We start from the raw sequence: 60,060 nt of genomic DNA on the forward strand, positions 1-60,060 counted from the left end.
GGAGTTCAGGGATGTTGATGAAATTAGAAGTTCAGGGACTAACATAAAGAATGAGTGAAATTTCAGGTAGGTAAACATGAATTCTTTAGTGATGAGGTTGCTCCACCATCTCTATTCCTCTTTAGTGTTATCATAATCATCACCTTTTTCCTCCTCTATCTTGATGACAACATTGCGCTTCTTGGAAGGGATAGGATACTGCACACTACCAAACAGAGCAAAGGACAAACTCCTCTACATTTGAGCATAGAACATGAAACCTGAAGTGCCAGTCGACGTTGGTAATGTCATTCCCAAAAGACGGGGACCCGAATTCAAAGAGATAAGGCCTCGTTTGGTTGCCGGAAAGGAAATTGGTTCTTTGGTCTTTCTCATGAGCATGGGAAAGTAAAATTCCCACTAGTTTCCCTACAAATGTTTGAAAACACCGGGAAAGTAATCGCAAAATTTATTTTACTTTCCTCTCCGATGTTTGGTTTGTGCATGAATAGGAAAGTAGGTAACATCAATTTTCCAACAATATCATTATTATTAAAACATAAACAATTCAAGATTCAAAAGTTTATTGGATAATTTGTAATAACAACTATTAAAATAATGTTTAGAGTAGGTAATTAATGTGCAATTAATGCAAGGAAAGTATGAGGAAAAATGAATCTCATGGGTGTGGGAGGATCCATTTTCCCCCCTATTTTTCCTTCATGCAGGAAAGTTGTTATTTTCCTTGGGTGTGCCAAACACAGGAAATGATCAACTTTCCTTTCCCAACCTTTTCATTATGCGAACCAAACGAAGAGTTGAAACCTGCTCTAAACACTTAACCCCATATTGGGTTATCATGCCACACTTTGAGCATCTACCAACCAATGTTCAAAATGGAATTTTACGGTTGGTTCCACACCTTTGTTAAACCTTCTTCAAATGCTTACCATTGTCAAATGAGAAGAGGAAGAGGTTATCAGGACGTTCCTGAACCTTGAATTTCTTATTAACAATTCAAGTGCGCATGAAATATGATTTGAAAGTAGAAGGCTCAAAGGGTTTGCAAGGTAAAGGCTTGCCTAGCAAGAAAACCTGGAAAGATTTCCTGACAGGCTCGCAGCCAATGGGGACGAAGTTAAGGGCACCGCTGCACTCCGACAGTGCGAAAGAGGTTGCGAAATGTAGGTAAGCAATGGAGTAATATTTCTGACTTTCCATTTTAATTTTTTAAAGTAACTTTAAGAGAAATATCAGTCACAGTATTTTATATTAACATTACCACTATGACTTTATGTTCACTCAATTTTCTAATTGGTGCTTGTTAGAATACATGTATTTTGTAGAGACTCATGATATTATTTTGAGATATTCTCTAGATACTTATTGTAATAAGGGGTTTAGGCTTAATGTCACCCCTTTGTATTCGGTAGTTTCATTAATTAAGGCTTGAGAGTAGCCGCACTGCCCTTTATCTTTCAAAAAAAAAAAAAAAACTATAATAGCTTAGGCATGGAGATAGAGGGCACTACCCATAGATGCAATAGCCCACTAAAAGGTTTTCTGATGAGGAAGAGGAAGAAGAAAGGTAAGGTTTACTCTTAAGGACAACATATAAATAATCAGAGGACTAGCTAGGTTGAGTGAGAACATTAAGATTCTTTATGTTTTTACGAAGGGAGGAACGAGAAGTAAACAAGAAAAAAAATAGATTTTTAGACCTTAGTTTTATTTATTATAATTATTCTTAAAAGTATTAATTTTAAAATTTAAATTTTCAACAAAGAAAACGATTTTGATGTTCAACACTCGACACGATAAATACGTGCTTGTGAGACGATGTAAATATATACGGTATTCAATCTTATTAGGATATTAGTCAGAGATTCAACTCAGAGGCTGAGAGTACATACAATACAAGATCATATAATCTATATTTGCAAGTTTTGTTTTTCTAAAATAATAAAATCTATATTTAAGACAATTCTTGAAGCAAAAAAAAAAAAAAACAAAAAAGCCAGAAGATGAAGAAGAAAAGTAAGTAAGCTCCACGCGCGTATCGCGCAGTTGAAATTGCCACTACGGTGTTACAGTAAAGGTCACACTGGATTTGTCTATATAAGCCATACGAAGGCCACGTTCACCCCCTCCCCTCCTATCCTCTCTCTCTCTCTCCCTCTCCATCTTCCGTCTCTCTGTAAAAATCGCCATTACAGCTCCGGTGGGAGTTCTCGAAGATTCTCAACAAATTTACAGCGCCGGCCCTTCTGCGAGAATCTCTTTCCGGTACCGTCTCTTAATGCTTAATCAATTTCACGGTTTCCTTTTTGTTCTTTTCAGTTTCACATGCTTTTATTCCGGGATTCTATGGTTTTTGGTATGGTGGAAGATATATGTGTGTTTATGCTTACAGATCTAGCTTGGATTCCATCACTGTTTGGATTTCTGGTTCATATGGCTTTATCGAAAGCAATTTTGTGGTGAAGGAAAGAATTTGGGGAGTCTTTGTTTTCCGGGGGATGATGAAATGTGTAGATGATTGAAGGGTTTACAAATAGAATTGTAAGGATATCTAAGATAAGTTAAGTTGTAGATATTACGGGGTCGTGTAGGTATGTTTTGGGTGATTTTTAGGGTTTGGTGAGAGTCGAATTTGAGAAATGTTTCGTTTAGGTTGTACTTGAGCTCATGCTGGAGGGGCATGCCCCCAACTTGTGGATGATAGTAAGATGTTGTAGGCTTGCATTGGACTACTCAACTAAGCCGCGTGTCTTATTTCAGATCTGGGTCTGCTTTAGAACTGGGATGATAGGAAGAAAACCGAAAAAAGTTGCTGTTTCTTTTGTGCCTGATGGGCAACACTGGAGCCTGAGTTGGTTTTCCTTTGTTCTTCAATGATATCTGTTATGCCGATGTATATGACTGAGGCGAAATTGACTAATAAGAAGTAAAGGAATTGGAATTGGTGGGGAATTAGGTACAAGTTTCCATGGAAAGATTGTTAGTTTGATCTCTAATTCAGTAACTGTTTTGTTCTGAATTTTGAGGTTCATGGTTATATTTATATGTTTGGACTTTGGAACTTTGAACTAAAAGACGAATCAAGAATGGTTTATAGTTGATGGTAGAGGATTTCTTAATAAGCTAACGAGATCAGGTAGCTTAAGAGTCTGGTATTAACTGGTTTCATATCTTATCTCAGGTGGAAGAATCAAATTGGAAGAGCAGAAAGATGGAAATGCAACAATACTGTGCACATGAATGGAAGTCCATCTTAGGTGCAACAGCCGATTCTGAAAATTCTAAAGGCGGCTTTGACTGCAACATCTGCTTAGACTTTGCACACGAGCCAGTGGTCACCCTCTGTGGCCATCTGTACTGCTGGCCTTGCATCTACAAATGGCTTCACGTCCAGAGCGCCTCCCTTGCTTCTGATGAGTGCCCTCAGTGCCCTGTTTGCAAGACCGAGATATCACACACCACCATGGTCCCCCTTTATGGCCGTGGCCAAACAACTTCAGAAGCTGAGCTCAAAGGAAAGGCACCCTCCCGGGGAATAATAATACCTCCCAGACCATCAGCATGGGATGCACAAGCTCTTCTATCTAACTCACCTCGTAATGGTCAGCAACTTCCATATCGTAACCCTTATCAGAACCAACAATATAGCTCTCATCCCTACAGCAGTTATGAGGAACAATCTTCCTCACCACTGCTTAGCCTCGGAGGCACAACGTTAGCTGGTATCAACCATCCGATGGCTGGTCTATTCGGGGAGATGGTTTATGCAAGGGTGTTCGGAAACTCTGAGAGCTTATACGCGTATCCAAATTCGTACCACCTAACGGGCAGTAGTAGTCCAAGGTTGAGAAGGCACGAGATGCAGGCAGAAAAGTCGCTAAACAGAATTTCTTTCTTCCTCTTCTGTTGCTTGCTTTTGTGCCTTATTGTTTTCTGAATATAGTGTAGTAGTATATAGGTCATTCTTCCTCTCCCTCCAGCCATTTTGTATACTGTATAAATAGGTATGAACGTCCTCTTGAATATAAATAGATGAGATGAGATGTGCATTATATGAGAGTAATATTAGAGCTTTTGTCGAGAGTCATCGACATTTCCATTTCGATCTTAATTTTAACCTTCTTATTTAAGCTCTCCTGCTGCTTATTCAGCTTTGCTGGTTTACTGTACAAGATGGTAGGTTTGTAGAAATCACAATTAGATTCTTTCACGGGTTGGGTGATTCAAAAATAGGACGAGGGGATCATCAAAAAACACGTTGTTTCAAAACCTTAAGGCAAAGGTCTAACAATTCATCTATTTTTACTTTTTTAGTGATCTTTTTTTATTACTCATCTAAGGACCCCAAAAGGATTACACTAATTAGAATGATTATCAGGTTAATCAAATAGTCAAACGATTTTTGAATTTATTTAAGGGAAGAGAGTAAGAATAGATCCAAAAAATATCATGAGGCTCAATAATGCTAGTTCTTAAAAAACCCTCATTTGTCCACTGGTCTAGAACTCTAGATGCAAGTTGTTTTTGTTACCTATATTCATCTTGTCCACGGTAAACTAGGGTCCTAGTGATCCAAAATGGAGAAGTCCCTAGTGGTCCTGATGCAATCAAACTGGTTTTGCTTTTTGGGGAGGGTCCAGACTCCATACTGATCCGTAGTCATAGAGAAACAACAAGATATCTATGTCAAGCCAACTGGGGTCACATGCAAGCTTCACAATCACAGATACAGATTTTATAGAAAATGTAACTACAGGTCAATCAAAAATGAGTTTAACCAGGATCAGAAGCAACTTCTTGGAAAGTAGAAAATGAAAATGGACATGAGAAGAGTTGGTGGCATGTTACATCCTACATGTGACTGTGTGAGTGTACTAGTTCAAATTTGCTGTTTCTTCAATCTCTTCCTAGTATTCTGAGTGTACATGTCAGCGTACTCTTTCTTCAAGTGTACTAGTTTAAGGCTTATGAATACCCCGTTCAGATAGAGAGACAAGCTTTGTTCATTTGTGGTGAAGTTCTTTGTAACTACTTGAATAAGAACGTGAGAACTTCTACTATACATGAGTGTATGCCATACACGTATGATCCAACGATGTGTAAGCCATAAATATCATTTTTACTATTCATTGTAGGGGCTCTCATATTGTTAGATGTCATACACACATGTATAGTAGAAGTATCAATTGTGGAAACTTCTATTATACATGCGTACGTATTTGATATATATGCATAATCTAACGGTGTGAAAGTCATAAATAATAGAATTATTGAACATATGGGAGTACCACAACTTCATCCATCAACCTCAGTTAAGTATCTACTTGATAGGCATTGGAAGATAGCTTGATGGTAACTGGTAAGAGGACCCAAGAGGTGGTCACCAATATACCTACCTATCAAATTCTAACCCATATTTCTAAACCCAAGGTGTTGGCGACCAAACTATCATCTTTGTTTGTTAACCAAAATCTCCAAATCAAACTACTAGAGTATTGTTCAGCCTATAACTTCTCAGCCAAGTTAGGATTGCTTAAAATGATGTAGAAGGAATGAATCCTTTTTAAAGTTACGTTAAACCATCCTTTCTGATTGGAACCGTTTATCATTAAGTCATAAACCATCATGTACAGATCATTTATACAAACTTAATAAAACTAAAAATTTTCTACTCATCAAACTAGCAAACGACAAAATAATATTGAATAAATCAGTATTGTAAAAAATGAATAATTGTGATCATAGAATTTTATTGTCCAAAAAGAAATAGTTTATTTATGTCTTCTTGTGATAATTTTCGTGGATTTACTTTTCATTTAATTATAACTTCAATATCAAGACAACTTGCTTTCTAAATAGTTGGGTTGTCAACGTCTATTCCACTTGATGTGTAGGGTATTGGTGGTGCATCAATTCGATCAATTAGGTTTGGAGAGTGGATATCTAGCACTTGAACGCAGTGGAAAGTCGGATAACTTAAGGAAGAGACAAGAGCCTAAATTCTGCCTTATAATAATGCTAAACCTTCCTTGAATCATTGATTCTCTTGAGCTTGAGCAGTCTCAAAGTGTTTTACAAGAGTTTGTAATTCAATTTAGTAGTTCAGAATATTTATTGGTTTACAATTATTATTTACAAGAATCACCAATTTTGTGATACTCGTCATTAGAAATTATAACTGAACTATCTTATGATTAGACAACATTTATCCGATGATGCATATCAGGATTCATGACCCAAGAATAAATCTCATGATCCATATTGCGAGCAGTGCAGAAAAGCTCAGCAAATGGAGAAAGCGAATGCAAGCAAAACAGTGCCTAAAGCCTACATGGCCACTGTAGATATTTTCAGTCAAAAATGAAAGCTTTTGAGCCCCATTTTCATATAAATATGAGACCCAGCAGAAAATCCCACATTTCCCATGTAGGACCATCAAACCAAATGTCCAATTACGAAAGCACAAAAAGCGGCCCAAAAGAGCAGACAAATATCCAAACCCAACTACTATCACAAAGGAAGCCCCAACACACTTGACACATATCAAGAGGCACTCCAAACTGTCGTGCTAGCAATTTTATTGTTAAAATTTTTTTAGTGTACCAAATTATGTTTCATGCGCCATGCTATAATTGGTAAAAAATAATAATATACATTAAAATTCATTTGTGGTTCTCTGCTGTTCCGCAATTTGAATATTGATCTAAAAATCATGCTCTATGAACCATGGGCTGATGCTATATTAAAAAAAACTAGTACGTAGAGCTCATCCACTATGTGTGTGCGTGGAGAGAAATTAAAAGTAGTGGAGAAACTTCTCATACAACTACCACATTTTCTGCTTTTTTATTTTTTTATTTTTTATTTATTTTATAATTTACCATATTATCTCTATTGATTAATTATATTTCACAATTTTTTAATAAATAAATGTTAAATTTGTAAAAAATTTCAGTTTTGAAGAGCAAGCTTAATAATAGTACTAGCATAAGTATTTTTCTTTTCGAAAAAAAAGAAGAAAAAAAAATAATGGATGAAAACAGTTATTGCAGAGAGAAGCTAGTGGGAGAGAAAAATGGAATTTGTGGGATTTATTTTGTTTATTTTTGTTAATAAAAATATAATTTGCAATTGTCATAATGACCCTTGTGATTTAATTAATTCTCAAACTATTTTAATGTTTTAGGGTCATTTTTGTCAAAAATTTTGATTTTAACTAACAAAGCATATTTTCTTAATAATAGTATAGATATAGATTTATATATTTTAATATATTTTGACATGTAATTACATTTCCGAGTGTAAATTAAAAATAAAATAAAACCTTGTATTTTGGGAGTTAGGACCTGCTCCCCCCGGAAGGACCCGGTAGCCTTACACGGTTACACCACTCGGGTTACCTTAGGGATACATCATACTGTACATCAAATATCATATCACCCACCCAATCTTTTCCAAACAAAAAGAAGAAGCTAGAAGAGCAGAGATGGGAAAACCCAACCTTATGCGACTGCCAGACGAAGTACTGACCGCGATCTTCTTCAAGCTCCCAATCACAACATTCTTCCTGCTAGGCTTAATTAAACAATGCAAGTTTATCTTTGATCCTTTTGGTCCTACTTTCAATTACAGTTGCTCAGAGCCCATTGGTTTGGACTAAATAGACTAAAACTACAAATCAGATAAAAAAAAAAGTTGCGCGACTCCATTGCCTAGAATCTTCAGTGATCGAATAAGTCTAGCATGGATGATCGCAAGTCAGCAACTTTAATAAATTGGATGATAGCTTTAGACAGGAACATATTCAATTTTCCATGTGAGGATCAAGATTCCACCCACAATTGCTAACCCTAATTGTTTGGAAATTACGAAGCGTAATTTTCTACAAGTGCTTTATCTTTAGAAATGAAAACAATCCGATTTCAGCATGCATGCAACCTATGTTGGCTTTTTAATGTCAAATGGAAAGATATGATATAAAAAAGTTAAACACATTGGATAGATTTTCGGTATTCAAAATATATGAATTACGATTATAAATCAAAATTAAAATAACAAGTATATATATGACCAGTCCAGTATCATTCGGTCTAGTAATATAAGTGTTTCCTTTATTAGTGGGAGGTCGTGAGTTCAACTTTAATAAATATATAAATAAATATATATATATGACCAAAACCGAAAAATTAAATCCAATAATATTTGGTCTAGTGATTAATATGTGATCGAATAAAGTAGGTCAGAACTCAGTGCTTAAAAGGTTGTGCCTGAGACAACATATATAACCTCACTTGGAGGAAAAAGTATAGTTGATGACATATATACACACAAAGCTTTTAATTCCAGACCATTTCATCATTAGGGTCAGAGTTCCCGGCCCTGGATATTTCATTATCTTTTCATTTGTTGAATTTGTACGTTGTCTGGAATGACTGGGGAGTAAACAATCATTCAATGCGCCCCAAATCCTACAATATATACATCTCTCTCTCTCTCAATCTTGTACCAAGGATTTACTAATACCCAACCACACCGGATTTCCAATCCGACCACCTAAACAATCCGCTGCCGGCTGCCCATTTTTTGAAATTGTAATCGGTAAATTGGATGTGTCGGATGCCACTCCCCCATCTACAGTCTTTCTCCCTATCTAAGTAGCTAGCCTTATCGATGTGATGGGATTTTCAAATACAGTGTACTAATTTAAATGAATTCATTGTTAGTCCAGTCAAATAGTAGAAATTTTCTTTGACTACACGTGCCATAATCCAATTGGAAAGTATGAATTTCCATACCAGCACATTTTGCTTCTGTTACATCATCATCCATTATTCAATTTTCAATACAATTTAATATATAAGGTGTATTTTGTTAATTGGGAATCTTGGAAAGTTGCATGCACTTATTTTTAATTTTTCCGGTCAATGTTGCATGAACTTAAGAAACTATAGAAACAGCAAAATAAAGAAAAAGAAAAGCGAAGCCAAAAGGAAACAATCCACCTTCCACGGCACTAGCTAGTAGTTTCCAAAAAGCTAAAAAGAGTAGTAGTAGTCGTATAATTAAACAAAGAGAGTTTATATGGAACTCTTTGGAAGAACCATAAATAGAGAAAACAGCTCTATGTGTATGGATCAACATATCTCGGAGGCGAACCATGGCACAAGTCAGAGTTCGAGGACGAGAAGCCCTGCCCCGTTTTTGTCGAAAACGTACGATTTGCTAGAGGAAGAAGAAGAGGAAGACGAAGATGGCAGCGGAAAGAGATCAATTGTGTCATGGAATGGAGAGGGAAATGGGTTTATAGTATGGTCTCCTGCTGAGTTCTCAGAGCTCTTGTTGCCTAAATACTTCAAGCACAATAACTTCTCCAGCTTTATTCGCCAGCTTAATACCTATGTGAGTAGTCTAAATTCCAGTCTTGCTAGCTCTATCTTCATTTATATACAGAATGAAATATCATACAGATCCATCAATGGCTTATATATAACTACTATTTCAATGATCGATGTGAATGTTAATACATATTTGGTATTTTATAGTTTTATCAGTGCTCAAGAACCCTGTATTAATACTCCGAGAAATTTAGAAACCTCGTGAGTTTTCTAATCCATTACAATAGTTAGCTGAAACAAAATGCGGGAACAAAAAAAATCTAGGATCTGATCGTTCAAAGATTTCTGTGATGATGGTTTTTCTGTTTTGTGTATTAGCTCCAGGCGTATAAACAGTAGTCAAACTGAAATTAAGAAATTAATTAATAATATATAGAAGTCAAAAAATGTGACAGTTTCAATTGGTCAAAATAATCCCGCTCTGCAGACTAATGCACTAGTTTTGATTTATTAATCCTAGTGCATGCAGATGCAGCCAATTGATTTGTAGTTGAACAGCGGTCATAAAACGGGTACTGTGCTAGATCCTGTTCTTAGCTAGGAGCAGAAATTCTACGTTCTGTACATCCCCCGCTCCGAAGTGATAGACTAGCTTCGTATAATTATGTAACATGTTCTGGGGTGGGTTAGGGGATCATTATGTATGTGAAATCGGTTTATATTAGGCTGTCGATGCATTACACATGAGGTGGATCGACCTTCTCAGTAAAAGTATTATACATCATGCATAAATGTGACTTATTTTCTTATCGTTATAATTTGTACTACTGATGTGATGTATCATTTAACTCAAATTAATTTAATCACATATATAGTTTCATAAGAAAACAAATTTTAAGCCTCTATTATCTTGAAACAAGAACTCTAGACCTCTAATTCTATCTCGTCCTTAAAATAGAACACAAACGTAAGTATTAAGCTATAATCAATATTATCCGATGTAATGATTATTATGGACGACAAATCAATCATTGTAGCTAATTAATATATTCTTTCGTCTTATTAATGCTAGCTAGCTGGAAGATGTAGCTCTTCAATTTTGTCTAGTACAGTAGCATAGTCCCTATGAAACTTGATGGATGTCTTATTCCACAGGGATTCAAGAAAACATCACCAAAACGATGGGAATTCAAACACGAGAAGTTCCAGAAGGGATGCCGGCATATGCTACTGGAGATCAATCGGAAGAAATGCGAACCGAGCGCTTTTCCGGTGTATCTAAAGGCTTCGGAAGAGAGGAGCACTAGTGCTGCTGGCCTTAATCGAAGCATGATCAATGCAGCAGAACAAGAGAATCAGTCTTTGCTGCTAATGGAGGAGAACAAGAACCTAAGGAAGCAGAAAATGGAGCTTCAGACGCAACTTTCTCATTTCAAAGCACTAGAAACTAAGCTGTTGGATTGTGTGGGTCAGTATATGCAAGACCATCACAATCGATGACAAAAATTAGTACCAGCAGTGATGAGAGTTTCCTTAGGTCTGTGTTGAATATTACACCATGCATGCTTGTTGATCCACAATTCAAAGCTTTAAAATCAAAAGTTGATTTTGCCTGCTCTTTTTCGTGGCTTTTATTAGAAAAGATGGAAGATCATTGAGGACTTTATGTTGGGTCCTTCTAGGTTGGTGCTAACCAGTATGGGTGTAATTATTTCACCTACTTGGACTCCATCGAGTCTCCCTCGCACTTTTTCTTCCTTTAAATTCAATTCGTCAAATTCTACATATAACAATGTCTTTATGCCGAGAACGGCATCCATGGATGATACCATGGAATGTAATGCCATGTCGAAAATAAGATTTTTTTTTAATGAATTTTTTCTGACTATGAAAAATCATTTAAAAAAAAAAAAACCAGATTATAACCAGAACACAATAGGATCGAAATTCGGAAGCAATTGATTAACAAAAATCACTAATTAAGAATCTATGAGTTGAAGAAAATTGCATAAATGAGTCCAGTAAAATTGTTGTCTCAAAAGATTAATAGGCCCAAGAAGCCCAACTGTGCACTTACAAAAAAAAGAAGAAGCCCAACTGTGCTCTTAAACCCTTCTTCATTTTCGTTTCTCTGAAACTCTAAAACCCCAACAAACAAACAGTCATGGATCCCAAGCTCTCCTTCGTCAAAACCCTCATCCGAAACGCGATTACGAGCAGGTCCTACTATACCAGCCGGACCAAGAAGCCTACCCTCTACACGAAGATCAGTCCTCTCGGAAATCCGAACCAAAGCGTGGTTCCGGAGCTCGACGACTGGGTCTCCAAAGGCAACAAAGTCAGCGTTGGCGAGCTCCAACGCATCATTCGTGACCTTCGCAAGCGCAAGCGCTTCTCTCAAGCCCTACAGGTTTCAATATGTCTTCCCTTAAAATTTACAAGAGGGTATAACTAGTGGGTGGTAATGTAACTCGAGGTTTCGATGTGTTTTCACATGAAACTTACTGAATTGTAGTTAAGAAAGAGGGTATAAGTAGTGGGTATAGTGTGCTTGGTTTGGTTTTGGGGAGGTTAAAGTGTATTTGGAATGGCATAGTGTTACTGTTTTGTTGTTTTATGTAACAAGGAATTGGGAATTTTGTGGTTTTGTAATTGTGTGCAGATTTCTGAGTGGATGAATGAGAAGGGTGTATGCAAATTTCGGCCGAGTGAGCATGCTGTGCAGCTGGATCTGATAGGAAGGGTTCGGGGGTTTGTTTCGGCAGAAGAGTATTTCAGTAATTTGGGGGATGGAGATAAGGACTGTAGGACATATGGTGCTCTTTTGAATTGCTATGTCAGGCAGCTCCAGACGGAGAAGTCCCTTGCTCATTTGCGCAAAATGCAGGAGATGGGGTTTGCTTCTTCGCCTCTTGATTACAATGGGATCATGTGTTTGTATACAAATGGCGGTCAGCATGAGAAGGTCCCTGGTGTGCTAGCTGAGATGAAGGAGAATAATGTATCTCCTGACAACTTCAGCTATAGAATCTGCATCAACTCTTATGGTGCGAGGTCTGATCTTGAAGGAGTCGAAAGGGTTTTGAAAGAGATGGAGGGGCAGCCTCACATTGTCATGGACTGGAATACTTATGCTGTTGTTGCTGATTTCTATGTAAAGGCAGGCCAAACCAACAAGGCGATTGATGCCTTAAAGAAGTCGGAAGTGAGGTTGGATACGGAAAAAGGGCTTGGCTACAACTTTTTGATTTCCCTCTATGCGAATATGGGGAGTAAGGATGAAGTTTTGAGGTTATGGGGTCTCGAGAAGAGTGCTTGTAAGAGATGCATAAACAGGGACTATATATGCATGTTGGTGTCTCTGGTGAGGCTTGGTGAGTTCGAAGAAGCTGAGATGGTATTGAAGGAATGGGAAATGTCTGGAAACTGTTACGATTTTCGAGTGCCACAGACTCTGGTAGTAGGGTATTCAGCAAAGGGGTTGTATGAGAGAGCAGAAGCTCTGCTTGAAGACTTGATGGAGAAGGGAAAAGCAACCACCCTTAAAAGTTGGGAAATAGTAGCTGCTGGATATGTCGCTAAGGGTGAGATGGAAAAAGCTTTAAAGTGCATGGAGGTTGCGCTCAGTGTGTGGACAGAGGAAGGACGGAAACCCAACAATAGTTTGATCACAACCTTACTGAGTTGGCTTGGTGATGAATGCAGTGTTGAAGATGCAGAAGTTTTTGTTGGATCATTGAGGAAGGTTATCCCAGTGAACAAGCAGATGTATCATGCATTGTTGAAGGCATATGTAAGACGTGGTGAAGAAGTAGATAGAATTCTGGATCGTATGAAGACTGATAAAATAGATCATGATGAAGAAACAAGGAAGATCCTTGACATGAGGCCAGCCTAGTTCTGATACCCCAATTGAGCCTGCATCTTTTCAGGTGAACCATAATTTCTTGTTCGAACATAGATTTTAGAACCATGGAAATTGTATTATGTCTGCATTGTTAAGAATGAAATCAATAGCCATTTTGCGAATTCAACAATTTCAGTATAGATGGTTCTTGTACAAAATATAAGGATTTGAAGTCTGTTGTGCCCTCAGAATTTCATAATTAAATTGAACCCATAAGATAGTATGAAAGTGATTGAAGTATCAGCATTGGAGTATCATTCGAGCTCGGTGCAATTGCACAGTTCTATTTAATCGAGGTCGCAGAAGGCATTCGAATGTGTGTACATTCTCTCTGTGGGAACAAAAATCCATTTAGAAAATAAGCAAACAGCCAAAGATGAACAACAGAGGAAATTAATTAAGGATAATATGAGAATAGATTATTCCAAAAGAAAAAGAAAAATTTATGAGAATGGAGATTGATAGAAGAGTAAAAGATGGTTTCCTTATTCTCAAAAAAAAAAAAAAAAGAGTAAAAGATGAGCTATTAGCCCAATTTTGCTATTATTAAACCCTTGTACTTCTTTGTTTAGTGAGCCGTGAACCTTAAACCCTTCACTTTCTACTCTTCGATATTTCTCTCTCAAAATCTAAAACCCCAACACACTCATCGATCCAAAGCTCTCCTTCATCAGAACCATAATGGCTCGCAGGACACTTTGCTCCAAAAGCAGTCCTGTCCAGGATCCCATGCTTCTTGAAGTGGTCGACGACAACTGGTTCAGTGGACGCAGAGAGAACAACAAGGTAAGTTCAAACGCATCAAATTGCATTAGCCCAGGTTTTGTTGCTCAGAGAAAGAGGCATCAAATTTATTAAACTATATATAGTTGAAATTAGGATTACTGGGTGGTAATGTTATTAGCCTGATTAGGGTAATTTAGGTTGTGGGTATAGTCGGGTTGATATGATCTCGAAGTTGGATGTGGAATGAATTTGAATGATATCAGAATGTCATAGTGAATGTGTTTGCTTGTATGACATAATCTTCTGCTTTTGGGACAATTTTTGTTAAAGGTTGAATAATGTTTGTTTAACTTTGCAGATATCTGTGGAGATGAATCAGAATGGTGTATCAAAAGGAAGTTCTAGCTCAATTGAAAACACTTATGAAAGTCGCATTATACAAAGCCTTGATAAAATCTCCACCAGTTTTGAACGACTCTATAATCTACTAGAGAAAAGAGAAAGGGAGAGACAATATACAGTTTGGGATGCTATCAAGGAGATCCCAAACTTGGATCAAGGTACTCGTTTCACGGCGCTTGATTTGATTGATACCAAAACAAAAAAAGATGCGTTCTTGAAGATGTCCCCTGAAGAACGATTAAATTGGATATTCTACAAGATGCAAGGAGTATAAGTATACGAGTTCATGTGAATTATTATGTTATGATATCTTTTGTGATGTTATTTTGGTTGGAATCTTCAATACATTCGTCTATTGAGTTGTTTTAAATACTTTTGGTTTAAACTATTATTGGATAACTTCTTATTTGTTATACAATTGTTACTCGATCAATTTCATTTTTTCTTAAGTGCATGCATGAAGGTTGCTGCTCTTTGTGTGTGTGGACCGAGAGAGGACGGAGACCCCAACACTAGTGGCTCAATACGCCAAAATATTGAGTTGGCTCTTGGCTTGGTGATGAAGGCAGTGTGAAGATGTGGAAGCTTTTGTTGGATCATTGACTGTTGTCACAGTGAACCAGCAAATGCATCATGCATTATATATTGTGGATAATATGAAATCTGATAAAATTGATGATCATAAAGAGCATCCTTGGCATGAGGCAAACCTAGTTCTGATACCCCAATTGCGCCTGCATCTTGTTTCAGGTGTCGTGCGTTCGAACAAGGAGTTTAGAAACCATGGAAATTGTAGTATTTCTGCATTTGTTGAGAATGAAATCAATCGCCATTTTGCAAATCCGCAATTTCTGTATACATGCTTCTATGGACAAAATGTAAGGATATAAGATTGTAAGGATTTGTTTTCTGTTGTGCCCTCAGAATGTCATATCAACCCATAAGATAGTCAGCATTGGAGTATCATTCGAACTTGGTGCAATCTCACGGTTCTATTTTAATTGAGATCAAGGAGCAATATGCATTCGAATATGTGTACTGTAATCTATGGCAACAAAGTTTCATTTAGAAATAAGCAAACAGCCAAAGATGAACGAAGTTCCAGAGTATGCACATGCATATGCCAATGCAAACCGAACAGTTTTCCCGTGTATGTTAAGGCTTCAGAATAGAGCGCTAGCACTGGCCTTAACCATAGCATGAGCAATGCAGCAGAACAAGAGAACCACTGTGCTGCTAATGGAAGAGAACAAGAACCCAAGGAAACAAAAAATGGAGCTTCAGATGCAACTTTCCTAGTCCAAGCCCTAGAAACTGTAGGATTGTGGGAATACGTATAATCTCACACATCTATTGAATCCACAATAATATGCATTTCAATGTGTGTTGCACTTTCATGTCTCTAGGTAATCTGTGGCAACAAACTTCCATTTCAAAAATAACCAAGCAGCAAAAGATGAACTTCAGAAATTGCTTATCACAAATAATCCCAAGTGTGCAAACATCAATTATCAAGGAAACATATGACTCGGTATATTAAGAAAGTATCTAAAGCAAACTTTTAGAAAGTGTCTAATGTAATCAGACGTCAACACATCAGAATAACAATTGATTTCACGGTTTTCTGGGATTATTTGATAAAACAGGTCCAAGGTTTCACTCCGTCAGAGTAGCCTTAAGCTCTCCATTGTTCTTCAGCTCCAGTATAATATCGCTTCCTCCTATTAGCTCACCTTTGTAATACAGCTGAGGGAAGGTTGGCCAGTTTGAGAAGACTTTAAGCCCCTGCCTCACCTCCTCATCAGTTAAAATATCAAATGACCCAAAACTAACACCATCTTCTGTAAGGGCATTAACAACTTTGGAACTAAAACCACATTTCGGAGCATCAGGTGTGCCCTTCATGAAGAGCATCACTGGAGAAGAAGAAATCAATTTCTTTAAACGATCTTCCAGAGTATCTTTCTGTACAATCCCTTTCTCTGCCAAAACCTTTTTGAGTTCTCCACTTTTCTGCATCTCCAACACAATGTCTGATCCACCAATAAGTTCACCCTTAATATATAGTTGAGGATAACTGGACCAGTTTGAATGAACTTTGAGCCCTTGACGAACTTCCTCATCAGAAAGAATATCAAAGGTCTGAAACTCCACCTTTTCTTGTGCAAGGATATCAACTACCTTCCGGCTGAACCCACACTTGGGTTCTTCCGGTTTTCCCTTCATAAACAGCATAACTGGGCTTGAATGAATGAGGCTTTCAAGCCGAGAGGTAAGAGTTGAATTCAAACCGGTAGCTGCTGAGGTTCCACCTTTTCCACTTCCAGCTTCAGTCACTTTTGCCCCAGCAGAATCAATAGTATCGATACCATGGTCTCTGAAAACTTCCTTTAGTTCACCACTTTCGTGCATTGAAATTGCAATGTCACACCCACCAAGAAGCTCCCCTTTGCAGTAAAGCTGAGGAAATGTTGGCCAGTTAGAGAACTTCTTTAAACCTTCCCTAACTTCATTGTCTGATAGAATATCGAAACTTCCAAATTTGACCTTCTCTTCCTTCAAAATGTCAACAACTTTTTGGCTGAATCCACATTTGGGCTCTTCGGGGTTTCCTTTCATGAAAACCATGATTGGATTAGATTCAATCAGCTGCTGCAGCCGCTTTTTCAATGTATCACCGGCTCCAATCTTTTCCTGGGAAGACCCATTTTCTTTTGCCAACTCTTTAATGGTTTCAAGGATAGTCGCACCAGCAGCCATCCCAAGGCTGGCAGGAGCTGCAGGTTCTCCAGGGTTAACTGACCCAGCAACCTTAGCAACTTTATTGGCCAAACTAGATGGATCTGCACCTTCCAATTTATCAGCAATCTTACCATCCTATATAAATACACAATGGAGAAATTTTAGTAAGAGAGATATTGTTTTACGACCCCTTTCCCCCAAAGAAGAGAAAGAAAGCCCAAACAGTAGGAAACTGATAAAGTTAAGAAAAGGTACATAAGAACAGGGGCTCAGAAGGCAATAATGAAATAAATTTAACAGTTTATCATCAGCAAAAGTAATCCACCATACTTAAGATTGTGCCGCCTTTGAGACCTAAGTAATTATCCCACTGGACCAACATACTCAAGAAGTTTTACCTTCTGAAAACTAAGCTTTTAACTCATCTTCCTAGCTCTTAATCACATTCTCTGCTACAATTAACTAATGGTAGCAGACCTGACTACTTTCCTACGTACACAGAGCACGTTACACAAATTTCTGGAACTGCAGCAGAAATCTCTCAAATCTAGTAAAATCACTTTTTTCAGTTGGATAGTCATTCAAATTGATGAAGGCTTCTTTCAACAAGTTCATCGTCTTATGACCCTAACACCATCCCCACTCACTCAACCTATAGTGTTTAAATTCCACCACCAACTCTCACTCCTACTAGCAAAGCTACTCTTATCAATTCTGCCTATATCAACATAATAAAAGTCCCCCAAATTATACAACCAAGCCTATTCTCACAGTAGATTAAAATCTTCACTATTGCATTCGAAAGCTAAATAGATACACTCACACGTCAAACAACACAATTATGCTCACTGCTAATCACTAAGAAAAACGCTGCAATACCCAACAAGCATATACCTTGGCAAAGACAAAGAACGGCACAGCAGAAACCGCATAAGCCTCAGAAATCTCAGGCTGCTCCTCAGCCTCAACCTACAAAAACCCACCACAAACTCAATCTCAGAAACCAAAATTCAGAACAGGGTTTATACAAAACACAGAATTGGGTTCAAAACCGAGAACCAAACTTACCCTCAAGAAATGGGCACGAGGGAAATCAGTAGACAGATGTGAGAAGACCTCGTCCATGTGCTTAGAGGCCTCACACCATGAAGCCCAGAAGTGAAGCACAACCGGTGCGCCACTCTGAACCAACCCATCAAGCTCCTGCTTCGATTTCACGTCCTTCACTGACCCACCACCCATTGAGCTCTGAATTCGAAAACCCAGAAGCAAAAACGCAGAGAGGGAGAGAAAGGTAGAGACTTTGTTGAGGTTTTAATAGAGAAAGACCTAAATTCGGGCGTAAATTTTCAGTTGAGGAATAGTGGAGGCTCTCTGTCATGAGATCTGGACCGTTGATTTGGTTGATTCTTTATTCTTTTGGGTGATTTGACCCCGGTTTTGATTCTCTATGGTGGGTTCTACCTGACGATTTTGATGGGCATGGGACCATGGGTCTCTTTTGGTCCCAATAGTGGTGTGTGACTTGTGTTAAGGTTTTTGGCATCAACAATTAGAAACATTATCCATAAAAGAGAAAGAAAAAGAAAAAAATAAATATGAAGACACGTAAAATGTTCTTAACATCTAGAGTTATGAATCTACTAATCTTTTTGCCAATTGAGCATTCAAGTAATCGAGTACAAACTCCATGGACAACAAAATTTAGTTCAAGTAGCATGAGATAGAATGAAGTAAATCCAAATTAGATGCCTGTTTTTTCCTTTGTTCGGTTAGAAGTATTTCATTAGGGCCTATACCCTTTTAAGTTGCAAGTAATAGCACACATCCAAGATTATGTGTACTGCATCTATTATTGAGAGGTAAACAGTACCCATTAAGAAGAAAAACTCAAACCCAAAGAAGTAACAATGACATTCAAACATTTCAATGACAGGTGCACTATTCTTCATTCACTGTCATTACATTGCAAAAGCCTCAAATGTGACTAGTTTGAACTCATCGAAATTTTCTTTCGTTCTAAGAAGGTAAACAGTACCCACTAAGAAGAAAAACTCAAACCCAAAGTAAAAATGATATTCCAATGACAGGTGCACTATTCTTCATTCACTGTCATTACATTGCAAAAGCCTCAAATGTGACAATTTTGAACTCAGCGAAATTTCCTTTCGTTCTAATAAGCTTCAATTTCTTTCAGAACCAAAACTATATTTTGCCAAAAAATTGTACCAATTTTCACTTCTCTTTTTGATACTGTCACCTATTTGATAGTTCATATGTTGATTATCTCCAAAGATGGATCCTTTTGAGATAACAACTTGATTCCACTACTTTTTGAGAAAAGTTAACTTCTTTCGGTTAATACTATCCAACTGGATTAGTATTGTTCCAGCATTGTCTCCTTCAACCCACTTGATTGATTCTTCCTCCAGAAGCTTCAAAACCTGCGTCAATTGACCATATGAAAGTAAAATATCAAGCAAAATATCAAGCATTTTCAAACATAAGCAGCAAGTATGATTGAAGAGGTCTTACTGCTAATCGTCTGCGAGATCCTTTCAAGATATCTCTATCCTTTGTATCAATAATGACCTTAAGATGCTTGATTGCTGACCAAAAGGACAACAAAACAAATTCAATATTATGGAGAAAAAGTTATAGAAATAGGACTATGAGACCAAATCACTTACATGAGATACCAGAAAATGAAGAGAGATGACACTTCAGAAGACGTATTGCCTCCTTGGCACCACCTTCATGCAAGTCAAGCACTATATCCCCTTGTGTCTCAGCATCTCTGACAAAGAACCCAGTGAAAGAAAAATATCAATGTCCTATGAACCACGCTTGACCAATGTCCTATGAACCGCCCTTGACCAATGTCCTAAGAGGGTTGGACAACACAAAAAAAGGATGCTGACCTAGGTTTAAGGATCATTTTATTTGACTCCTCATCTGCTTCGCGTGCCTTTTTCTGGAAAAAATGTCCCTGCCATGCCATAGTACATTAGAGGTCATAAATTCATTTAATTTCTGAAGCAATTTCCCCTTTATATTATCTGATAAGAAATATTTATAAACTAAGTCCAGGTCAAGCTAGTTCAGTTCACGTGCATGGGATTAGGGGATTTCTTGAACAAACTATCGTACATTTGTAACTTGGTTTCAAAAATGGAACCCATCTGAACCATATACAAATCTAAAAAAAACAACAGCCAATATTATGATAATTATCAGCCAAGGCCCAGACAATACTATTCACGGCCTCAAAAGTCAATCTAGCCACACTTAAATCTAAGGAAGTGCCACAAAAACAAAATAATAGAGCATGTATGAAGGCTAGGTTAAGTAAAGCTATTTGTAAAATGTAAAGTAGTCGGAAGCCGTATCATATTCATAGGAATTTAATATGTAATCACTTCTTCATGACAGTAAGATGGAGACTTTACCTGTTCCATAAGTTTGTCTGCTCGAATACGATCTCCCTTAGAAAATGCGTCTACAGCCTAACAAAAGAAAACTGATATCTTTAGTTCTTTACCCCATAGTGTGCAAAGTTACAAGAATACCACAAGCAACTACTATGCATGTATAATATATTTCAAATAAATGGAATAAACTAAGCCATATAAAGCTACTTACTGCCTGGTAATACTCCTTCATCGTACTCCGATACTCCTTCACACTTTTGCGAAGAACCTGGTACCTAACTTCATCATCCGCATCTGCAATTACAGCACAGTTATGAAGGGTTAAGGAAAATACAAGCACAAAGCAAGGAGACCGTGCCATATAGATCCATATTTAGGCTTAATTTGGGTTTAGTAGGAACTGAATGATTTCCTTTACAACACAGATTGATCCAACCATTCCGCTCCATAGAGGGTACCAGGGAAACACCAGTGTAGAGAAAAGGGTGCATACCTTCCTCAGTATGATGCTGTTGATAGACCACAGGTGTCTTGTGATCTGAAAAGGAATCTTTTGGAGGTTCAAGCACCAAATGGCCGTAGTCTGCATATCCCTTCGTTGATCTTACTATTCTTGTTTTTGATAGCTCCGGCTCCTCAGGTCTCTCAGGAGCATTGAAGAGAGCAGCCAAAAGTTCCTTCTGTAGATCCAATCTCTTCTTTTCTTTTCCAGTAGATTCTACTTCATTTGTATTTGAAGCCCTGTCTCCATTACTGCAAGAAGACGAATATAGATAAGTCAGACTGATAATTGTATAAGCTAAGTATTTTAAATACTCACCATCTTCTCCCTCCCCCTCTTTGCATAGCAAACACAGAGATAATACTTAGTAAGTATAACAAAAGTAAGGACAGCACCTACCCTTCAGTGGAGTTTATGGGCTTTCTCTGAGAAGATTCTTCCAATTTCAGATATGAGCCTGCAGACTGGACAATAATCTTAAATAAGACAGAGAGGTACTAGAATAGCAATAACTAATCTGTGCTTGACAGATTTCTACCTCTTCTCTTAGTTTGCATTTTAATAATATGTATATTGTGTGATGACATAAAAGTAAGGGCAACAGAAATGAGGTCCTCTTAACAAGCAGTTTATACAAATCTATGATGTCATATATCTCCTTATATGCAGTTTTCAAATTCTAAAGCTTGATAACATGTTAGGAGTACATCAGAATGACCTTTTAGAGAAAGTTGAACAGCCTTTAAAATATAAAATTGGAGCATACATCATTGAAGCGTATTAACATATTATTATAATTCAGAAAGCATCAAAGCTAATACAATCCTGTTTAGGCTCCTAAATGGTTGGAAATGTTACTGACCTTATCATTGGAGTTAGAGATGACTTCGTTTCTTTCATCCGAGGCTGATGTTGACAAACTGATCAGATTTTCCATGCTCTGAATGGTAATTAAAAGTAAATAAAAAAGTCATTGCTTAGAAGCACTTATATGTGAATACATCTTGCCAATGTCTAACAGCTTTAGAAAATAAAAGGTATAGCATTAGGAAAAACATAAGAAATTATTTTACTGAACAGATTGAATAGGAAAGCATCTTGAGAAAAGAGAGAGAGAAAAAAAAAACAAAAACAAACAAAGAAATCCACAATAAACCGCCTTTGGGGTAGAGATGAAGATAGGCTTTTTACTCATATATAGACTAGAAAATTCCCCTGCGGGCAATGCAGGTACAATCTTATAGGCTACAATCAAACAACTGGATGGTAGTCTACCATTACATTTGCTCTACTTAGTTTTACATTAACTATAAAAGTTTTCTTTTAAAAAGGAACAGAATAGAAAAGAAATTGCTTAAGAATTCAAAAAAAAGCATTGCATGTTAGCACAAAGAGACCAAGCCAAACCTAAAGAAAAACATAACCCAAATTTTCCATGAATACACCAAAGCTAGTTACAAGATATAACGACATCCATCTGATAGAAGACAGAGAAAAGCCTTGAGAATGCTGTATACCTTTTCCATATCATATCCGCAACTATCTGCATAAAGAAAGCCAGATTAGTGTTCTTACATTATGGTCACTGAAAAAAACTACTCAACTGCCACACAAGTCAGTAACATCAACAAAAATACAATAGATTTGAGATTCTGATTATTGATTTAAGATTCTAATCAAACAAACACAGCAATCTAATCAATTTCATACTTTTACTCCTTTCGTTCAACCTCCTTCCCACTCTCAACTCCTACAACCAATATGCACACCTATTGATTATAGGCATCCGCCCCATTTAACATGGTATATCATCTCCAACTACTCCTACTAGATAACATTCAAATCATCCAAACATTTTCCACAACAATGCCAAACATTTTCATGCTAGCAAATCATAGCTGACATAAAACCAAGCAAATGGCTGAAACAAAACACAAACAACACTAGTTTTCGGGTTAGATACTTTACCAAGAACGTCTCGAATCACATCCCTATCGAGCTTGAACCCCTCTCCAAGCATATTGAACAGAAAATCCTCCATGTCCTGGTGAAGCACATCATCCCCAGCCGAAGAAGAACAAGACTCCGCCTTTTCCACCCAGCTCTCCGGAATCGGCAACACCTTGGACTTTGAGTCCACTCTCAACGCCTTCCCTCCATTACCACCCGACGACGTCGTTTTGTTCCCATAATGCTTCCCAATAACACCAGAAACACTCCCCACTGAAACCGACCGATACTTCGTCTTCGCACCCCTCGAATTCCCACTCCCATTATCCGACGTCGTTTTGTCCTTCTTCCCAATCCCACCATCATCCGATACCACTGCCGACGATTCTTCGCCGGCGCTGGTGGCGGAGAGAGCCAGAGTCTCGGCGGCGGCCTCGGCGTTCTTCCCGGCCTTGCAATAAGCCGAGGCGATTTCTTCAAGGGAAAACGCCGGGCCAAAAGCGTCGAGCAATACCCTCAAGCCCTGTTCGTCGTCAAATCTGGAGGCGCCATTGAAACCGGAAGCTTCCATTTCCAGAAATTCAAAGACTGAGAATTCAACACTGATTTAGAAAATCGGAAAAATTCCCAAATAAATTTTGGGTTTTTCTTCGTCGGAAATGCAACCGATTCTGAAATTTCAGAGGGGAAACTCCGATTCAGGTTCTGGGTAGTTCAAAGATTGGAGCTTTTTGGAGAAAGAAACCGTCTTTGTGAAACCTGAAGAAGAGAAAGGAATCAGAAAATCGGAGAATGAGATTTTGAAAAGGAAAATGGGGTGTGGGTTTGTGATTATTGTGAGGAATCAATCCATGAACAAGTTATGAGATTTAATATTGAAATGAAGAAAATAAAGCAAAAACTAAAAAGGGAGTGACATGCTTTTGGCGCCTTGTATTTTTGCTTATAACTTCCAAAGGAAGTTTGGTGCAAATTCCAATAAGGGTTAAAGAGTTTTGGACTTTGAGGAGTTGAGAGTGAAAGGCTTTCTATGACTCTTTTCTTCACTGTAAATTTGAAATGTGATGATTGTGGCAAGAGGGTTGAGAGGGATTATATAGTATTTCATCTTGAGTTGGCATGTTGAAAAAAAATCTAGAAATTGTGGCCGCTAGATTACCATCCAAAACATGTAGTGTCTTTTAAATAATCGTCACGGTGTCACTTATGTTTAAGTGATTTAAAGTCTCGTGGCGAGGGCTATATCTACTGTTTATATATTTGTCATGTGTCAGTGTTATGATGCTAATTTGGTATTGTTATTATTTGTAACATATCAGGGTTGGTGTGTAATAACGGACCAAGAAATGAATAGAAAGTGCTCATGTTAGGTGTGAGCGAGGTTTTGTTTGGACTATTGAAAGAAACTAAAACAACTTTAGTTGTCCAATTTAATTTACGTTGAACATTAAATATTTTTTTTATACCAGTGATATCTTCTCATCGATTCTTACTCTAAGTCCAATGCGCAAAAATATATATATATATATATATATATATTTTTAATCTATTTTTTATTTACCCTGAATCTCAAGAGAAACTTCAAGCAAAACATTAGCTTCCAAAAAGAAAAAGAACAAAAATTGAAAGAAAAAGGGTTGTTATTGTTTATTCTGACTTTTTAATTCGGCGTTTAGATCTCCTATAAATTTTAGAGATATTTTAATTAAGGTCCAATTTGCTATATCAATTTTGATTGTAATACAGTCCAACAATAAATTGTGGAAGCATGCTCTCGTCTCTGACTCCCGCAAGGGAGGTTCCTCGACGGCGGCGGTCTTGTGGTGTTGACTGCGTTGGGTGTCCTTTCACCTTTCTCTAGTCTCTTTCTTGGTGGTGCCGGCGGGGCTACTCGACGGGGCTTCTTGCTCCTAGGCTGTTGCCTAATTCTCCTCGTCGTCGGTGCTAGCTACGGTGATGGTGGGTTTGGGGCCGATTTGAGTTTGGATCGGAGCACTAGTGCTGTGGATTCTCTGGGGAGGATAGATGCGAGGATGGGGATTGGTGTACGACCTATGGCTTGTGGTGGTGATCGCCGCGTTGATTCGTCAGGTTGGCACTACTGGGATCGCATGGCTCCGAGGGGGGTGATGGTGGATCGGTCTTACTTGTCGGGTCTGGGGTACTGTGGATCGGATCTGATTATGCAGTCTGTCCATGATCGTGATTATGCAGATGGTGGTCAAGGTTCCTGTCTGTGCGGCAGTGTTCGTTATGGTGGCAGTGGTGGTCTCGTTGGGGGCGTTAGTTTCTATGGTGACGGAGACGGCTTCCACGAGGAGGGCGACTGCGGAATCATACGGGAGGCTAGGGTTTCTTCTCATTGGGTTTGTTGGGCTCTGGTTAGGGGCTGGGCTCTAGGGTTATGGTCAATTTTGGCTGGGCTCTGGGTCCTTGGGCGTCTGTTTTTGTTGTTTAAATTAGTGGGCCTTTCTCTTTTTATTCAAAGAGAGGATGGGTCTATTTTTTTCTTGGGTTGAGTGGGAAAGATTGCAAAGGTAGTGTTGGGTTCCGTTGTCTTTTTTATTTTTTTTTCGGAGCTCTGACTTATCTTTGTTTGCGCTTAATTAAAAAAGGTAGGTGTGCTAAGAGTGTACTGAGTAGTATGCTTGTGTGAGGAGTGTACTAGTATAGTGTGCTCTATGTAATGACTTCTTCTGACGGCCCTATGGGCAAGTCGTTATTGTACTGCTTGCTGAAATTTATACAAGGATTGACCTTTTCAACTCAAAAAAAAAAAACAATAAATTGTGGTAAAATCACTTTCTTCATTGTCCATTTTGTTCATGAAGGTAAATAAAGGAAATAAATCAAAATCCCATAATTTGAAAATTTTGTTTTCAGTTTAAATTTTGAATTTTGAATTCCTCAAATCTACTAAAGAAAAATAATTAGGAAGTTTACCTAACTGAACTTATAACTAAGACCAAATTCAGTTTAATGATCAAAAATCATGTCAGTCCCTAGTCTTTTAATTTAATCAGTAACATTGCTATACTTCCCAATTTGATAAGTAATATTGCTATACTTCCCAACTTATAACTAAGACTAAATTCAGATTACCTACATGAACTTATGACCGAAAATCATGTCAGTCCCTCATCTTTTAAATTAATCAGTAACATTGCTATACTTCCCAATTTGATAAGTCTAATCCAATCATTAGCCAATCAATCAATTTTGACCGTTAAATGCTCATGTTAGTCCATGAAGGTGGCACCGAACTCTGTATCTCTGAATGAAGCTCAACACCGAGTGTTCGACCTCTTCAGGGCAGCCTGCAGATCCATCCCTACACTCTTCAAGAAGTCGTCGCCCCATCTCACTTCCACTCCGCCGCCGCTGCCGCCGAGATCCGCAACTACCTCCATCACTAACCCTAAGGTCCCCTTCTCATCCCTCTATAAATAACATCACTGAGCATGCAAAGCAGCGACACCACATCATTGGCCAGCATGTTGTGGGTCGCGAAGTACTTATGCAGGATACAGGCACGAAGGACCAGGGTGCCTCTAATTTTCTCAAAGATTTCTACAAGACCATTTGAACCTCTGACGTTCCATGAATGCGCTCTCATGCGACTTTGCTTTTGGGTAAATAAAGATGTACTTGACAACGGTTTTGTGTGTCTGTTGTATTGGAATGTAAATTAAGCTCACAACATAATTTTCAATTCGGTCTGATCTCCTGTAAATTTTAAACGTCTCAAACAAAACCCTTTTTGGAACGAGGAACAATGGGCTAATAGACAGCTCTTATGTGGTGCTTAATTGCACAAGTCAAGGGATGGAGAAATTTGGATATTGTTAGGCCTCAAGAGTCAAGACCCACTAATTGGCTGATCTATTCAAACTTAACGTCTCACACTTTTTATCGATTGATCTTCATCTGTTCAACCTTGAAAGACATCATGATATTAACCATGTTATACACATTCATTACTAATTTCATTAATCTCAAATCTCGACCCACTCTCTCACCCTACCACAACCACTCACATTGCTGTTATACCTTTATCACATAAGCAATTATTATGTGATGAGTTCACAATCTAAATTGTTTAACTAGACTATTAGAGAAAAATAACTTATTCCAATATTAATTTTATTTAGTTACAATAGCGAGGACTCTAAAAGTGAATCTAAAAAAACCAGTTAGAGATTAATTTGATTTGGTCAATTCGGTTTATTCATATTGCGTTTAAGATCCATTTAAACCTATTGAAAAAATGGTATTTTTAATCAATTTTATCCTTAAAAGGAACCACTCCAAGACAAATTTGTGCCCAAAAAACCTTCAAACCCAAATAAATTCTCAACAAGAAATTATGACCAGCAATAATGTACTTAGCCCAATATATCAGTTTTTTGGGATTTGGGTATATGGCATCTCTTTGCCGTACACTTTTTGTTGTACACTAAAAAAGTAAAAATGTGCAGAGCTTAATAATGCACTGTATATACGAATTTTATGGCATTAATGAAAGTACGTATTATACATACGGTATTATAGCATTTCTGGACTAGCACCTCAATCAATGCTTTGGCAGATGAATACTTGGGATAAACAACACGTAATTAATTCTCTGGTCACATAAGCATCATGATACCTGGTTTTCATAACCAAATGCATCAAATTCATATGCTTGCTTTGTGCCTCACTCATAAAACTGCCAATTTCATGGCCATTTTTGCTGAAACAAACTCTGCACGGCATGCTATATAAACCGCTTGATGTGCAGAGCAAGATAAGCAACAACAAATAGCTAAAAGATGGCAACACCAAAATGGGCATGCATGGCTCTTTTGCTATTTCTTAGCTTGGGAGTTGGCTCTGCTGGTAGAGCCAAAGTGGTTGATAAACCAGAAAAGTTTGTCTTGGGTGGACATATTGGTTTGAAACCAGGCTTCCACATTGGAGGTATTATTGAGGGGGCACTCGGCCACAATGACAAGAGTCCCCAGAGTCCCCCCACCCCACCACCCAGCCCAAGTGACACCTCTGTCGCCGGAGCCAGAGGTGATGGTTATGGTGGAGGCCGAGGCGGCGGCTATGGAAGCGGCCAAGTAGGCGGCATTATTGGGGGAGGAGGAGGTGGAGGCGGTAGTGTTGGTGGTGGGTTTGGCGGTGGTGGAGGCGGCTTTGGTAGAGGTAAAGGCGGCGGATGGGGTGGTGGAGGAGGTGGCGGTGGCGGCCGAGAAGGTGGTGATGATTGCGGGGACCAAAGTGGCGGTGATGACGGAGACCAAGGCGGCAGCCCAAGCATTGTCGTCCCAGGTTTTACCATTCCTGGCTTTGACATTGGTGGTGTTATCGGCGGTGGAATTAGTACTGGATCTTCTGGTCTATACTGCACACCAATTAATTGCCGTGGTAATGACTGCAAAGGAGTTCATTTGTACTTCGATAACTCTAATGCTCCCAATATGTCCCCCATTTTGGCGCCAGAGACCCTGGCGGGAAGCAACGGTCAAAAACAAAATATGAACCATGAAGTGGAGGATAAACACAGTATGGATACCCTGGCTTCAGAACCAAGCACTAGCCTAGACACGAAACCAAGGTCACCAGACCCAAAGGATGACAGTGCAGCCCCAATCTATGTCCCTGTACCAGTCTCAGACCCAAACAATGCCCTGTCATCACGGGGGAGACCTCGGCCACCAATCGATCCTCCGACACCACCAAGCAACACCCTGGCACCAGAACCAAGCGATGCCCCGGAACTGGAACCAAGCTATGATTCCGTGGTCCCAAAACCAAGTGAGGACCTGGAAGAGGAACTAAGCGTGGTTCCAAAACCAGCACCAGGATTAGGCTAGGCAGAATAGGATCTATATAAGTTAATAAACCCTGGTGTAAGCACTATTATGTAATAAGCTGCTTTATAGCTCAATAAGAACATGCACTGCGAATTATAATGATGTAAGGAAGCATTTAAGAAATATAACTCACATGTGGATCATATATCAGTAAACGTGTTCTATGTATCACTTCCCATAATCCCATTAGTCAGAGAGATATATATACTTCATAGTTCTCACTAACAGGATTTGATGATTATTTCACTTCAGTGTCGTTACTCTCCTAGTAGTGATCTCCTTCCTTGACAGCAGTTGCATCCGCCCAATTCTGTCCACTACCGGTGCGTGGAATGCTGGGGATTCGTGTGAACAGATCCACCTGAAAAGCAACTCCACAAATGTTGCCACTGTCGTCTTCGCGTGCAATGGCCCTTACCTTGTGCAGTGGATGAACAAAGCTCATCAAACCACTTCCATTTGTGAATATGCAGCCTGTTTAGACCAATTTAAAACACTTTAATGCATAGACAGCTAAAAGAACAAGCAGGGGTGAGGAAGAAGCAACAATTTGGACTCACCTGGAGGGAAAGGCGCACAACATTTTCCACAAGCTTCTCTAATGATGTTGAGTTTGTGGGAGCAGACTAGAGACCCATCACCCGCCATTCCCCAGTGAAGTTCAACGCTTCCATCTCGGTCCTAGCATGCGATATTTGTATTATAGATAAATCTTAAACTTCCAAAAGGAACGAATGAAATATATTTCATTGTTAAAGTCCGTTTAGTAACGCACCCTGGCTGCAAAAAGGGTACCAGATCTAGCATCGAAGAGGATAAATGCAAATTTTCCCTGCAGATCTTTGATGACTTGATCAGGTGGGTAGGGTGCTCGATCTCTTAGGACTTTATAGACTTCAACCACAACCATGGCTTCTGTTGCTTGCCTTGGAAGGCCATAGTATCGTCTCAGGTCAGAAGTGTTCTCCAAAGTCCCAATGAAAATGCAGAAGACATCGTCTATGACTACAATTGACCTGCACAATACCAAGCAAGACTACTGAGAGCACTAAATTAAAGATCTATCAGATATGCAACATGTTAAAATCCTCCTTAATAGATGTTAATCCAGAAAACTAGCATAATCAGATATCCTACAGTTCTTGATCAAAGGCCATTTGGAAGCTCAAAAAGTGCAAGAAAAGCAATAACATCAAATAACAAGTAACGAGTAGATCAAATACAAGTACCTTAGGTGAGACTGATTTTCATTGTCATGAGACAAAGCCATGAAATTCCCATCTGAAAGGTAGTATACAGTGCACTCAGGACGTGATGATTGGAAAAGCTTCAAGATTTCCTCTCTGGTCTTTGCCTTCTCCGGTCCAATTGAAGGAAGCCCCAGCTCTACAGGAGGGTTTCCTGTTGCCTTGTCAAAAACCGTCAACATGTTCCAGCACAACCTTCAGCAACATACAATGGAGCTGGTTCTTAAACTCCGTTGGCTTTCAGCTTTTTTCCACATGCTTATCTTGATGGGATGTAATTGAAGAATACATGTTGCTAGCTTACAAAGAGTGTTGCGTAAGGACTATGCATGTGGCAGCTCCAAGGTTTACATGGGACGAGACGTGTAGTCTGCTCTGAGCTATAAGCTTGAGACGACGGTATATATAGTGCCAAAAAGTATTGTTTGTATTTGAGCTGAAGATGGTTTCAGAACTCAGAGTAGAAAATTACAGCTATATTCAGTTATTCACTAGGCCATTGTCAAATTCTGTAATTCCAGTTTAGCGGTAAACAGTAATAGGTTATTAGCATCTTTTGGATGAAGCATCAGTCAAAGTTTAGACTTTATAGGTATGCCGGGGAAGGTTGGTGAGAAATTGGAATTCAAAACTTGAAAATATGATCTGATCCAAAAAAAAAAATTATGTTCTGTCTGAGGCAAACTTGCACATACCTGCATGCTCAACATACTGTGTTAATAATAGTATTCAGTATTCATATCAGTGCTAGTGGAATTCATCAACAAGAAGGATTCGGGCAAGAATTGACAGGTAATACAAGCCAATGTCTCATGCTCATAATGGTGTTTCTGTAATCATGGAATTATGGACAAAAAGATAGCTTAATGTACAAAGTCCAACCATAGTAAGATTGCAGATGGCGATTTTACAAAATTGTGAGGGGGCACTTTGATGACCCAGCATTAAACTATACAAGTACATGGAAGATGAAAATAATGATCGTACTATGTCCAGATAATCGTTGCCGTGTTGTGTATATGAGTATAAACAAGGATCACTAACCAGTAGACTCTCATTTCACTTGATGTAAGCAACTGTACAACCATAATTCATTGGACTTTCCGCTTCATACTTGGCTACTCGTGGATGTTTCTTTAAAATCTCAAGTGCTCGCTCTTTGACAACCCCTGTGCCCATCCCATGTACAACAAAAAGAACTGACTGAGACTCTCTAGCAGCGATGGCCATGTCCAGATTGTAAGAAGCTTCCTCTGCCCTCATGCCACGAAGATCCACTGTGTTCTTTGATGTTTGTACCGCTGGACTATAAGAAACCTCCGCATCTTTGTTTTCCGCAGTACGGCTCCGCCAAACCTACAATGTCAATCATAATGATGAGACTCCATTGAACTTAATTAAAAGCATCTACAAGACAAATGGTCAAAACCGTAAAACAAACTTGATGGTGCAAGCGAAAAAGTCAATATGGCATGCCCTCATTATCATGGCTACAAACATGCATCTCCAGTAAAGATGCAGCCTTAGATAGTAAATACAAGGGGAGTATTGCAGTGTATGTACAAATATTATGGTTTTGATGTATTTTGACACCAAGTATATTGGTTAACAACTATTGTTGTGTATTCTGTATGTAGAGTCAAAATGAAATGCAATAATGTATATGGAACAAGTAGGAGTACAGCATACCCGCTGCTTCAAACGTGGGGCAGAACTAGTCGCGGCATTCTTATCACTACTAGGAATAGCTCTGATCTCATTATTCTTCAACCTAACCTTAATTTTACCATATTGTACGAGCACTGTCCCATCATCTCCAGGTGCTTCAACTACGGTAGCTATCTTATCTCTGAGTCCCTTCAAATAGACTTGTTCCCCAAATCGAGGTGTGTATGAAGTTTCAGATGTCTCATTTACCAAGAAACCATCTTCAGGACTGTGAGCCTCAATAATAGATGCAATTGCAGCTTCTGATTTCTTAATCAGCAAATTCAACTGATCAGCACCAGCAGTTTTGAGTCGGTTATCAAACTCCTGAAGCACAGCTTCCAATTGAGATTTGACAATCTTCACTTCTTCCCAAACCTGTAGGGTTTCCTTTGCCATAAGAGCTCTCTTGCGCACGTCAAGATCTTCTGCCTCATCTTGGATCTTCAATCATATAAAAGAAAACTAATTAAAGGTGTATAAACAACTCTCTTTATCTTCCAGTATAATCTCTAATACTAGCAAGCAAACTTGCCAATGAAATCATGCCCACTAAATCATATGCTAATAACTCATAAGTTAAAAAAGCAAAGTACCAAACTGATATACTTGGCTGGAATTGAGTTGGAGTTGCAAAATTTAATCTTGGCCGTAACAAATGGTATAGAGAAAAGTGCGACACAAAAAACAAGAAAGAAAAATTAGCAGGCTTGCAGCAGAATTAAAGCAAGTCTGTCCAGACTAGAGCTACTCTAACAATACCTCATGATAAATATCCCTGGTTTCTGAATGAAGAGACGCTGCCATCTTAGCCTGAGCTTCCAGTCTGTTTCTTTCCTCTATTAATGACCGATATAGCAAACCTTTACGCTCTAGCTGTTTTTCTGGCCTTAATCTTTCCACCCAATCTTGTGCGCGTTCAATTATTTGTTGATTAAAACCAATTGATTTAGCAATACTCAATGCATTTGAGTCACCAATACTTCCCCATAGGACCCGATAAGTTGGTTGTAAGGTTTCTGGAGAAAACTCCATGGCTGCATTTTCAAACTGGTGATCCTTTTCTTTTAGAAGACTTAAATCCGCGTAATGAGTAGTCACAACAGCTAAGTTAACGCAATCTTTGAGATATTGCAAGATGCTGGTAGAAAGAGCCACACCTTCTGAAGGATCGGTTCCACTACCAATTTCATCAATGAGGACAAGTGATTCTTTTGAGGCGACTTCCAAAATATTACAGATCCGTGATATGTGCCCACTAAATGTTGAGAGGCTTTGCTCAAGAGACTTCAATTGAAAAACCATAGTCAGACTAAAATGAAAAACGTAAGGAATCAAGGATTTACTGACATAAATAAGGTAGTACCTGTTGATCTCCAATATCAGCTAGAACAAGATCAAACCATGGAAGCTTTGGCTGGCTTTTAGCAGGCAGATACATTCCAGCTTTCGACATAAGAGATGCCAGGCCCAAAGTTTTCATGGAAGCTGTTTTCCCACCAGTATTAGGCCCTGAGATTACAACCACTCTGGTTCCATATCCAATTTTGATATCTAATGGCACTGGAAAATCAGATACACCACTAGATAAACTTTGATCGACCATTTTTACATCATTTCCGTCTTTGGAGGAAAGTGCGCTTCTAGAACTGGATGCAAGGGCATCAGACAAACTTCTAAGAGATGACTCAAGGAGCAAAGGATGTTGTATTCCTTCAATATCTACCGATATCCCAATTTCAGCTCCACCATTATCTAAATCCTTGCCATCCTTGGAACTGAAAATTGGGCATACCCCATTCATCCACTGAGCATACGCAGCTCTAGCAAAAGCAAGATCAACTTCTACAATCTTATCTAACAAATACACTATCTCCGCTTCCGATTTTGCAATTTCCGATGTAAGGAAGCTCAAAATGCCTATTTCCTCAGCCTTCTCAGCATTCGAAAGCCTCACTTCCATGTTATTCAACTCCACCACCTCACTCGGCTCCATGAAGTACGTCGCACCAGAACTACTAGCATCCAACACCACCCCATCCGGAACCAAATACTTGTACCTAGCTCTAACACCCACGCACATCCTAGCCCTGCGCTTCGTCACCAAAGGACTGTCAATCCCACCAGCCTTAAATATCTTAGACGACATTTCCTTCAACAAAGCATCCAATTTCTCCATGTTCCTCTTCTTTTCAAACCTAATGATCTCCAAGTCTTCACTAGCCGTGTCGAGAATCTCCGAAAGATTGCAGTCTATGCACAACCCTATAGTTCTCTCCAGCTTCACTAGAAAATCACAATCCTCAAGTACTTCAAGCAATGGCAAGTACCTAATGCATAACTTAACAAAAAACAAATCATAAAAATTTGATTTTTCTCAATCAGTACTATTTCTCAATCAGTGTTCACAATTCAAGAGAAAGCAAGCTCAATAACACCAATACCTATTAGAATCTGCTTTGGAAGCTAAGGCCTTCAGCTTCTGGAACAAGGCCTTTGCGGCTATGAGTGTTCTACGCACAGCGCAGAGCTCGTTGATGGTGAGCAATTTGCCCGAAACGGCGGCGTTTACGATCTCGGAGACGTCCTCGATGGAGTGGAGATCGGACGGCGGAGAACCGATAGCTGCGATGGCGGAGACCGCGGCGGCGGTTTGATCTAGAAGCTTCTGGCTCTCGGACTTGGATTTTCCGAAGGGAATTTGGGCCTTCTGCGCGGCGGAGAAGCCCATGGAGGTGGAGGCGAGAGCGGAGAGGTGGTTGCAGACGGAGGGCCATTCGAGGATTTCGAGGGTTTCGGATTGGAGGGAATGGGAGAGGGAGAAGTTAGTGACGGCGGCGGCGGCGGTGGGTTTGGGGAAGAGGTATGGAGATTTTGGGGAGGAGAGGAAGAAGGTTAGGTTGAATGGAGTGAGGGATGTGAGCATTGGTTTTTGCATCTTATCCGTTTGAAAACTATGGAGGCAAAAAAGAAGGGTATATGACTTCGCGCCGGTACTGTCATATGAAACGACATGTCGTTTGGATATTCCTGAACTATTTTTTCCTTTTTCTTTTTCTTCATCATCATCAAGAGTGTCACGCAAAATTTCATGATTTTCGATTTATTAGGGTGAAAAAAGTGTATATAAATGTAAGAGGTGAGAACATCGTATATTTTTTTAAATCATATAATAGTATATACTTAAAATTTTAAAAATGTAAGTTTTTATAACTAAACAGGACATTAAAGTGATTGGTTGTATAAAGTAAATCATAAACAAAGTAAGGTGTGGTGGTCCGATCACTCTACCATTAAGGTCACTACGCCCTCAGGTTCGTAGGGCTCCCCTCCCACAACAGAGGTAGCAAATCACACTGAGTTGAAGAAAGAGAATTCCAATTGTAGGCCTCTAACTTAGATTAGGGTACATATTTACAATTACTAAAGAAAAATGAATTTCTAATCATTTTTTGGGCTGAAGATTTACCTTTTTTTGTCTATATATAGTTTTGATCATTTTGCACATAAGTTCACCAGCAATTGCAATTGGATTCAAGATCAAATTTTACATCAAACTGTCGATTACATATTTGGGAAAGCACTATTTACATTGCCTGGAGATGTGGCATCAAATTATTATTTAACATGCATACAGTATTATTAGTGGATGTGGAAGGGCGATTCTGATATCAGACTGGGAGTTAGATTCTCATTCTTGTGGAATTATTCAGAGCTGTCTTGTATGAACAGGTACTATCAGAATGCAGTCAAGCCGAGGAGGATGAAACAATGGGACCTGTAGTGCCAAGAATTGCTGAAAGTGAGCCACCTTGGTCACAAACTTGAATAGGTGAGATGATTGATGATTGGAATTCTGAAAAATGTTAAAAAGCCAATGGCTCGGAAAAAAGAAAAAGGAAGGAAAAATGTTCATGTCGCGTTTAAGAGTTTTACTTGGTAATCACATTCGAGTTGTTATTTTGCCAGAATCGGAACACCACAGGCTGCAGGAGCATGATTCCCTTCTTTGAAGACAAGGTTTCCTCTAAGAAAAGTAGCTGAGACTTTTCCAGATAACTTTGTTCCCATGTAGGCTGAATTACCCTATAACACAGGAAAGAAAGTGTGTTATTCTTCTTTCTCAATTTCTAAAGAGGAAGGCAGACTAATAGTATGGTATGATTGTTGATCAGAAAAAATTAAATGACAAAGATGCTCAAGAATGTCGTAAACAAAAGAATCAAGTCATACTCGAAACAAGTGAACTGGATACACAGGAAATAAAATGTAGAGGCAAGGCACGCATACCGGATGCTTAATGTATACTGGATAGTCATCGTCAAGGTCAAATTCAACATCTGGATTCCATACTACAATATCTGCATAATTTCCGATTGCAATTGCCCCCTGCAAGATAGAACTCATTTCATGACTTGAATCAGCATGTGATTTATAGTCACACCTGCAAATATTTTATTGATTCGGGCATGCAATACTTGTTTTCGTGTTTAATCATGCCAAATTAAGGGAATGTAATTCTTATAGTTTTTCCCATTCAACTACAGTTTTGAAACGTATGATGATGAGATCACCTTTAGTTTTTGTCCAGCAAGCTTGGCCGGCCTTTCACTCCACCACAGAGCCATTTGTTCTAAAGTTACTCCATATTTCTGGCCATACGACCATGTCACAGGAAGAACAAACTGCAAGTTCCCACAAAAAAATGCCAGTTAGTTCTCAAAAAATCACAAAATATTACATTTGGGGGGAGAATATGAAAAGTCAACTGAAGCGAGAGTTCTTTTTCAATGAAGCAAGAAGCTTTAACAGTACTCAAGAACTGATCCATTTCACATAAAATAGCAGTCAGGTTTTTAGAACAATAAACACAAACCTGCAAGCACGATATGCCACCCCAAGCCTTTAAAAAGTCACCATCATCCAGACGCTTAAGTTCGGGTGTTGTTGGAGAATGATCAGAGCTTAACATGTCAAGATCCCCTTCCTGAAACCCAATGAGAAGAAGTAGAACCAATTGATGATAAATAGGCATCCTTTCATATAAATAAAGGAAAATATAAAGTAATTACATACCAACAAAGCGTTCCACAGTTTTTCCTTATTGACAGCATCACGGATGGGTGGAGAACACTTAAAACGAGTATCTCCATCCTGAATCTCTTCGGCTGAGAAAGCTAAGTAGTGGGGGCACGTCTCAACAGTTAAACTGTCGCCACCACTTTTTGCTTCCTGCAACAATGTAAAAACCACAGCAGCATAGTCAATTCATTAACACGGATCATTTTCTCTCAGCAAATAGGCACCCCTGATTAATTATTTATTGGTTTGTTGGGAAAATGAGGAAGTGATGACCATTTGTATCAGTGTGAGACTAATAAGATCCTAACAAGCATACTTATAAGGACTCTACCTTAATAAGATCTAATGAAGAGCTTGAGTCAGACAAGTGCACAATATGAAGATGAGCTCCTTCTGCAGGAGCACCGATCCTTGTGTCCTTTGTCAAGGTAACGAGATCCTTTATAGCTGCCTCTTCCCTGGTTTGGAAATAGAGGAACTAGTTATTATACATAGATTCATAATATTGGTTTCAAACCATTTTCTTTTACAAAATTAAATTACCATGAAGGTGGCCTAGTCGTAAGATACGTCGAATAGGAACGAGCATCATTACTACCATCTTCGACTCCCAAGTTAGCTTCAGGATCTAGTTGTTTCTCTGCATGTACAAGTAAAGGCCTTCGATATTTTGCCAGTACAGACAGACCCTCCTAAGGAAGAAATGATTGAAATCGATGAAGATATTTGAAAAGACATCAGCATCATGAGAACAACTTCAGCTGTACGAATGAATGTGCTGATTGAATTAGTACAGAAACTGATGGGTATGCAGCAATAGAATCAAGAAATAATCCATTTATTCTATGCTTTTCATTTAGTGTGCAAGGTGAATTCCTTATTTTTTATATGATAGAAGGAGAACTAAATGTCATGTAACAGACCTTAATATGACTGCTGTTTGTCATAGGAAAGTCATTGATCCCTGATGGACACATGAAAGACTACAAAAACAGGCATCAAGAAATTCATCAGATGAGGATATGATAACATACAAAATAAAACAACCAAGTAATTCTACATATGCCTTCTGTTCATGGCATGTTTTCACTGCTCTATTAAGGCATGTAACACTTCACATCTTCAACACTAGTTACCTTCAAACCAAGAGCACCGGCATTTAAGAGATCCTCAAGAGCAGATTTGTTGAATGCATTTTCAGGGACAAGGCCTCCCCAGAAACCTGTTCAAATTGTAGGCTTAGTAGTTCTCAAAATACTAGAATAAATGTATCCTAACGTATAGTTTCAAGAACATACCAACATCAACATAAATTCTGCTTTCCGCAGCCTTAAGCTTGAGCTCCAAAGTCTCTCTAGAGACAGTGGAAGGAAAGCTATTTAGAGGCATGTCAACCAAGGTTGTTATACCACCTGTACAGAAACAAATGACGCCAAATTATATGCTCATCTACTGAACTTATAATCGAAAATATATATTACAGGCATACCAGCAGCAGCAGCTTTAGTCCCTGATGGAAATCCTTCCCACTCACTTCGTCCAGGATCATCAAGATGTGCATGCCTGTAATAATCATAGCATTTAGATCCAGAACTGGCATTGTAATGTACACATGTATGCATAGTTTTGAACTTGCATCCTTATAGAAGAAAGTTAAGTTCAAGTTACTAAAACCCGAGTAACCTCTGAATCTATGTACGAATAGGCTATATAAAGAATTTAACATATCTTACACATCAATCAAGCCAGGCATGACAACAGCCTCTCCATAATCAATTACATTCTCCAACTTGGTTTTCCCATCCTCATCCTCTTCTTTAACAACGGAGGCAATCTTCCCCTCCTTCACCTCAACTGCTCATCACACATTTCACAGAAACTACATTAAACAATAGAATAATATCGACCATAAACACTGAAAAGTAGCCAATGGCCCCCTGAGATTCCTATAACGAAAGTGAATATTTGCATATTTTCTGGCGGCCTTATAAGAAGTAAATAGACTAATACAACTTTACCTAGTCCAGAAATGACCCCTTGAGGTGTCACAATGCGCTTGCTTGCTATCCAATAGTGTTGGTAAGGAAGCAGGCTGCATTGCTTCTGATTTAGCTGTCAAATAAAAGCTTAAACAGCATCAGAACAACATAACACATTCAACTGTATATGACACTCGGATTTCAGTGCCGAGTATAATACGAAAATTCACACAAGCCATCCGAAACGGATCAGTGTCATAATGATCAAGTTGGTCAATCCTCACACCATTTATTTCCAGAATACACACACATGGACAGACGCATGGTAACATAAATGACATGCACACAACATTCATGCTCGAATTTTGCCTGTGCTAATCAACATTGTATCTGTATCGTTCCAATTGTATCGGATGCCCCTAAACCATGAACCATGATTCTATTGCGACTTTTGTGAATCCATTTTTATGAAGATGACTCTGCTGCATATATATAAGCAATATCATCAACAGCAATTGTCATCCATACATCAGGATACTCCAATATTCAAAACAGTATATTGCAATCATTTTTTAGTTTGCGGAAACTTTGAGTGAGATGTCCATAACCACAGATATCATTCTGCTATATATTTTTCTCAAAAAAAAAAAAAAAACAGAGTAAATAAGTGAATGGCAGAGTTAAAATAGCAATCAAAGCCATATAATCAAACAAAAAAAAATTATCGGACCGTGGATGAGTCTTGGAAATAGAAGAACACTAGGAAAGAAAGGAGTAGTGTTAGCAGAGGTAAGAGCCTCAATAGCAGCGCCTCCATTTTTTCTGATCAAAATTTCTGACTATCGTTAACACGTGACTCACTTTTTCTTATGCACTTAAGCGACCAATGCGAGGCGTTTTAATTGTTATATTTGATAAAATATTAAGAATATCCATCTGAAATCCAATGGGGTGTAGACACGTGGAGAGTAAGTTTTGCACTGACCAGCCGCCGGTGAAGTTAGAGTTGCCCATAACTCAATGAACACCCCGGGGGAATTGGAGACACAGGTCAGGAGCAGTGGCCAGCACGATTTTTGTCGTATGTGGAGATGTAAGATCCCACTCTCGTGACAACTGGCAGCCTTTATGTTTTTATGAATAATGGTATTATGGTGCGCTAATGTAATGGTGTTCAATTATAAGGGAATATTATTAATAATTTTGTGAGTTTGAAAAAATAAATATATACCAATAGATAGTAACTCTCACCTCTCTTAAATTTTCTATAATTATTATGTAATTTCAATCACTTTTAGCACGACTTTCATATATGTCTCGCCTTACCGGATTAATTTTGTATCATAATTTGTGAGACTTACAACATTATTTTTGTTTTTGTATATAATTCTCGAGCTTGAATCTTTCTTTTAGGTTCGCTAGTGTTGCAATCAATCTATTTATGAATTGGTAGATGATCTAATTTGTAAACTAAACGATTAGCCAAAACCGATTTGCTTTAAAATGTGTTTGGATTTTGCTCGCGTGGGGTATCCTAATCCAGCCGCGTTCCAGACTATGTACAACAACTGCATCACTCTGAGCATGATAGGGGTCATTTGCCCCACTGCTATGTTCAACTCACTTAGAATCCGTTGAAAGAATAGAGTAAGTGGTAATCGCAGACCCATCTTATTCTGCGTCGGATGAACTGTTATATGATCAGTTGGTGGATTATGAGCAAGTTCTCCAATCTTGTGGCGGACGGAGACCAACGGTGTCCAGAATATAGTATTGTTTCCTCATCTCCGCAATCTCCACTACCATCAGGGACCGCTCTGGCGGATTAATTGATGTGCCATCTTCCAAATAATCTATCTCCTCGGTCCCGCGGAACTAACCCTCCTCAATTCCCTTTTTGCCTTTCATGCCAGTCCTCGACGATTCTCCTCCTTCTGACTACCTCGCCCTCTTTCTTGAATTTTTAAACTCCGGTCTCTTACCCGCTATTTGCTTTCTTTTTCTTCTACGAACCACTTCACCTCGCGCTGGTCTCCTAGTATATGTGTTTATGGGCGACTCTAGTTGCGTAGTTTCAGCGGCTACCATATACTCTAACTCCAACGGTGGGTCTTAGGGTTGAAATGGTATAAGAGAAAGTGGATTACTAAGATCTGACACTCTACTTATATCATCTGGTTCTTCTCTAACGTCGTTTGACTCTTCTCCTCTTCGGCCTGAGCTTCCCGTATCATTTGTCTCCCTTTTGTGTGTTGTCCGGTTTGCTACCTCCCCGGATTTGTGTTAGGCAAATCTCCTCAAGACAAATTTTGTTGAGAAGAAATTCTCTCAAGGTGAATTTAGATGAGAAATAATTCCTTAAAGGCGAATTTGTATGAAGAGAAATTTCGTCAAGGTGAATCTAAGTGAAGAGTAATCCCCTCAAGGCGAATATAGGTGAGAAGTAATCCCCTTGATAGAAATCTGGGCGAGGGGATTTCCCTCAAGACGAATCTGGCAGATATTGTCTAGAATTCGTATGGGAAAACAGTTTACAGCTCTAAAAAGATCTATGATTATCATGTTCATCACTACAATTCGTATTATATGGGTCATATGTCTTGGTCTGATTATTATACTTTCGTAGATCCACAAGCGACTTTTCAACTACTTAGAGTCTCTTTTTGAATAAAAAATGAAGTTGACATTCATGTCTACTTTTATGTAAATCGGACTAAATCCAATAAGTTGACTCTTTCAAAACAAAAATTATTTTCTAGAATATCCTCGATATATCCCTGATATTTCATACATATATATATATATATATATATATATATATATATATATATATATATATTTTTTTTTTTTCTTTTTCAAAGTTCCGATAGATATGTAAAAATCAATATTTTAATCCTTTGTCCTAAATTGCCTAAAACCTTTCTGCTCGGTAAAGGTAAACTAGCCATAGAAAATGGGCTTGTGTCCTGACCCATTTCTTTTGGGCCCATGTGTCCTTATGTTTGCTATACATTTCTTTTGGATATAAATTATGGAAAATTGTACTGTGTGTTAATATATTGATACATACATCAAATGCATACTAAGTCAATGTAATCGTAGACCAGCTCTTTATAGTCATAGACTAGCTCAAATCAGGATATGCAGTCTACCCGATACATGTAGACAGTTAGACTACTTGTGTGTCAGACTAATCTACTTGGTATATCAATAATTTAATATAGTGTAGACGAACGGGTAAACTAGATCTAAAAGCATTGTTATTTAGATCTAGTTTATAAAGCAATCTACCTTACTTTGAGGATGAAATTTCTGCTAAACAGTTACATCAACGAGCTTAAGCAGTCACGAAGACGATGTAGCCAAAAAAACTGAGGTGTAGTTTGGTCTAACTTTATGATGTACAAGATCGGCATTGTTATTTGGATCTACATAGCCTACACCAGTCAAGGCAACCTGAAAATGTGCGAGATCGGCACTGTGATTTCACAACCTGAAAATGTGTGGTATAATTTTAAGTGCAATTCAAGGCAAAACTGCAATTGAAGACCAAAGAGACAATTAATCAAACAGGTGGCGGCCTTACTTATTTAATCAACGTGTCTAATACATGTCAATCTTTAAATCTCTGCAACCGTGACACTACTTGAGTTTCAAGTCATGAATCCCACTAGTCGTTTCTTGCAAAGACTGTCAAACTTGTGGAAGTGATGGTGTGATTCATGATGATGACAATCTAATTATGTTAAATTTAGATTAGTTTGGAATTAGGTTGAAATTTTGACTGGGCCCCACAGTTATCTTTGAGTTCTAGCTCTCTCTTTCTTTTTTATTTATTTTCTAATTTTTATCAAAACTGCTCTCCATTCATCAAGATATCAGATTATATTGAGAAAAATAAAAGAGCTAAAAAAAAAATGGTTTTCTACCAGATCATATGTAAATTATCAGTATAATGTCACTTGTTCTGGTTAAAGTAATCACAAAAGACCAAGACCAAACTCTCTGGCCAAATATGAACTCTTCCTATCAAAAGTTGAGTTCCGGCAATATAACTAGCACTTCTAATTGTGTTGGGTCTCTTGGTCTTGCCTTACACTAGTGTCTTGGTAATACAACTATTACAGCCATTTTAGTTCTGGTCTGAAATTGTACTTCATTAAAGAAAAAATGAATACAATGTAAACACAGAGAAGTTGGAGGTTCATGGGGAGATGCACTCCACATTCAGTGCACATCCTCTTTCTAGCAAGCTTATTTGCAGCATAATCAGCAGTGCTATTAGCTTCATTCACGAGTACTAGTCCAACTCGATAAGAAAGTGTGGAGTTTATGCATCTCAGCAAGCGGACAATAGATCACTTTTGAAGAGTTGCTCGTGCAAATGAGATCAGTTCAGCCACAAGTGATATGCTGGTGATTTGATGGAGCAGCAAGTTTGAAATTCTCAACAGCCACTTCAGCTTCCACTACAGAGTTGAAAAGCCTATGCATGCCATTCCCTGACAAAGGCACCAGAATCAATTTCATTCACAACACTAATCCCTCACACAGATAGAGTTATATCCCACGCTCCAATGTTTATTATACAAAGAGCGAGAATGAAACAAACTATCATACGTGTCTAGTTGGTTTTACATACAAATAAAGGTTGCCAAATTTGTTTCTTACAAGCATTTCTCTAGCACATTTCTCAAATTAAATTTGATAGAATTAAAGACAAAGTATATATCAGAATACAACATACCTCATTTAGCGTTTGTGTCACTTGATTGAATCTCGAAAGTGATTTCAATTTACACATTGGGGCATGCAGATGTATGTATTCTTTCCAGTGTTCCACGGCCAGAAAAGCTTCAGCCACTAACTAAAGGGAAAAAGAAAAATCCAACTAACAATATTAGAATTTGAAAACGAGCATTTGCAGCCTTTAAACCCACAAACAAGATTACTTCAGGTAGTGATGAGAAATTACCTAGTTAAGGTAAAACTCTAAAAGCATCTACATCAATCAGTCAAATGGATTCCAGAATGCAAGCATAAAATCTGCCAATCAAGATCCAAGATGCAATTAAATCTATGTTTTGTAATTCAAACAAATTAGAAATCAGCATCGCACTTACCAATTTACCATTGCACTAATCAGCATGACAGCACCAATTCAATTCCTTTCTGCACTCTGGCCTGCTTATAAACTTGGTTTGATTTTTGTATACAGAAGATACATAAGGACTTTGTGTATAGGAGATATAAATTGTATATGAAATGGGACATATTGCGTAGCATAAGATGACCGGATAGTCATCATGTCTTGAGGAAACCAGCCACTGCAACTTCGAGGGGTGAGCATAACTTTGCATAATTTTCTGCCAAGAAATAAATTTCAGAATATGTCACTTATAATTCTAAATGTGGAGATTTACAGGAATTCAGAGCGCGCTTTGTGAAGAGCTATTAATGGATAACCTTATAATAGATGTAAAGGTTCTTATCTGTGTTCCAAATAAGTAAAACATGCACAATAACAGGAAAGATCTCAAAAAAGTAATAGTTACACTCATTGCACTTACTTGCAACTAGAAGAAATACAACCAGATATTGTTATAAGTTATAACCAAATCCTTCGATGGTTGACCATTGTATGATCAACATACAATGATACTTCAATGGCCATCCATCTTGTTATAACCATGCATCTTGAATTTGGACATTTCGTAAGCTTGGGACACTCTTTTCTTCTACCCTCTCCAGAACCTACTGGAAGACTAAGAGATCAACAATGGAAAGATTCTGCAGTGGTCTTTATCTTATTAGGTACCTTTTCTTTTTTCTCTATTCTTAGACGAATTTCTCTAGAACTAATATTAGAAAGAACACCTGAACAACTGTAGTGTATACGTAGAGGTTAAAACAGGGCAACCAACCTCATGGAGCCTTTGGACTTGGCAGAACTTGAAAGTGAATTGACTGAGACTTTTGGTCATGCTGACATAAAGGATGAGCAACATTAACAATGTATCTGATGGAGACTAGTTAGCAAGTCTATCGAATTTAGAATTTGACAACTTGCAAAGCATACGGGGCTTTAAAGTTATGAGTCTCATATAACGATACAGAAGAAAAATTACAACATTATGTTATAGTCTCACCAATCAGTCAAATGAATACCAAAATAAAATATACAAGGTTGATATTAATTAATGCATCATTCCTTAAAGATCCTCTTGTATATCTCCCAAAATTTAGTAACTAGCATTTGTAAGAACTAAGAAGATGCAATGACAATGACAGACTTATCATACATTCATTTGTAGAAACCAGTTTGAATCAAATCCATAACACTACTCTGAAAGCATGTCTTGAAATCTAGCAATCCCCTACATATACTCATGTATGGTATGAGTCATACTTCAGACATTATGCATCCCAATTCCCTACAATATAATATTAAAAGTTTAAATAAGTAACCAAATAGAGATATGAATCAAATAGAGATATGAATCCAAGTTTTATAAAGGAGACGGATGTGCTATTTCGCAAGATATTCACGATCGTGGATGATATGCAAGGCCTTTTCCATTGCTTGTGCAGCAATGCATGACAATTTGTTCCCACTGTAAGTTATGTATTTTCTAATGAGGCTTGAGGAATGACAATCACGATTGTGATGGATAAATCCACGATGTAAATTAGAGTAGGAATATACAAGGAAAAATGCCTTTTCAACAACAAAACCTCATCTATCATTTTGAGCATAGATCACACTCATAAAAGTCATGTCTAACATTCATCCTTTCCTTTATCTAACCATGCATCTATCATTTTGAGATTTATAATCTTGGGTCTCCCCCCCTTTCATATAAAAAGAGAAATTCCCTTCCCCTCAAACCTACTGATCAAACAATGAACATAGGCCACTATGTTTCTTACAAGCAATTTCTCAAGAATTAATATTAGAAAGAGAAACACAACAAGTAGAGTATATGACTAAAACAAGATAACCAACCTCATGGTCTTTGGGTTGACTTGGTCGAAGCCTGAAACTATGTTAATTCAGGCCTTGGATCCCGTTCACTCTTCCCTTGCTTTCATGCCGTGAAAATCCCATCTGATGGAAACTAGATGATGAACCTAGTGACTTTAGTATTTGAAAAGCCTATTTACTATTAAACGGATTATTTCAGAGATACATTATGTCAAGAGCTCACCAATTAGACGAATGGATGCCAAAACAGATGATACAACTTTGGTTGATGACGTATGCTGCTTGATAATCATCCATTCCCCCTGCATACATCTCTCAAAGATTACTAGATTAGCAACTACCATCTTAAGAAGTTGCAATACATAATTAACTATAATTTTGAAAAGATGCCATAAGCAACAATGAGAGAACCTATAAAAAGATGCCATAAGCAACAATGAGAGACCTATCTTTCTTTTGAAAAGAAATCAGCTTTATTAAGGAAAAAGTAAAGCACCAGAAATCAAGAATAAATAAAATTGACAGCATACAAAAATACCCTGTGAGCTTATTGCCAACCTTTCAGCCACATCACAAATACATATAAAGTTTATGGTATATCGAGCTTATTATAAACCTTGCATGGTGATAGAGAGGTATATCTAGCTCAATTACAGTATGTGGTACCTCATCGGATTAATGATTAATCACCGGCTTGACAACTTTGATGCAATCTTGGAGTCTCCATACTTCTGCATTGCCTGCACAGTAGATTTTCATCTATATTAGCTGCATAGAACTTGTTTGTAATGGATTACAAGAATATGAATTCTATACTACTTAATCAGAGGTTTTTTTTACGGAGTTTTGCATACCATCAAGACTACATGAGTGTCATGTTCTGCTCATCCACTGCTACTCTGAGGTCTGACCTAACTAAAAGGGTGTTGTGGGAACATTTTCTGCAGAAAGTCATCATTACAAATCAATATAGTTTGCATCCAATTCAAAATAAGCTTCTCATAGTCTCAAATACAGAAACTTAAAGAATCTAGAGCATTGGAAAAGACTATTAGTGCATGGATGACCTTAGGAAAAGAAAGTGAGATAGTTGAGGCATCATTTAATCTGTAACTCATTGCCATGTCTCCTAAGACCTGCAGCTAAAACACCAAAAGCGATTCAGTAATTATCACAGAACAGCTAGAAGTAAAATAATAATGATTTGTAAGAAATAGCAAATAGTTACCTGCTTTCTGTGGAAGAACAATCCAACTCCTTCTCTGAATCACATATTTACAGTCGCAGTCTTTAAGCTTTGAAGTTTCAGGTGATGATGGTGATCTCCTCATCTCTCTGTGTCTCTGTTTCAACCCTGCTGAGAAATTGTGTGTCAATTAATAAAATTGTCTCTAACTTCCTTTTCATGCAAGAATATATAGTGATTATTTGAAGATGTAAAAGAGAAAATGAACAAAGAAATCTGATGAAGGAATACAAGTAAACAAGAGCAAAATTACCTCTCAGTAACATCCGGATCCTCCCTCTCTTCAGAAATTTTGACGTCACAGTTCTCGGGCCAGACTGGCATTTTAATACTCCGACGACATTCCCTGATAACAACGTTCCTGACCGGTGTCTTTTGCAGGAAGAGTGGCAGGTTCATCAGCTTAGGGCAGTGGTAAATTGTGAAGGAAACAAGGCATGGCATAATTGTAATTTCATCACCACCGTTTTCTGTCCACCCTCCAACTCCTTCCCACTGTTTCCACTCCCACATGAATTCGAAGGTGAGTTGTTTCAATTTTGGGAAGAAAACAGAGGATGATGATGTTTGAGTGCCCGTTATTCCTAAAAATTCATCTCCAACCGTCTTCACTTTGCCCATTTCGGATACTTCTAGTTCTTCAAGGAACGACAATTTCCCAAAAGGAGGCAAAAATTCGCATCCAACCCAAGCCCCAAGAAAAAGGAATCTCAAATTCTGTAAGGATATCATCCAACTGGGCGCGGTGGTGCCAAGATACGAAGCAATCTGTAAATTTTCCAGATCTTGATGCGGCCGTAACGCCTCCAGGACTTGTACATGGTTCAAATAATGAAGCGATAGCCCCAAATAATGAAGCTTTTTATTCCACAAGCGAGCCTTCTGCGCCTCACTCGTATCCTCCAAATTCCCATCGATATGAATGTTGAGACTACCCTGAAGCTGGTCGAAGCTTCCCAGATCTCCTAATTTCAAGCCTTTACCGGGGCCACTATCACTAGTAACAGGACAAGTATTTAGTGTTTGCAGACTTGTTAATCTCGCCATACCTCTCGGCAAATACTCCAGCCCAACACAACGCTCGGTATGAAGATGTCTTAAATTAATCAAGTTCCCCATTTTTTCAGGCAGTGCTCTAAGACGAAAGCACTTAGTAAGACACAAGGTTTGCAAATTGTATAAATTTCCCACACTGTCCGGTAGTTTCTTCAAATGATAATTTTCAGACAAGTCGAGATACCTCAAATGTATCAATTCACCTATCTCTTCTGGAAGTTCTATAATGTCGTTGCAGCTCAAATTTAAGGTCCTCAGATATTTCAGTTGTGAGATTCCTTTTATACATATGCTCCTGTTATTTGAAGCAAAAGTTGCAAGAGTACGTAGCTTTTTCCAATTGACCGGTGAAATAAAATCTGAAAGTGAAGAACCCAAGGGTGCAAACATTAACGTCAAATGACGGACCTTCTCACTTATTACTGTTTTTCTTCCATCTACTTCTTTAGCCTCCATTGTAAAGCATTCATTCTTATTGAGGAATTGCACAAAGTCATGCACAATATCATGCATTTTGCAAAATATAGTAATGCTCTTGTCTAAAATATCTACTTCTTTCACAACATCCTGGAAAAATGATCGCATTACTAAGGTATCGAAAACATTTTGACCTACCATTTTTTCCTCACTAAGATAATCCTGTGACATCCACAAGTCAATCAAATTGTGTTTCTTGAATTGATAATCTTTTGGAAATGTAGCACAGTATAAAAGACAACGCTTAACTACAGGAGCCAACTCATAATAACTTAATAAAAGTGGTTGAAAAACTTCTTGCTGAACCACAGTTAGATCCCATATCTTACTATCCAACACCTCCTGCCAATCTCTCCTATCCTTCTTATACCGCATGAGAGCACCTAAAGTTTTTGCAGCAAGTGGCAAGCCGTTACACTTTTTGGCTATTTTCTCACCTATAGCTCCAAATCCATTAGCCTCATCTTCTTCCCTCTCCAAATATGCAATGCTACTAAACAATGCCACACAATTTTCATCACTCAGCTTCTTTAAATGGATCATTTGAGTAGTTGCTCCCATTATCTGAGCAACTTTCTCTTTTCGTGTGGTCACCACTATTTTACTACCTTTAGCACAAGTTTGCATTATTATTGGTAAGTTTAAACTTTCCCACTCTCTTTGATCTTCGGTCCACACATCATCTAGAACAATCAAGCACTTTTTCTCCTTAATACATTCAGACATACGCAGCAAGACATCTTGCAACTCATCTGAATTTGGGGCGTTATTACCAGTACCACTAATAATGGCTCTGGCAATCTTCACCCCATCAAAAGGATATGAGACACAAACCCATATTCTCTTTTCAAAATAGGTTTTTACATCTTCATTGTTGTAGGCTAATTGGGCAAGAGTTGTTTTTCCCATCCCTCCCATACCCACTATAGGGATGACAAGGACCCTTTTCCCTTCTTCACTACTATCACTCAACAACTTGCTTAACAAATTAGCTTCTGCTTCTTCTCTGCCAAATATTTTAGAAATATCGACAAATGATGAAGTTTTTGGCTGTTGCTTAAGCTGTTCATCATTCCTACGAGTTGAGGATTGATGAAACTGAAACTGATCTTTCTGAGCAGTAATCAGAGTTAGCTTTTCATTCAATCCTTTCATCTCGGTAGCTATTTTATGAAGATGAGTTGGCTCATTAACTGGGCCAGAACAAAATAAATAGGGAATGGAGAAACGTACCCTCTTGGAGGTTTTCTTTTCCTCAGTAGCAACTTCATTTGCCTCCTGTTTCAGAATTTCAGTGTTCCACTCATCTAGCACGTCGACCATCTCGTAAGAGACATCATTCAGCTTATCCAACCAGTCTCTCACGCTAGCATTCTCCACTTGCTGCTTCTCAGCATCCTCGAGCACAGTTTGAATTGCTTTTAGATTGCTCTTGAAATTTTCAACATCTGTCTCAGCACTCAAAATCGGCTTCACAGTTTCTTTTATGTGGTCAAAAGCAACTGTACCGAATTGTTCCAGAACCATGGCAATGAGTGCCCCGGCCATTTTGAAAAATGAAACACAAACACAAGAGCTACAGAAATAATATGAACTGAGAAATGCAGAATGGCTGTGAGTCTATTATGGTTTCTCTACCAAGTTTATATATATTATATAGCATAAATTGTTAAGGCCAATCCAAGTTAAACTATTCGCGGACTCCAAGTCAATATATTATTTAGTTAGGTCACCACAACACCACTGCCACGTGTAATGCACTATAACTGTAGTTAACTATTATTAACTATGGTCAGTTGAATGGAAAATCAAGAAAGAGAAAATATAGGTGAAAAAATCAAAGAAGGAAAATTTTATCTCATATCCATGACTGATCATCATCTTCTTCCTTACTCCTTAGAGTGAAAAATCTGTAGCAATGGAGCTCAAAGCATCAATCACTTGCCCAATTATCAAACTAAATCCGAACAACTATAATGCTTACAATGCTCCACATGAGAGAAACTTGTAAAATCCATTTCTATTTCTTTTCGTTAATTCTGTGTGTTTCGTTCTCCATTTGATTTTCTGTAGCAAAAGCAAGTGAAAAATGTGTAGCAATGAGGGGAACAGGTATAGAGATGAATAAGATAAACAGAGATGGGACCTCTTTTTCTTCTTCTCTGCTCAGTGTTTTACTCTATGGCTTGTGTTTCTATCTTTTCTATTAAACGGACAAAAACATCTCTTTGCCAAAAACAAAAAAAAAAACTAGAGAACTACTGCTACTCTATTTCTCTCTCTCTGTCCTTTCTCATCAGATTCAGAGGCTCACAGCTTGAGAGTCTGCCGACGAGACTGTGAGAGATGTTTGGGGTAAAAGAGAGAAATACGATGGATGGAATAGAGGGAGGCATCTGCATTTTTATTATCTATACTCTATTTATTGTGTGAGTAATTAAAAACATATTATGTTGGATAAAAGTTAACTTATTTTACACATGTCAATATTTGAGAGAATTGTGAGTGTCGGTGCTGACCAAATTTGATTCCAAAATCGAGGCTAATTTGTTTTGCAGCTAATTAAATGATGGCCCAGAGGTGCTTGAATTATTGTCAATTTGGGACCATTGCATTCACCTGGAAAAAACGAGTGGAGGAAAAGAATCTAATGTGAAGACGGTGACAAAAGCTGCTAACAAGACATGTGGGCTTGCTGCAGCAGAAAATGACAAAAGCAACAGCTTTTCACATGTTGCGCGTGGTCTGCACGCTCCCATTATAACCGTGGTCCACCTGGACCATGGTCCATATTAGAATTTACTACATGCCAGTATTTGAGAGGGTGGTGATAGTGATACCACCACTAAGTGTCGATCGGTGGTGACCAAAATTCCTAATTATAGTGATTAATGATTTAACAATTTATAAATGGCAATTATATTATATTTTCAAGATAAAGTCGCGTTCCGTGCTTTCATAAGTTTGTCGAAGTAGGCTTTTTTTTTTTTTTTTTTTAGTTGTTGGGGAAAATATTGGTTATCAAGGTACCACCACCAAGTGTTGGTGATGAGGAAATTTGATTCCTGATTAATATTTTAACAATTTAAAATGATGTTTTCAGGGTAAAGTAGCATTCGGTGCTTTCATAAGTTTGTTGAGGTTGCTGGGGAAAATATTCGTGATCAAGTCTTTGAACTTGGTGAACTCGATGGGTTTTTTTTTTTCGATGACTAAACAAAATAAAGAACGATTAAAACACAAAACTACGAGGAACACCCCCGCCCAGCTGATCCAAGTGGAACGCTGCTGAACCAGTACCCGAATACGCCAAGGAACTGAGGACCGGCCTTGCAGACAATCCATTAAAAGCTTTGAATCCCCCTCGACCACAATTCAGAATTCAGAAGCTTAGTTAAAAAATTTGAATAATTCTTACCAATTGTGGCCTTAATTGGAACCACGTTTGAGAGAAAGAAAAATTTTGAGTTGCATGTTGGCCCTGCTGACGCGGGCGGAAGTAACCCTAGGTTTACAAGCAATAAACCAAACCCGCTCTGATACCAACTGATGCGGGCGAAAGTAACCCTAGGTTTACAAGCAATAAACCTAAAACAAAGATTCTGGAGTCCACCAGAGATAAAAGAGAAAACTCTCAATTTTGATTGATAATATGATAAAAGATAGTTCTGCAGCCGTTTAAGGTTGCTTATATATGGGAAAAGAAACCCTAGGGCGACTAAAAATGAACCCTAAAGCCCACGGATTAAAACAAAACAAATCCAAAATAAACTAGAAAACCTAAAATAAAAAGAATGTAAAACTAACCTAAAAATATTAAATCACGAATCGGATAATTAAGACGATACATTTTGGCCTAAATCGGATAGGGCTCACTAAAGTGAGTCTTGAAGATCTCGTCGTTCCCATTCTAGAAAGGTATCATGCGTTTCAAACGGACATTCTGGCCAAAAGTTAGTCAAATCTGATTCAAAATCAAAACCTGACTTTTCGCACGAGAAACCCGAAAAGTCCAAAACCAAATCTTCTTGAATATTCCAGCGGCTAGTAACCTGATTACGCGTGAGTTTCCTATTTTCCAATCACTCTTCTTGATTCTACACCGCTTCTTTACTTTTATGGTTTTTCGGCTAAACAGTATGTCCTTGAGTCTTCTTTATTGAGATTCTTTTCCTTTGTTTATGTGATTTTGATTATTTTTAATAGCGATGTAATTATAAATCCTGTAGTCTTTTATAAGTACTGAAACGATGAGATTACTACAAAGTTGCTCTTTGAAAGAGTTAAATTTATTTGTTTTATTATAATTTTTATCATAGGTTGGGTCTAAGTTTTTTCAAACATGACAGAATGTTTCATGAATTTTCGAAGTGATTGACAGTGTAATAGTTGAGTGACCAAAGTGATATATTTGAAACTTGAGTGACCAAAATGTCGAATGAGTCATAGTTGAGTGACCATTTGTGGAATTTTTCCTTGTGTTTAATTGATTTCAAAACTTATCAAGGTCGATCAGTAGGTCTTCTTTCTGCTGTGCAATTGTTGTGGGTTTGATTGATTTCAATACTTATCATTTTATCAATTGTTGTGCTATCTCAATATCTCGGCCCGGAGCTTGGCCTCATTCGAATGCCGCGTAATCAATTCAAGTTTATAGAGTTAACCTTGCATATTGGGCTTGGGTTTATTTGCTAGCTATTTCGTCCTATCCATGGCTTTATATTCAGAACAAACTTTTGGGTTGAAAAAAAAAACTATATATATGATGTATATTTTTTGTTTATATGTATGTTTGTTTAACGAAGCCCACCCGAACTCTCAAATTATCTAAGTCAAACTCCTCTCTGGCTCTCCCATTCTCTCTGTCCATCACAAATTCTCATTTTTCTTGTTCTTCTTCTTCACAAAAAGGCCTAAATTATGGACTAAATTCAATCTTTGAATACTTGAACTCTCAGGTTCTCATCTCCCCACTCTTGCATTCGCACATCTGTGCATAATTGTACTAAAAAAAAATTTCTGGACTTCGCCCAAAGAGACACATAAATATGTAGGCCTCCCTATTTTCGAATCCTAGATCCGCCACTGTCCTGATGCCCAGCAATCCAGCATCATCAACATTGTCAGCATCATCTTTCTCATCATCATCTTGCTCATCATCACCATAATCATTATCAACATCGTCAGCATCATCTAACTCCTTGCAACTGAAAACTGAAGCCTTTAACTGTTACATTATATCTGATACAGAAGAAAAATTACAACACTGTCAATAATCCAAAAAGGCCAAAACAGAAGTTAGATGATTTATTCATATTGGTTTATCACTGCTTAAAAATCCTCTTGCACGTATGTCTCAGAAATTTAGATACTTGAAGTCTAGAACCTATAAAAAGATGCAACAACTAACAATGAGAGACCTCTCATTTTTTCTAAAAGAAACCAGCTTTTTTAAGCAAAAAGTTATATATATTTATATGAAAAGAATGTGGACAAGAACTATACAAGGCGGCAGACCCACCAAAAAAAAACAAAACAAAGCCCCATACAACCAAAAAGCAACAAATGAAGGCGCAGCTTCATAGGAACCAGTTGAAAAGTCAAATCTCCAACACAAATTTAATGTACGTTGTCTTAAGTTACATTGCACGGTAATTGAAACTAAACTAATGAATAGAGGACAAATTTAGGAAGACATAATCTACACCGTATGACAGATTGCACTTCTATATGACTAATGAAATAAATGCATTCTTTAGCAATTGCAACTAACTCACAACCTGCAGTTGCTGTCCATCTACATAAAGCTTTAAGAGAATGCACGAAATGTAGAATAAATAAAATTGACACCATACAAAAGTACCCTGTGAGCTTATTGCCTACCTTTTAGTCACATCACAAACACATATAAAGTCTACGGTATATCGAGCTTATTATAAACCCTACATGGTGTTAGAGAGGTATATCCAGCTTAATTACGGTATGTGGTACCTCATCTGATTAATGATTAATCACCAGCTTGACCACTTTGATGCAATTTTGTAGTCTCCATACTTCTGCATTGTCTGCACGATAGATTTTCATCTATATTAGATGCATAGAACATGTTTGTAATGGATTACCAATATGAATTTTATATTACGTAATTAAAGGTTTTTTACGGAGTTTTGCGTACCATCAAGACTACATGAGTGTGATGTTCTGCTGATCCATTGCTACTCTGAGGTCTGACCTGCTACAAGGGTGTTGTTGCAACATTTTCTGCAAAAAGCCATCATTACAAATCAATATAGTTTGCATCGAATTCAAAATAAGCTGCTCATAGTCTCAAGTACAGAAACTTAAAGAATGTAGTGCATTGCAAAAGACTATTAGTGCATCATCTGTGCATGCATGACCTTATGAAAAGAAAGTGAGATAGTTGAGGCATCATTTAATCTGTAACTCATTGCCATGTCTCCTAAGACCTGCAGCTAAAACACCAAAAGCGATTCAGTAATTATCACAGAACAGCTAGAAGTAAAATCATAATGATTTGTAAGACACAGCAAATAGTTACCTGCTTTCCGCGGAAGAACAATCCAACTCCTTCTCTGAATCACATATTTACAGTAGCAGTCTTTAAGCTTTGCAGTTTCAGGTGATGGTGGTGATCTCCTCATCTGTCTGAGTCTCTGCTTCAACCCTGTTGAGAAATTGTGTGTCAATTAATAAAATTGTCTCAACTTCCTTTTTCATTCAAGAATATATCATGCATGCTTATAGATTATTTGAAGATGTAAAAGAGAAAATGAACAAAGAAATCTGATGAAGGAATATAAGTAAACAAGAGCAAAATTACCTCTCAGTAACATCCGGTATTACCGGATCCTCCCTTTCTTCAGAAATTTTGACGTCACAGTTCTCGGGCCAGACGGGCATTATAATACTCCGACCACATTCCCTGATAACAACATTCCTGACCGGTGTCTTTTGCAGGAAGAGTGGCAGGTTCATCAGCTTAGGGCAGACCTCGATTGTGAAGGAAACAAGGCACGGCATAATTGTAATTTCATCACCACCGTTTTCTGTCCACCCTCCAACTCCTTCCCACTGTTTCCACTCACTCATGACATAGAAGGTGAGTTGTTTCAATTTTGGGAATAAAACAGAGGATGATGATGATGATGTTTGAGTGCCCGTTATTCCTAAAAATTCATCTCCAACCGTCTTCACTTTGTCCATTCCGCATAGCAATAGTTTTTCAAGGAACAGCAATTTCCCAAGAGGAGGCACAAATTCGCATCCATCCCAACTCCAAAGAGAAAGGGATCTCAAATTCTGTAAGGACATCATCCAACTGGGCGCGGTGGTGCCATGATACCAAAGTATATCTATATTTTCCAGATCTTGATGCGGCCGTAACGCCTCCAGGACTTGTACATGGCTCTGCTCCTCCAATCCCATTAATTCTAGCCGCAAAGTATGAAGCTTCTTATTCCACAAGCGAGCCTTCTGCGCCTCACTCGTATCTTTCCAATTCCGCTTAAAATTAATGAGGAGACTACCCTGAAGCTGGTCCAAGCTTCCCAGATCTCCTAATTTCAAGCCTTCACCGGGGCCACTATCAATAACATGAAACATATTTAGTGTTTGCAGACTTGTTAATCTCGCCATACCTCTCGGCAAATACTCCAGCCCATAACAACGCTGGGTATGAAGATGTCTTAAATTAATCAAGTTACCCATATTTGCAGGCAGTGCACTAAGATAATTGCAGCCAGTAAGACACAAGGTTTGCAAATTGTATAAATTTCCGACACTGTCCGGTAGTTTCTTCAAACGATGATTTTCAGACAAGTCAAGATACCTCAAATGTATCAATTCACCCATCTCTTCCGGAAGTTCTTCAATGCTGTTCCGGCTCAAATTTAAGCTCCTCAGACATTTTAGTTGCGAGATTGCTTTTAAATCTATGCTACTACTCATTCTTGAATCAAAAGTTGCAAGAGTACGCAACTTTTTCCCATTGACCGGTGAAATAAAATCAGAAAGTGGAGAGCCAAAGGGTGCAAACATTAACGTCAAATGTCGGACCTCCTCACTTATTACCGTGTTTCTTCCTTTTACTTCTGCAGCCTCCATTGTAAAGCATTCATTCTTATTGAGGAATTGCACAAAGTCATGCACAATATCATGCATTTTGCAAAATATATTGCTGATATTGTCTCTATAATCTACTTTTTTCACAACATCCTGGAAAAATGATCGCATTACTAAGGTATCGAAGACATTTTGACCTGTTTTTTCTTTTTCTTTATAGTCTTTTTCACTAAAATAAGCCTGTGATATCCACAACTCAATCAAATTGTGTTTCTTAAACCGATAATCTTTTGGAAACGTAGCACAGTATAAGAGGCAACGCTTAACTACAGGATTCAACTCATAATAACTTAATAAAAGTGGTTGAAAAACTTGTTCCTCAACCTCTTTTTGAACCCATATCTTACTATCCAAGACCTGCTGCCAATCTCCCCTTTCCTTCTTATAACGCATGAGAGCGCCTAAAGTTCTTACAGCAAGTGGCAAGCCATTACACTTTTTTGCTATTTGCTCACCTATAGCTTCAAATCCATTAGACTTATCTTCTTCCCTCCCCAAATATGCAATGCTATTGAACAATGCCAAACAATTTTCATCATTCAGCTTCTCTAAATGGATCATTTGAGTGGTTGCTCCCATTACCTCAGCAACTTTCACTTTTCGTGTGGTCACCACTATTTTACTACCTTTAGCACAAGTTTCCATTATTATCGGTAACTTTAAACTTTCCCACTTTCCTAGATCTTCGATCCACACATCATCTAGAACAACCAAGTATTTCTGCCCCTCAAGAGATCTAGACATACACTGCAAGACCTCTTCCAACACGGTTGAATTTGGGGCGCCATTACCAGTACCACTAATAATGGCTTTGGCAATCTTCACCACATCAAAAGGATCTGAGACACAAACCCATATTCTCTTTTCAAAATAGGTTTTTACATCTTCATTGTTGTAGGCTAATTGGGCAAGAGTTGTCTTGCCCATCCCTCCCATACCCACAATGGGTATGACAAGGACCCTTTTCCCTGCTTCACTACCATCACTCAACAACTTGCTTAACAAATTAGCTTTTGCTTCTTCTCTGCCAAATATTGTAGAAATATCAACAAATGATGAAGTTTCTAGCGGTTGATTAAGTTGTTCATCATTCCTACGAGTTGAGGATTGATCAAACTCAAAGTTCTTTTTCTGATCAGTAATCAGAGTTAGCCTTTCGTTCAACTCTTTCATCTCGGTAGCTATTTTATAAAGATGAGTTGCCTTATTGACTAGGCCAAAACAAAAGCAATTCGAGGGAATGGAGAAACATACCTTCTTGGAGGTTTTCTTTTCCTTAGTAGCAACTCCATTTGCCTCTTGTTTCAGAATTTCAGTGTTCCACTCATCTAGCACGTCAACCATCTCGTAAGAGACATCATTCAGCTTATCCAACCAGTTTCTCACGCTAGCCTTCTCCACTTGCTGCTTCTCAGCATCCTCGAGCACAGCTTGAATTGCTTTTAGATTGCTTTTGAATTTTGCGACCTCTGTCTCAGCACTCCTAATCAGCTTCACAGCTTCTTTTGCGTGGTCAAAAGAAACTGTAACCAATTGTTCCAGAACCACGGCAATGAGTGCCTCGGCCATTTTGGAAAATGAAACACAAGCACAAGAGCTACAGAAATAATATGAACTGAGAAATGCAGAATGGCTGTGAGCCTATTATGGTTTTTCTACCAAGTTTATATAGAGCATAAATTGTTAAGGCCAAAACCAAGTCAAACCATTCGAGCAGACTCCAAGTCAATATATTATCTAGTTAGGTCACCACAACACCACTGCCACGTGTAATGCTCTATAACTATAGTTAACTATGATTAACTATGGTCAATTGAATGGAAAATCAAGAAAGAGAAAATATAGATGAAAAAATAAAATAAAGAAAAATTTATCTCATCTCCATGACTCATCATCATCTTCTTCCTTGGAGTGAAAAATCTATAGCAATGGAGCTCAAAGCATCAATCATTTGCCCAATTATCAAACTAAACCCGAACAACAATAATGCTTACAATCCTCTACTTGAGAGAAATTTGTAAAACCCATTTCTATTTCTTTTGTTAATTCTGTGTTTTCGTTTCCATTTGATTTTTTGTAGCAAAAGCAAGTGAAAAATGTGTAGCAATGAGGACAAACTATTGAGATGAATAAGATAAACAGAGATGGACCTCTTTCTCTTTCTTCTGCTCTCTGTTTTACTCTACGGCTTTTGTTTCTTTCTTTTATATTAAACGAACCCAAAAAAACAAACTAGAGATCTACTGCTACTCTATTTCTCTCTGTCTCTTCTTTCTCATCAGATTCAGAGGCTCACAGCCTTGAGAGTCTGCCGGCGAGACTGTGAGAGACGTTTGGGACTCTGGGGTAAAAGATAGAAATACGATGGAATAGAGAGAGAGGCATCTGCAATTAATTGAAAAACACATTTTTATTATCTATACTCGATTTATTGTGTGAGTAATTAAAACGTATTATGTTGGATGAAAGCTAACTATGGTTAACTTATTTTAGGCATGTCAGTAATTGAGAGGGTGGTGATACCACTACCAAGTGCCGGTGCTAACCAAATTTGATTCCCACTTGTAGTGATTAAGGATTCAACAATTTTCAAATGGCAATTATATTATAGTTTCAAGGTAAAATAGCTTTCGGTGCTTTCATATGTTTGTCGAGGTTGTTAGGGAAAATATTGGCGATCAAGTCTTTCAACTCGGTGAACTTGATGCGTTCTGAGAATTCAGAGTCTTAGTGAAAAAATTTGAATAATTCTTATCAACTGTGTTCTTAACGTGAACCACGTTTGAGAGGATAGAAAATCTTTGAGTGGCATGTCGGCCCTGCTGTTTTTGAGCCTTCTTTATTGATATTCTTTTCCCTTGTTCATGTGATTTTGATTTTGATTTTTTTAATAGCAATGTAGTTATGAACCATGTACTTTCAAAGTGATCAAATATGTTTCTGAACTTTCAAAACCACATCATTAAGATGCTTCCGTCTATTTCCCATTATTTATCTGTTAATTTTAGCAACGCGTCAATGATAGGACTCGATGCAAAGGGGCATAAATGACTTTTTGCCTCAAAGAAGACCCAAGAAGACTTGTATGATCACTCCATCACTTTCTGCTCAATTTCTCTTTCAGTCAATCCCAAAAGAGGGCTGAGAGATTCTCACTTCGGGTTTTTTCTAAGGAAAAGGGGCTTTAATTTGATTTGCGTATAATTAAAGCAAACTACCTATTGTGAAAGTGATTGATTTTCCTTTATCGATTACTGATGGCAACGACTTAGTAGAGGCACTT

General features: G+C 38.1%; 11 protein-coding genes across 19 annotated transcripts; 4 read left to right on the plus strand and 7 right to left on the minus strand.

Moving 5' to 3' along the window:
- The first annotated feature begins 2,107 nt into the window (after window positions 1-2,107).
- LOC133729627 (E3 ubiquitin-protein ligase RMA1H1-like) lies at window positions 2,108-4,103 on the plus strand. 2 transcript variants are annotated; one of them, XM_062157185.1, is made up of 3 exons: window positions 2,126-2,265; window positions 2,761-2,956; window positions 3,182-4,103. In XM_062157185.1, exon 3 carries the CDS (start codon window positions 3,212-3,214, stop codon window positions 3,935-3,937), a length of 726 nt encoding a protein of 241 aa, XP_062013169.1. In that variant the 5' UTR covers window positions 2,126-2,265; window positions 2,761-2,956; window positions 3,182-3,211; the 3' UTR covers window positions 3,938-4,103. The 2 variants fall into 2 exon arrangements, with proteins under 2 accessions (XP_062013168.1, XP_062013169.1); XM_062157184.1 differs by lacking the exon at window positions 2,761-2,956 and having other exon boundaries at window positions 2,108-2,265.
- A 4,868-nt stretch (window positions 4,104-8,971) lies between these two features.
- Window positions 8,972-10,953, plus strand: LOC133733657 (heat stress transcription factor B-2a-like). The gene is made up of 2 exons (XM_062161305.1): window positions 8,972-9,399; window positions 10,491-10,953. The coding sequence occupies exons 1-2, from the start codon at window positions 9,082-9,084 to the stop codon at window positions 10,833-10,835; spliced, it is 663 nt and encodes a 220-aa protein (XP_062017289.1). The 5' UTR covers window positions 8,972-9,081; the 3' UTR covers window positions 10,836-10,953.
- Window positions 10,954-11,433: 480 nt separating this feature from the next.
- LOC133729629 (pentatricopeptide repeat-containing protein At4g21705, mitochondrial) lies at window positions 11,434-14,802 on the plus strand. Of its 2 annotated transcripts, XM_062157189.1 has the most exons (3): window positions 11,434-11,745; window positions 11,998-13,267; window positions 14,327-14,802. In XM_062157189.1, exons 1-2 carry the CDS (start codon window positions 11,500-11,502, stop codon window positions 13,231-13,233), a joined length of 1,482 nt encoding a protein of 493 aa, XP_062013173.1. In that variant the 5' UTR covers window positions 11,434-11,499; the 3' UTR covers window positions 13,234-13,267; window positions 14,327-14,802. The 2 variants fall into 2 exon arrangements, with proteins under 2 accessions (XP_062013173.1, XP_062013172.1); XM_062157188.1 differs by lacking the exon at window positions 14,327-14,802 and having other exon boundaries at window positions 11,998-13,671.
- A 967-nt stretch (window positions 14,803-15,769) lies between these two features.
- On the minus strand, window positions 15,770-18,442 carry LOC133729630 (monothiol glutaredoxin-S17). The gene is made up of 3 exons (XM_062157190.1): window positions 18,181-18,442; window positions 18,007-18,081; window positions 15,770-17,247 (listed from the first exon to the last, which is right to left on the minus strand). The coding sequence occupies exons 1-3, from the start codon at window positions 18,352-18,354 to the stop codon at window positions 16,027-16,029; spliced, it is 1,470 nt and encodes a 489-aa protein (XP_062013174.1). The 5' UTR covers window positions 18,355-18,442; the 3' UTR covers window positions 15,770-16,026.
- Window positions 18,443-19,179: 737 nt separating this feature from the next.
- LOC133729628 (putative nuclear RNA export factor SDE5) lies at window positions 19,180-23,901 on the minus strand. The gene is made up of 11 exons (XM_062157186.1): window positions 23,014-23,901; window positions 22,563-22,588; window positions 21,908-21,985; window positions 21,445-21,509; window positions 21,037-21,296; window positions 20,755-20,837; window positions 20,562-20,618; window positions 20,034-20,101; window positions 19,803-19,909; window positions 19,648-19,721; window positions 19,180-19,556 (listed from the first exon to the last, which is right to left on the minus strand). Exons 1-11 carry the CDS (start codon window positions 23,564-23,566, stop codon window positions 19,440-19,442), a joined length of 1,488 nt encoding a protein of 495 aa, XP_062013170.1. The 5' UTR covers window positions 23,567-23,901; the 3' UTR covers window positions 19,180-19,439.
- Window positions 23,902-27,806: 3,905 nt separating this feature from the next.
- Window positions 27,807-28,856, plus strand: LOC133731371 (glycine-rich cell wall structural protein 1-like). The gene has a single exon (XM_062158759.1). The coding sequence runs from the start codon at window positions 27,807-27,809 to the stop codon at window positions 28,854-28,856; it is 1,050 nt and encodes a 349-aa protein (XP_062014743.1).
- A 114-nt stretch (window positions 28,857-28,970) lies between these two features.
- On the minus strand, window positions 28,971-30,676 carry LOC133729632 (stem-specific protein TSJT1-like). The gene is made up of 4 exons (XM_062157192.1): window positions 30,086-30,676; window positions 29,632-29,872; window positions 29,417-29,537; window positions 28,971-29,330 (listed from the first exon to the last, which is right to left on the minus strand). Exons 1-4 carry the CDS (start codon window positions 30,283-30,285, stop codon window positions 29,122-29,124), a joined length of 771 nt encoding a protein of 256 aa, XP_062013176.1. The 5' UTR covers window positions 30,286-30,676; the 3' UTR covers window positions 28,971-29,121.
- A 233-nt stretch (window positions 30,677-30,909) lies between these two features.
- Window positions 30,910-34,747, minus strand: LOC133729631 (uncharacterized). The gene is made up of 5 exons (XM_062157191.1): window positions 34,255-34,747; window positions 33,177-34,140; window positions 32,573-33,097; window positions 31,793-32,254; window positions 30,910-31,459 (listed from the first exon to the last, which is right to left on the minus strand). The coding sequence occupies exons 1-5, from the start codon at window positions 34,734-34,736 to the stop codon at window positions 31,163-31,165; spliced, it is 2,730 nt and encodes a 909-aa protein (XP_062013175.1). The 5' UTR covers window positions 34,737-34,747; the 3' UTR covers window positions 30,910-31,162.
- Window positions 34,748-35,321: 574 nt separating this feature from the next.
- On the minus strand, window positions 35,322-39,761 carry LOC133729636 (allantoinase). 5 transcript variants are annotated; one of them, XM_062157200.1, is made up of 15 exons: window positions 39,602-39,761; window positions 38,911-39,004; window positions 38,626-38,746; window positions 38,382-38,455; window positions 38,191-38,304; window positions 38,029-38,114; window positions 37,816-37,875; window positions 37,436-37,584; window positions 37,224-37,350; window positions 36,887-37,042; window positions 36,687-36,797; window positions 36,385-36,495; window positions 36,101-36,199; window positions 35,758-35,896; window positions 35,322-35,588 (listed from the first exon to the last, which is right to left on the minus strand). In XM_062157200.1, the coding sequence occupies exons 1-14, from the start codon at window positions 39,686-39,688 to the stop codon at window positions 35,768-35,770; spliced, it is 1,518 nt and encodes a 505-aa protein (XP_062013184.1). In that variant the 5' UTR covers window positions 39,689-39,761; the 3' UTR covers window positions 35,322-35,588; window positions 35,758-35,767. The 5 variants fall into 5 exon arrangements, with proteins under 5 accessions (XP_062013184.1, XP_062013185.1, XP_062013186.1 ...); XM_062157201.1 differs by having other exon boundaries at window positions 35,322-35,621; XM_062157202.1 differs by having other exon boundaries at window positions 35,322-35,666.
- A 3,017-nt stretch (window positions 39,762-42,778) lies between these two features.
- LOC133729635 (putative disease resistance protein RGA4) lies at window positions 42,779-50,280 on the minus strand. The gene is made up of 14 exons (XM_062157196.1): window positions 47,356-50,280; window positions 47,085-47,210; window positions 46,924-46,998; window positions 46,711-46,797; window positions 46,523-46,596; window positions 46,080-46,158; window positions 45,878-45,989; window positions 44,796-44,856; window positions 44,442-44,625; window positions 44,166-44,237; window positions 43,995-44,066; window positions 43,847-43,917; window positions 43,619-43,738; window positions 42,779-43,373 (listed from the first exon to the last, which is right to left on the minus strand). The coding sequence occupies exons 1-2, from the start codon at window positions 50,181-50,183 to the stop codon at window positions 47,162-47,164; spliced, it is 2,877 nt and encodes a 958-aa protein (XP_062013180.1). The 5' UTR covers window positions 50,184-50,280; the 3' UTR covers window positions 42,779-43,373; window positions 43,619-43,738; window positions 43,847-43,917; window positions 43,995-44,066; window positions 44,166-44,237; window positions 44,442-44,625; window positions 44,796-44,856; window positions 45,878-45,989; window positions 46,080-46,158; window positions 46,523-46,596; window positions 46,711-46,797; window positions 46,924-46,998; window positions 47,085-47,161.
- A 3,048-nt stretch (window positions 50,281-53,328) lies between these two features.
- Window positions 53,329-58,459, minus strand: LOC133729633 (putative disease resistance protein RGA4). Of its 3 annotated transcripts, none has more exons than XM_062157195.1 (6): window positions 55,477-58,459; window positions 55,195-55,320; window positions 55,034-55,108; window positions 54,811-54,896; window positions 54,627-54,700; window positions 53,329-53,849 (listed from the first exon to the last, which is right to left on the minus strand). In XM_062157195.1, exons 1-2 carry the CDS (start codon window positions 58,344-58,346, stop codon window positions 55,272-55,274), a joined length of 2,919 nt encoding a protein of 972 aa, XP_062013179.1. In that variant the 5' UTR covers window positions 58,347-58,459; the 3' UTR covers window positions 53,329-53,849; window positions 54,627-54,700; window positions 54,811-54,896; window positions 55,034-55,108; window positions 55,195-55,271. The 3 variants fall into 3 exon arrangements, with proteins under 3 accessions (XP_062013179.1, XP_062013178.1, XP_062013177.1); XM_062157194.1 differs by having other exon boundaries at window positions 53,330-53,876; window positions 55,034-55,102; XM_062157193.1 differs by having other exon boundaries at window positions 53,331-53,876.
- Window positions 58,460-60,060: the final 1,601 nt, after the last annotated feature.

The sequence above is a fragment of the Rosa rugosa genome, chromosome 2 (genome assembly GCF_958449725.1).
Source record: "Rosa rugosa chromosome 2, drRosRugo1.1, whole genome shotgun sequence".
NCBI classification, from domain to species: Eukaryota; Viridiplantae; Streptophyta; class Magnoliopsida; order Rosales; family Rosaceae; genus Rosa; species Rosa rugosa.

Excerpts from the sequence above, each read along its gene's own strand:
- LOC133729627 (XM_062157184.1), top strand. The coding sequence starts at position 3,212 with ATGGAAATGCAACAATACTGTGCACATGAATGGAAGTCCATCTTAGGT.
- LOC133733657 (XM_062161305.1), top strand. The coding sequence starts at position 9,082 with ATGGAACTCTTTGGAAGAACCATAAATAGAGAAAACAGCTCTATGTGT. Across the intron at positions 9,400-10,490 it reads TTCGCCAGCTTAATACCTAT|GGATTCAAGAAAACATCACC; the intron begins GTGAGTAGTCTA and ends CTTATTCCACAG.
- LOC133729629 (XM_062157189.1), top strand. The coding sequence starts at position 11,500 with ATGGATCCCAAGCTCTCCTTCGTCAAAACCCTCATCCGAAACGCGATT. Across the intron at positions 11,746-11,997 it reads GCTTCTCTCAAGCCCTACAG|ATTTCTGAGTGGATGAATGA; the intron begins GTTTCAATATGT and ends AATTGTGTGCAG.
- LOC133729630 (XM_062157190.1), bottom strand. The coding sequence starts at position 18,354 with ATGGGTGGTGGGTCAGTGAAGGACGTGAAATCGAAGCAGGAGCTTGAT. Across the intron at positions 18,082-18,180 it reads CTCGTGCCCATTTCTTGAGG|GTTGAGGCTGAGGAGCAGCC; the intron begins GTAAGTTTGGTT and ends GGGTTTTTGTAG. Across the intron at positions 17,248-18,006 it reads CGTTCTTTGTCTTTGCCAAG|GATGGTAAGATTGCTGATAA; the intron begins GTATATGCTTGT and ends GTATTTATATAG.
- LOC133729628 (XM_062157186.1), bottom strand. The coding sequence starts at position 23,566 with ATGGAAGCTTCCGGTTTCAATGGCGCCTCCAGATTTGACGACGAACAG. Across the intron at positions 21,297-21,444 it reads CCCATAAACTCCACTGAAGG|TAATGGAGACAGGGCTTCAA; the intron begins GTAGGTGCTGTC and ends GTCTTCTTGCAG. Across the intron at positions 20,619-20,754 it reads TGAAGGAGTATTACCAGGCA|GCTGTAGACGCATTTTCTAA; the intron begins GTAAGTAGCTTT and ends TTCTTTTGTTAG.
- LOC133731371 (XM_062158759.1), top strand. The coding sequence starts at position 27,807 with ATGGCAACACCAAAATGGGCATGCATGGCTCTTTTGCTATTTCTTAGC.
- LOC133729632 (XM_062157192.1), bottom strand. The coding sequence starts at position 30,285 with ATGTTGACGGTTTTTGACAAGGCAACAGGAAACCCTCCTGTAGAGCTG. Across the intron at positions 29,538-29,631 it reads GTACCCTTTTTGCAGCCAGG|GACCGAGATGGAAGCGTTGA; the intron begins GTGCGTTACTAA and ends ATCGCATGCTAG. Across the intron at positions 29,331-29,416 it reads TTGTGCGCCTTTCCCTCCAG|GCTGCATATTCACAAATGGA; the intron begins GTGAGTCCAAAT and ends TGGTCTAAACAG.
- LOC133729631 (XM_062157191.1), bottom strand. The coding sequence starts at position 34,736 with ATGCTCACATCCCTCACTCCATTCAACCTAACCTTCTTCCTCTCCTCC. Across the intron at positions 34,141-34,254 it reads TCCAAAGCAGATTCTAATAG|GTACTTGCCATTGCTTGAAG; the intron begins GTATTGGTGTTA and ends GTTATGCATTAG. Across the intron at positions 32,255-32,572 it reads CCAGGGATATTTATCATGAG|ATCCAAGATGAGGCAGAAGA; the intron begins GTATTGTTAGAG and ends ATATGATTGAAG.
- LOC133729636 (XM_062157200.1), bottom strand. The coding sequence starts at position 39,688 with ATGGAGGCGCTGCTATTGAGGCTCTTACCTCTGCTAACACTACTCCTT. Across the intron at positions 38,456-38,625 it reads ATGCCTGGCTTGATTGATGT|GCATGCACATCTTGATGATC; the intron begins GTAAGATATGTT and ends TGATTATTACAG. Across the intron at positions 38,305-38,381 it reads GACTAAAGCTGCTGCTGCTG|GTGGTATAACAACCTTGGTT; the intron begins GTATGCCTGTAA and ends GTTTCTGTACAG.
- LOC133729635 (XM_062157196.1), bottom strand. The coding sequence starts at position 50,183 with ATGGCCGGGGCACTCATTGCCATGGTTCTGGAACAATTCGGTACAGTT. Across the intron at positions 47,211-47,355 it reads GATCCGGATGTTACTGAGAG|GGTTGAAACAGAGACACAGA; the intron begins GTAATTTTGCTC and ends ATTTCTCAGCAG.
- LOC133729633 (XM_062157195.1), bottom strand. The coding sequence starts at position 58,346 with ATGGCCGAGGCACTCATTGCCGTGGTTCTGGAACAATTGGTTACAGTT. Across the intron at positions 55,321-55,476 it reads ATACCGGATGTTACTGAGAG|GGTTGAAGCAGAGACTCAGA; the intron begins GTAATTTTGCTC and ends ATTTCTCAACAG.